We start from the raw sequence: 72,089 nt of genomic DNA on the forward strand, positions 1-72,089 counted from the left end.
TGGAGCTTAGGAATGTGGAAAACTCTTTAAAAAGGGTATTCTCTTCCACTAGGAATTATAGTTTTGTGAAAAATTTAGCAATGGATTCTTTCTGACCTCTCGATTTATAAATGTCTTCTCAAAGCACATTCAGGGTGAAGGCCAATTCCTTACAGCAGTTAGGGCCTGCCCAATGGACAGGATTATCCCAAAACAAGCTGAGCCTACAATACTAATAAACCAATTAACGAATTGGCCCAGATAATGTTTTCAGCAAATTAACTTTAAATTTCTTTTTCATTCAAGCATTACATCTTCGTGCCAAATACAGGTCTTTCCCCCCATACTCTTGTCACCTTTATTTTAGAAAGCCACCTTGCCTTGTGCAGTCGACATAGTGTAGATGGTAAAATCTGAGGAAGGTCAGAAATGATTGAAGTAAGAAAAATTTAAAGATCAGATCCATAGTTCAATACAGAAATACTCTAATTAAAAATTTAGAGTTAAAAGGGAGAAATATTGACAGTGATTTTAATTTTTCAAAGGTATAAACGGCTCAGGATTAACACAGAGGACCCTGTATATGAGCTATGTCAATTTAATTGCGTTTTTCTTGGATACCTTGCTCTCATTACTGTGATATCCATATCTAAGTTTTGGACGAATAATAGAGCTCACAAGTAGCAGTGGGAGACTCCATTCCTAAACTGTCTCCCAAAGCGATAGTGCCAAATACAACTTTCCTCAGATTCACTATGGACAAACTCACTTAATAATTCTTTACGAATGATAAGCTTTGCTTGGGGTGGGGGTGGGGGGAAAGGAAATAACTTTCCCCCAGGAAGCGAAGGCTCAGCGATTACAAGGCTGTTGTTGTTTCATATTTAAGCAGCTGACTCTTGCTCAACGATTTCCAGGCCGATGACCTCGGGGCCCTCCCCGCCATTTTCGTTGGCCGCTGCGTCTCGCGGCTGCAGATGGCAGATGAAAACGGGGATATTGTCATCGTTGGCAACCGGTGGAGCGACGGGCGCCGCCGGGCGGTTGTTGGGGCGGCGTCCCCAGCGGTCGTCCCACTCCATCTTAAACTGCGCCCAGTGGCGCTTCACGGTAGCTTGGACCTGGAAAAAGAAAAAAAACGTTGTTTTTCTACAGTTGCCAGAAGTGACCCGAGCAAAGTTTATAAGCACACTTCTTGAGGTTATCAGAGGTTAAAGGAGGTAGAAGTATAATTCTGATCTAAAGGAGCTGCTCTGGATATATCGTGGCTGGGCAAGACACCATCTTGGAAGAAGAATTTGCAAACTACACCGCTGAGTTACCTCCCTAAACTACCATTGCCAAGGTTTTTTGATAATTTGAGCAATGGATTCTTCTTAGCTCTCATATTCAATGGATGAAACTTGAGTTGGTTTCATATTCTATGTAACATATATGTCATATTAGGGAGAAAAGTTTAGTAAACTTTTCATGTGCTAAAACCCCGGAGAAGGTAGACGTTCTTATCTAAATCTTACACCGTATGTATGCAAACCATAGGACAGTTCAGGATTTTATGATATTGGTCTCACACTGTGGATTTTCCCTAATCCAGCATGGCTTGAGATGGTGTGTGCCCAATAAAATTCTATCCTCTGGTTAATGGAGTGACAACATTATAAGAATAAAATTTCAATCTTTTTCTGTTGAAAGTCTTCTAATATATAAACAAACTTAACAAACGTGTCTTAAATAAATTTCAAAACAAATAAGAATATCATATACTATATTGAACACAAGGGGTGGAGAAGACATGAAAGTTAGGGAGCTCTGTATTTATCTACATAGTTAAGAAGATGTCAGACCATCAAGAAATGTCTGTATTTCTCATGGGAAGGAATCCTGCGGTCCCTGAAACTGTAGGAATGAAAAGGGATTTTGGCAAGTTACTACAGGAAGTTGCTGCAGTAATGGTGCAGATACTAGAAAATTCTGTCTTTCCTTTACTAGCAGCATTCTTCTGCAACTGAACCCAGGAGTCAAGGGTCACGGTGGGAACTTCTGAAGACTGGAACTGAAAAGAGGATTTGTTTCTCATGGTCATCGTCATAGCCAGGAAGGCAGAGACAGTGGTCTCTGGGTTTGAGTCCCGGTTTGTTTGTTGGATTTTTTTTTTTTCTAACTTCTTAGAATTTTCTCCTTTGTAAGAAACTAATTCAAAGAGCTATTGGTAAGATTTATTAGGATTATTTAAAGCACCTACTGTGGTGCTTGGTTCACAGCAGTATTAATTTTCCTCTTTTTTTCATACTCTCCCCCCATGTTGGCTCCCAAGGATTTTCTAGTCAATGGGGCTGGACTGAAAGAATCAAATATCTCCTTTATGTCTTTTTAGCAGCTTCAGGCTCCTATCTGGCTTGTTTTTTTCTGAGGACTACTTTAGTTGAAAGTTGACTCATGCAAATGTCTTGCCTTCTATGGTTTTCTAAGCACGTTACTAAAAGTGGTACAAATATGAGCTGTAATGTGAATAGAGGGAGAAAGATGGGGAGAGGGACAAGCTGCAGGAATAGAAGAGGCAGAGGTAAAGAAGAGTAAAACAGTGAAGAGGAGAATCAAAAGGCTCAATTAGGACAGTTTGCCTAACTACATTTAGTGCTGAATAACTGAGTATTGACTAGTTTATTATTTTAACTCCACACAGTGCCTTTCCTGCAGGAGATGAAAAACTCAACAAGTAATCCATTTCCTCCTCTTACTTAAATCTTATGAAAATCCAATGGTGGAGCATGGATTTACCTCCTACAGGCAACGTCCCGAGACAAAGCCAACTGACAGCTGCCATGGATTGAACATCTCTTAAATACCAAGACCAACCATATAGTTAAAACTTGCAGGGGTATTTGGAAGTATCCAGGGTCAACAGGTAGACAGGCGCCAAGTTTACAGTAAGTTTGCAAAAGTGCCCAGAGAAAAAAATCCGAAGTCTTTGTTTTTGTCTCATCTGTCATTTTAAAATAATTCCCAGCAGAGTATTCATGTGTGTTAATGAAGTATCCAGAAAGCATGAGGTCATAGGGTTTGAAGTCTATTTTAATTTTTAAAAATTTATTATTACAGAAAGTTTTGTACTCCAAAATTATACTTTCATTGTACTCCAAAATTATAACCTACCTTTTTGTATGGAGATGGCAATCTGCTTCATTTGGTAAACCATACATACAAAAACAGGCCCTTAGCTGAATGTAATACACAGTTCAATAATTATAGTTTAATAAAGGTGATTATCTTCTACAATACCACAGGTTGAACTTAATGCTGCTCTGATATCAAGAATTGACATTGAATCTATTTGAAAAAACAGGGAGATTTTTATTCCCAAAAAGCATCATAAGGGTTATGAGTTGCCAATGGGTTTAGCATGGCATACAAAATTTTGAATTATATACATTCATTACTCATTATAAAAGCAATTAACACAAATCAATTTACTTTTTAAAAATTATATCAGGAAAGTTTATTGTTCCCTGCTGCTGTCGAGTCGATTCTGACTCATAGTGACCCTATAGGGCCTTGGTCTGATGGCTGGAAGACCTAAGCATTAGACCTAGCTCTATTATTAACTTTTTTCTTTTTTTTCTGTAAGGCTGGTATATATGATCCTCAGTTTCTACATTTGTGAAAAAGAATCTTCATGGTTGAATTAGAATGGTCTTGTCTTTCCAATTTCATTTCCTGTTAAATTCATTGTAAGTATCTATACTTATGTACTAAGGTTCCTAGGTGGTGCAAATGATTTGCGCTTGATTGCTAACCTAAAGGTTGGTGGTTCAAATCTACCCAGGGGTACCGGGGAAGAAAGGGCCCGGAAATCTGTTTCCATTACGATTATAGCCAAGAAAATCCTATGGAGCAATTCTACTCTGTAACACATGGGGTCACCATGAATCGAGGAAGGAAGGGAGGAGGGAGGGAAGGAAGAAAGGAAGGAAGGAAATGCACTAATGGAAAGTGAGAATTGGAGCAATAAAAACCTTGGGTGTGATGTTGAGGATGGAGATGGTTGACAGGTTTCATGCAGAACAGCAAAATATTTTAGGTATGCACTAAAAATTATTTAAAGAATAGAAAGTAAATTAAATAGCCAGTTGGTTAAGATTGGAAAAATATTTCTAATTCCTAACAGGAAAATAATATCTAAATCTCTTAAGAAAATATGATTTGCCTTGGTATAGAATTATTTACTAAGGAGAAATTAAGACAAAAAAGACCAAAGTTATGTGGTCCTAGGAAAGTGTAATAACAAACCTCCATGGGGGAATCATAAGCATAACGTAATGAAGGATAAGAACAGTTAGTTAATTGAGAATTAGGAAATTTGGATTCCAGTCCTACTTATAACCACACGGCATTTTTCAAATTCAGTTTCTCATCTGAAAAATGAGTGGGCTTTCTAATTATGTTTCCTGAAGTCCTGGAAGTTCTTTGGAAGAAATTCTGGAGGCTAGAACACCTCTATTTTTATCTGTTTTACAAATTGGGCTTCCAGGAAAGACTTTTTGGATGAATGCGTACATGGCTAAAAATGCATGAAAACATTGGCCATACGTATCTCTAGATTCTACTGATCTAAGTATTCAGATAACAAGTTATTTACTGGCGAATCCTTTTTAAGTCTTACTTGTGGGGTGATTTTTTAAATGTTGAATAAATGGTTTGATGCTGGCACCAACCAACTGGGAAAGGAGATAGTGAACCAGTACAAACTGGTTGGAGATCACTCTGTCCTAGCAAGGGATGTGGTCTTCCAAAGCAAACCGGGACATGACTTCTTTTTCTATAGGCATGCAGAATAACTTTCACTATTGCTCCTGGGGATGCTGACCAGCTCAAGTTGCAACCCAAGAAAATTAAAACTTATCTGCCTATCTTGGAAATACATATGATTGTACCACACACCCATAGATAAGATTGGGATAAAACACAGTCCTGGTAGCCCTGAAACCCTACATGGTAAAACAAGGAAGAGAGATCAAATGAAATGTGTATGAGGTCCTTGGGAAACTGTAGAGTGTTGACCTCATGTAGACAGGTGACGTTATTATATAAAATGCATTACCTCCTTGTTCCAGAAGCAGTAGATAGAAGCCACAAAAAATCCCTAAAGAAGAAGAGGAAAAATAGAGTTGAAATTACTTTGTGTGTACTTTGTTATATCGCAATCAGTATAGATAGACTGTTTGCAACATTTCTCTACTGCAATAGCAAGTCAAGTCTGGATGAAGAAGTACAAAATCAAGAAAAAGAATTACCTGAGACTCATAACCAGTGCTGAGGTACAAGAATATTCAATAAGAAATGTATTTTTCTTGTTAGGATTCTCTCATGTGGCTAAAAGGACAGCTCTAACAAATCTGGTTAATACAGTGCCCCCTTTAACATGGAGGTTTACAGCAGAGTAGGCTGATTATAGTGGATTTGAAAAGAGTTTTTCTGCTTAACAAAATTAAGCTAAGACCATATAGAATTTACTAGAGAAATCTTTAGACATCTTCACCAGCACAAGTGTCACTGTGTACAGTGTAAGCATGGTGAATTAATAAGGAAAGCCTGGTGGCATAGTGGTTAAGTGCTACGGCTGCTAACCACAAGGTCGGCAGTTTGAATTCACCAGGCACTCCTTGGAAACCCTATGGGGCAGTTCTACTGTATCCTATAGGGTCGCTATACCCCACCAAACTTCATCTCTCTAATTAGGATAGAAACTGAGTGACCTCTGAGGTCCTGGTCACTACCCAGAAGAGTCCTTGTGCCCAAGCTTTAATTATCTATAGAAATGGCCAGGGCAATGGCACCAAAAAAATGAAAAAACAAGCCCATTGCCGTCAAGTTGATTCAGACTCATAGCGACCCTGAAGACAGAGTAGAACTGCCCCATAGGGTTTCCAAAGAGTTGCTGGTAGTTTCAAACTGCTGACCTTTTTGGCTGACCTTTCAGTTAGCAGCCATAGCCCTTAACTACTGTGCTACCAGCACAGATAATTAAGACCAACCCATAGCTTTCTTTTTAGTCTGTTAATTTCAGTTTCCTCACATTAAGCCTCAGTGGTAAGAAATAAAACTAAATTGAAATTTATAACAAGCACAGCAAACTCTGGACTAAGAGGTTGTGGCAGGATCACCACTGCCTTGAAGCCTCCTATGCCCCAATTCACTCTCAACATTCCAGCACTATGCTGTCAGTGGTGCTCTGGATTTAGGGCAGGGTGAATGGAAATAGGGCAGTCAATCTCCTCTCCTGTGTGGCAGATGCTTGGCTGCCTAGGACAGCCCCTCAGAGCCCACTTCATTCTCTCCTACATGAGGAGAGGCCTGGCCATGCTTCGTCATATAGTCACTGACCTGCCATGGATTCCTGACATCTCTATGACAAATGAAGGGTGACAGAGCGAGAAGCTTGGGTGGCTCTGTGCAAATTCAATATCCCTCATGGTGAACACATTCAACGTTTATTTATCAAAGGAATGTCTGGCAATTGCTGTATGTGTGACCAGTGAGAACATGCCTGGGTGGGACCAGCTGAGGGCCCTAGGAGTAATGGGAAAGCAGGCACTGAAAGAAGAAGCTGGAAAGTGCCTTGAAAAATTTGTTTTTCTTCGTAATTTTTGGCTGGGCCTGTTGAATTGGAGGCTATAAGATACGATCATGGGATAAGATCACGGGCTAAAGTTAGACAGATCTCCTGACTTTGCCACTGTTGGGAAGTTCTATTTCCTTATCTGTAAAATGGGCATAATAATATTTACCTCACACATTAAGTGCTTCATAAATGGCAGCTTTGATTATTTTTTATCAGCCCATGTAAGAATGTCAGGCATTCCTGTCCTCTGGGGTTTTCCCTAACGTTGCCGAAGTGGCTAAACTGGCAGGTACTGACCTCTCTAATTAGGGCCAAGGCAGCAAAATGAAGTAATTGGAAACTGGGGCCTAGTTTAACAGGGATAGAGCTTCCAGCTTGGGGTTCAAGAGGAGGTATTTCATAGTATGTCACAAGCATGTTTCTCTTCTGTCAAGTTGTCATGGCATTAGAGAATGTGTTTATAGTAATCCACGTTAGGAGAATGATAATTGGCAATGATTATATTGGTTTTCAAAACTTCCTTCAATAAAGCAAAAACAAATATGGCACTTGAAAGACTGAGGAAGGAAGGGAAAATTTGATAAAGGATTGTGGGATTAAAAGTTCTGTCGTCATCACTGTGTTCTACATCAGTTTGTTGAAAAATATTTGTCCTCATAAAGATGTGTTCTCGAAACCTTCGCTTCATCACTTTTAAGATTCAAAGGATAGGCAAGAAGACAGTGAGAAACACAAAGAGGGCTGTACTGCTTCTGGGTCAACATGTATTCTGAAGGCTCCTTCTAATCACAGTCACTAAACCCACTGCCACTGAGTTGATTCTGCCTCATAGCATCCCTATAGGATGGAGTAGAATGGCCCCATAGGGTTTCGAAGGCTGTAATCTTTAAGGAAGTAGACTGCCACATCTTTCTCCTCTGGAGTCACTCATAGGTTTGAACTGCTGACCTTTCAGTCAGCAGTGGAGCGCTTAACCACGGTGCTACCAGGGCTCCCAAACCCAGACAAGCCCCAGAAAATCATTCTTCCTGTACAAACTAGCTAAACAAGTAGATGAATAAGTATCTCGTGGGGTCCTCACCTGGAAATGGATCAGAAAGTGCATGAAATAATCATAGATCTTCCCAAGTATCTTGTTGGATGGCTTCCAGGGAAAGACCACAAACTGGACACCCAGCAGTGGCACAAGGAGCAGAGTGGATCGCACAGCCTTCAGGTACATGCGGGCATCTGCCTGACGGGTCTGCCTCATCTTGGTCACCAGCACACGGACGATGTTGAGCAAAAAGAAGAAATTCATCTAAAAGAGACAATGTTATAAGCAAATCACCCAGATAAGTACTACTCGAAGACACCGACGTTCCTCATTTCTTGTTTATTCTGTGTGGGGAACAGATGTCCCCTGTGTAGAATGTCAGAAATAGTACAATTTACTCAGCATTCCTGGGACACCAAGCTTCAATGTCACCAAAGCCCTTTTCAGACCTGTATTAATATTTTTCTTTTTTAAATGAGAAAACAGTTTTTTTTTCCCCCCTCAGAATCCATTTGATGGCAACGGGTTTGATTTTTTTTTTTTTTTGGTTATATGTAAATATATTAGGTTCCACTCAAAATGAAGAACACTTAATCTTTATTTTGGTTTTTATCACTTTTACAAAAGTGAGTCACAAATGACACTTTCAGATCTTGCCTTCTTGCCTTTCATTGTCAAGATTTTCCCCTTTAGTTAGGGCTACATATCTGAAAGTAAAAATGAAAACTGAATAATTTTTCTGTAAAGTTTATGTAGTGGAGACAACTAACCCAGCTTTCTTTTTTTTTCTTTTAATCATTTTTTTCTTTTTTTAGAAAACAACTTCATTGATGTATGGTTTACATTCAATACAATGTAGATTTTAAGTGTACATTCAATAAGATTAAACAAATGTATGCACTTGTCTAACAACCACCCCCAACCAGGGCTTCAAACCAGCTCATTCAGGTTCGAACCTGTGCAGAGAATGTGCATTTCTAAGAAGTTCCCAGGAAGTTACACATAAAAATCACCTAGGGATCTCGTAAAAATGTAGATTCTGATTCATTATATCTATGGTGGAAATATAAATTCTCACCAGGGAAATTGTTAGAAATGCCTTGCCCCAAACAAGATAAAAAAAACATTTCCACGGCCTCAGAAAGGTTGCTTTGCAGCCAATCCCCTCCATCCTCTCCTCCACCCCCGCCTCAGGCAACCATTGGAGTATTATGTAATGTGTAGTACATACTTCTAGAAATGAAGTATTCTGTAGTATACACTCTTTTGTTTCTGACATAGTATCTGTGAGATTCATTCATATTGTACGTATCAGCATTTCATTCATTTTTATTGCTGGGGAGAATTCCACAGTATGGATTAAAAAAACAAAACAACCCTAACCCATTGCTGTTGAGTTGATTCCGACTCACAGTGACTCTATAGGACAGAATAGAACTGCCCTGTAGGATTTCCAAGTAGCTTCTGGTGGATTCCAACTGCTGACCTTTTGGTTAGCAGCCAGCTCTTAACCACCATGCCACCAGGACTCCATGAATACTACACCATAAATTGTTTCCATTGTTGATGGAAATTTGAGTAACTTCCCCTTTTTAATTATAATAAAGATGCTATGAACATTTGTGTACAAGTCTTTGTGTGGACATATGTGTTCATTTCTCTAGAATAAGTACTTAGGAGTGGAATTGTCTGTTCACATTATAAGTGTAGGTTTAATGTTATAAGAAACTGTCAAATTGTTTCCAAAAGGGTGAAAAAATTTATATTCCCTCCAGCAGTGTATGAAATTTTCAGTAGTGAAAAGAATGCTTAATCAATGCAGGGGCAGACCGTAGTTTATGACTCAACTGCTTTTATTTTTATCAATTTTATCTGAAAAACAAAAATAAAAAGCATTCTCTTTGAGGTTAATAGAAGATAATGTCTGAATATTCAATTTGATGGTTCTGGTGCTGGCCAACATGTAGCAAACCATGGGGAGAAATAAAAAGTCTGAATTCAGATTCAGACAGACATATTCTCCCCACCCCAACTTCTTACTGTCGTGTTATTTTGGGCTAGCTTAGTAGTCTTTTGGTTTTCCTAATGGGTAAAATGTCTTGATATATTTACTTTGCAGAGTTGCTGTTAAAAATGGCTGCAATGTAATTTAAGTGCCTGAAATATTTCAAGTGTGTGATCAGTGGTAGTTATGGTAATGCTTCATGTACCAAAGATGAAATGGAAGATGGCTTTGTTTGGTGGCACCTGGGGAAAAAGGTTCAGGGGGTGATGCATATTTTGTGGTCTTTTGCTTTTTTATATGAGCAACACCTTTTCACCATTTCCACAGCCCCTCTGCCTTCAATTTTACTTAGCGGAATTTAGTTACAGAAGATTTAAAGAATAAACTACATTGTTTTATAAGATGTATAGAAAGATTATGGTGTCTCCCCAGTTAAAAGACATTTTTTGAAGATTCTAAAGTCAAGTAGTTCTTATTATAGAATATTATTAAATTAGCTTCAATTTAAAGTTATAATACATATACTATACAAAATTATATTCACAAAAATCTCAGCAATGAAGTACCACATTTTTATGCAAATAACATGTGTGTTACATGTTTTTGCCAATTGTGCAAACCCCCTCCCACATGTAATTTTCATAAGCGAACTACGCTGATTTTTTTTTAATGTTGCTGACTTCAATTTTGATTTCTGATCACATGGAAACGTCACTTAAGGTAGGTATTGATTTTATATTACTTGAAATTTAAACCAAAAGTATTTATTGATAGAACAACTGTTGAGCTAATGAGCTGTAATTATCAACTTAAATTAATAGAAACAAATGCATGGTTTCAATTATTTTCCAGTTGCTGGGGAACTACCAAATTCAAATCCATGACTTCTTGACCACGGCTTATACCTTCATTATCTAATTCTGATCAAAAGTAACATCTTCCAACTATTTTTATACAAATAAGCAGGAGATTAAAGTAAATGAACAGAATGAAAGAAAATGAACAAAAAGATACGATTAACCTATAGCATGGGAGGATGGGTGAATGAGACTGAAATCCACTTCTGGAAATGTCACAAGACATGTGCGGTATATGCATAGGTGCACTATGCCAGAACTGTTTTACTTAATTTCATCATTTCTGTGCATTATACGCATGAATGAATTATTTATGTGGGTGCATTACTTGCAAAGAAAAATACGGTAATACTGTTAATAATGGATTTAAAAAGCAATTCTCACCACCAGTGCCGCCATGACAGGGCCGTGGATGATGTAAAGCAGATGAGTATCCATACTCAGCCAGCAGCTGGGGAAAAAAAGGGGTGGGGCATGTCAATACAGTGCATATTACTGAAGAATATGTTAACTTAAAAAACCCCATAATACTTACTTGTCATTGAAGTAGAACGCCCGAGTAACAGCATGGATGGTGGTTGGTATCAGTGGGAAGCCTAAAAATGTGAAGAAGTACAAGTTACATCTGGTTTCTTGTTCATGAGTTACATGGGAATACAACTACAGGTGTGTGGAAAACTGTGCTTTTTATTTGCAAAAATAGCGGCAAATTTAATGTCTCCATCAAGATATTTCCCTGATGTTTTTGCACCAATTATCTTTGGTCAAACCAGATAGAAATGCTCTCAGTTAGAACATCATGTGCTTTCAGAGTATGTGTTTAAGAGCTTCCAGATAATTAAAACCTTTCACAAATTACCCAGAAGGGTAGGTACATTACTACTTTACTATGACTAACACTACCATTGTTATGTTTGCAATAATGATGATGGTGACTGTTAAATGAGACCAGAAAGCCTTTTACTAAGTGTGAACTGAGCTCTCTTCCCAAGAGGAGCTGGGTCACGTTGGAGGAAAATGACCTAGGACAGTGTATAGGAGAGGAAGTTTGATTGCTACTAAAGCCTTAGTTGGTGCTCACACTAACAGGCTTTTTGTTTTTCTGTTTGTTATTACCATGTGCAGCCATCCTGTTTTCTTTTCTTAAGAAACATTTCAGGAAAGCTTCAGGCACCCTCCGTAAAGTCTGATTGCAGAATCTTTATTAAGGCAGCTTAGTATCCACTTGCCCAACTAAACTCGCAGTGCTAGTAAACAATAACTTTGAATTTATAAACAGAATGGTAGAGATGGTTACTGACAAGGTATCCTGCCAGGTCACACCTTTTTTAAAAATAATTTTAATTCTATAAATGTAATCAAGAGTAAAGATGTGATTTTTGTATACAAAAAGATTTTCAGATATGCCCATGTACAATAAAATATTATTTGACTTGATTCAGACATTGTTTATTTTTATTATTATCATCATCATCATATTGAGAAAAGTGTCTCAAAAGTGAATTATACATACACATTTTTTTCCTGTGAATTATATGAAAAAGAGAATGTCTCAGAATATTGAGTTTTCCTCCCATCAGCTTCTAAACCCATGAAGGATATCATTCAATAGGGGGCGCATAAATATTTTACTTATGATCATTACTTACTTTTTGATACAGCCAAACAGCTTGTTTTTTTTTCCCTTTGAATTGCTTATGTGTGTTAAGCAGATGTCCTCACTGAGCTGTCTATGATGATGCCAAAAAATTTTATACCTAATTCACAGTGCATCAGTATGTAAGAGCAGGATAAACTGTTCCTTGCAGAGTACACTCATCTCTACCTAATGTCACAGGCTAGAATAAATTTACAGCCCTTTTTTCCAAGGAAAAATGTTTGAATGTGGCAGACAGGTGTTTTTGAACAGTCAAAACTAGTACAAGAAATGTATCTTCAATTTTATTTCAAAGGAAATAAGTGAAATGGATCCTACAGAAATAGTGTGCATTTTTTTTTTTTTTTTTTATGTATGTGGTGGAATCCCTGGGTGGTGCAAACAGTTAACACACCTGGCTGCTAACCAAAAGGGTGGCAGTTTGAACCTATTCATCCGTGCCTTGAAAGAAATGTCTGGCGATCTACTTGCCAAAAATCAGCAATTGAAAACCCTATGGAGCACAGTTCTACTCTTACACACATGGAGTCACCATAAATTGAAGTCAACTGAACAGCAACTGGCTTTACTGCTTATGTACGTGGTGGTGGGTCTAGAGTGGGGTGGTACTTTCAAGTCTTCTATTGGAAGGCACCTAACAAGCACCAAACATTACCACTGATAATTAAAATTGCTATTATTACTTTATGAAATTGTATTTAGTTGATTCTTGGCATGACAAGCTTTGGTAGTCAAGAAATTATTAAGACTGCATGAGGCTCAGAGGGCAGGGAAAGGAATGATCAGTCTCATATGAAAAGCTGAAGTGAAAAGAACAACAACAACAACAATAAAAGGCTATTTTGATTGCATTCTGGCCTGTTTTGAGGACAAGGAAGAGCAAGAGAACCTAGCCAGGGTGGAGAGGCACGGAATTCAAATGGTCGAATATAGACATGTGATAAATAAAACTGAGGGAGCCCTGTTCAGATTCTGTTTCAATCAGTGAGTGTTTTGCTTCCATCCTTTAGCTAAGCTTGTTTCCTGAAGGCGACTTCATAGTCATACGCCTCCTCTGCACTGACTCTCATGCTCAGCACGGTTCAATCGAGCTTGCTTAAGAGGAAGCCTTGCATTCTGCCAAGCTTTCTAGGAGGCTGAACTCCAGCTCCTGTAACCCATCATTCCTCAAAGGACCTGAGCTTCTGACTCTGTTTGCTGAGACCAAAACTCGAACAAGACTAAACATAAAGACAGAGATAAAGGTGGCTCAAAACTCAGCTGGAAGAAATACATACCCCAGCCCAAGAGGTAATACCACTGCAAGCGCTGTTCCTCGGTGAACATGGATGACACTATGAGTGTGTGCAGATAGATCCCCTCGCAGAGCATCCAGAAGTAGTTGCTTGCCATCATGTACTGGTGGAAAAAATGCAAAACCTTGCAGCTTATCTGTAAGAAAGAAAAGGAGATACTCAGTGGAAGACATGGGCAAGAGCCACCATTTTGAAAAACCGAAAATTTTATGCAGGAATGATGTTTGTCAATTTCACAAGTGAAAACTGTTTATTTGGTGTTTTTTGATTTTATTTTTACTACCTAGTTTCTTCATTCAAAAATGTTTAAATATGATGACAATGATGGCGGTGACTGACACTTGTATAAAGTTTACATTGTGCAGGTACTGTTTAGGCACCTTGTTGTTGCTGTGGTTGTTAGGTGCCATCAAGTCAGTTCTGACTAACAGTGACCCTATGCACACCAGAAAGAAATACTGTCCAGTCCTGCGCCATCTTCACAATCATTACTACGTTTGAGCCCATTGTCAGAGACACTGTGTCAATCCATCCCTTTGAGGGTCTTCCTCTTTTTCACTGACCTTCCACCTACCAAGTATGATGTCCTTCTCCAGGGGATGGTGCCCAATAACATGCCCAAGGTATGCGAGTAAGGTGCTTTACATGTAATAATTTAATCTTCACAACTACCCAATCAGTTGGGTATGATTTATGTCACCATTTTATAGCTGAGGAAACTGAATTATAGTGAGGTTGAGTAATTTACCTATATTACAGGCCAGTAAGTGTTAGAGCTGGGATTCAAACCAGGTAGACTGGCTTGAGAGTCTGGTTTCTTCACTATCTCAACTATGAATGGGAATGAGCCTTGCTCGGGGCTTGGCCTGTGGAAGGTGCTGGGGATTCAGCAGTGAATAATGTACCCAGTGTCTGCTTTCAAAGAGCTTACAGAGAAGCCCTGGTGTGCAGTGGTTAAATGCTCAGCTGTGAGCTGAAGGGTTGGCGGCTCACACCCATCAGCTGCTTCGCAAGAGAGAAAACCAGCCTAGGAAGCCCTATGGGGCAATTCTACTCTGTCAGCTGGGGCTGCTATGAGTTGAAACTTGATAGTACCCAACAAAAACAGACACATATGCAGGCAGTGTGTGGTAAGTGCTAGAGCGGGTTAAGAGTTCCACAGCGGGTTATGGTAATGGGGTTGGAGAGAATGGTGGAGGGAACCAAACCCTCCAGGGGTGGGCAGGATAGATTGCTGAGGGTAGGTTTCTTAGGGTAGATGTATATTTTCCTTGGCTTTCACTTTAAACACACACACACACACACACACACACACACACACACACACACACACACATTATTTTCTAACATGCCAGACTCCCGGAACTGTTTTCCATGGTGGCTACTAGGATTCGGGTAAGAACAGAAAACATCATAAAAGAGAAACTTTTTTCCCCTGGTATAGGTTATGCACTTTGTATGCTGCGTTTGAGTCAATAGGTTCCATGTCCTAGTTTGAATATCTCAACCTCTTAGCTTTTACAATACTTCTGCTAATTCAATTATTATTGATTTCTTGATGGCTTAAAAATAGGCTGAGGGGTAGACTGCAGGAATTCATAAAAATACTTTCATCTTGGTAAACTCCCATGTGGTTATGTCCTTTGAATATAAATACATTTTATTTATGAATTCCTACATGAAGCCCTTGAGAAACACCTGGGCTGCCAGACTGTGACATATTGTGGGTACCAAGAGAAATTTTTAAGATTTAGGTTAAAAGATTCAGCATTGAAGTGCCAAGGCAAGTCTCAATGGCTCCATGGGAGAAAGACATGGCAACCTGTTCCTGTAAAGATTATAGTCTAGGAAACCCTATGGGGCAGTTCTACTCTGTCATATGGAGTTGTTACGAGTCGGAATCACTTGACAACAACAACAACAGGATACTGGTATGGGAGGCCTTAAATAAAATAATTTTCTCTAGGTAGTGGATTTACATGACTCATATTTGGTGGAATACATATTCAATATTTTTAACAATTAAGACTGACTTTTCATTTTCTGAAGCCCAAGAAGAAACTTAGGCTGGAATAAAAATAATAGTCTGTCTCATACATCTCAGGAGTAATCTTTAATTTTTGGTTTACCTATTTCCTTATGATTCTTATTTCTGAAAACACTTCATTGTCATGATTTTCAATTTATCTTAATAATTTCCTGGTATTTAAATGATGTTCAAATAAAATATTTAAAAGTATAGTTGCCTGTCACTTTGGTAGTTTCATTTTGATGATATGCTTGGTTTCCACTCTGTAACAATGGTTTAGGTTTCTCAATCATTTACCCTGCATGAAAATTACCCAGAACTTTTTAAGGACCTTGAACTTAAAAAAAAAAAAATATATATATATATATAATCCATAATCATGTTTTTCTCAAAGGAGAGATTAGAATTTATTTACCAGCTGAATTCAATTACATGCAACACTAAGATGTATGTTTTTTATTGAAGTCCTATTTATGTATATAATTGGAACATTTTTCTAGGAGGGCCTATGTAACAATATCTGTTTAAATAAATATCTTTTTGAAGTCCCTGCCCCCCACCCCTCACTTCAATGAAAAGATCACAAGCCTTTGCCCCAGGTTATGAACGTCCGACTTACCCACAACCTGTAGTTATGAACCAACCCCCATAAAACCTATTACATTAAAAATTCAGGGTACATACAATGTTTCATAATAATAAATGGGTGCTACTTTGCGATGTGCATCAAAATATTATATTATATTATTACTATTGTATTATCATGTTAAAGATGTTTTAGTGTATCTGGAAGTGCTTCTCAAATTTTAGCTTGCTTCAGAATCACCTGGAGGGCTTGTTAAAATGCATATTCCTGGGCCCTAATCACAGAAATTCTGATTCTGCATTTCTGGTGTTAGGCCTGAGACTCTGCCTTTCTAACAAGTATCCAAGTGATGCTGATGGTGTTGGTCCACAGACCACACTTTGAACAGATTTAGGGTATAGAGGGAGTTTCTTCAGTATCTGACCCGTTTTGGTTACTTGCTGGCCTTCCAGCACTGGTCATCATAACCATCAAAGAGCACAGCTTCCTGTTCCAGTGGACTCACAATGCCATGGAGACATCCTGACTTGGATTCAAGCATATAATCAAACTTCCAGAGGAGAAATCATAGGCCTTTTTGGCAAGATGCCAGTGCAGTTGATAAACTGAGGGGCAAAAAGGCCATCATATAAACATGAAAACTGTCAACTTGTACAGTCTTTAAAACCAGGTAAATGAAGTAGAAAAATCCCTCAGTCAGAAAGTGAGCATTAAATAACCTTGAAGTACTGCCGACTTTCTCCAGAGGATTTTAAAGATGGAACATTTTCAATTAAATATGAGTCTGTCACACAATCCCTGATACAGTCACAAAGAAAACGAGCTTGAATCTCTGGAATTGTAGCTGTGACTCAGTTTGTTAAAGAAAAAAAAAAAAAAGGAACTGAAGAGACACAAGTCCCATCTGAGATAAACACATTGGAAGATGCTCCGAAAACTGGGAAAGGAAGCACTCTGAAAGTGCTCAGAAAACAAAGCCAGAGCAAAAGAAAAAGTTGAATACTCTCAGTTCTGACTGATAGAAAAAGAAGCCTGTTAGAAATGTGGTGGGGGCAGAAGTATCAGCTCACTGGTGAGGTGAGCATATTCTATCATTCTTCATTGAGAATCCTCAAGCCATGACTAATTTAGTTATACGCTCTCAGACCTTTTGGTTATTTGTGATCTACAAATGTCTTAGTTGCATGCATTCTGCTTTTACACTCAGTCCCTTTTGGACTGAAGCAGTGTTTTACAAATGCTCTGAATTTCCACTTCTATCCTGTGGAACACAGAATAAACTGGGTGCTACCATGAGAAACCAACAAGTCCTAAAGGCCTAATGACATGTTAGCAACAATAACAAATAAAAACAGCTAACATTTGCGTTTGTTACGTGCCAAACCCTATTTTGTGGATTTTAGGTATATTAGTTCATTTAATCCTCACAACCAGCTCTATTATGATCTCCAGTTTACTCACTGGGAAAGTGAGGCACTGAGAGGTTAAGTAATTCGTCCAAGATTACAGAGTCATCTGTAACTAAGTCAAAGAGCAAGGTTTGAGAACAATGTTACATACCATCAATCCAACTAAGTACAGCAGATATAAAATTGACCACAGCTTTCTAGCAACAAACCAACATACCATAAGGAAGTGTACAAAAACCTCTAGCATCTCAACTGGATGGTCTTCCAGTGAATGCAAATACATAAGAAGTTCTGCACTAAACTCATGACAGCCTTCTCAAAGAAGGAGAAACCAACTGCAAATGATGAGATGAAGATTCTCTATGTCAACCATTTCACAAGATACCATTTTGAAGCCACTGATTTTATGTGCAATGCATTCCACCCAGCTTGGCCAAATGAGAGTCACTGGAAAATCGGTCGATGTAAGTAGTCATGTTGGGCATAAATTACTCTTCAAATCCATATGGGAAAGTAGCCAAGTATAAATAATAAATTAAAAAAGGAAGAAAGAAATCTTCTATAATCTTCTGTACCACATGATCTTGGTTATAAGACCATTTATTAGAGTTGACAGGTAAGTAAAGAAGAGTAGCATGAATGACCAGGGTAGGATACCTCATTCCATTACCACACCTTGGCAATATTCTCTCTGCGTTGTCCCTCAAAACCATCTTACTTTTTCATTCCCAATCTAATTTCTTCCACAGACCAATGAAATAGATAATCCTGTTCTGGTTTTATCTGCCACTGATGTCTCATGTCAAACATCAGCTGTCCCTGTTCTCTCCCTCACATGGATATGCCCTACCTTGCTCTATGCTGCCCTTGGGTTGAGCAGGAAGAGTCCAGCTTCCATGCTGTGCTTTACCATTCTCAAGTTCTGAGGATCCATCCCAAGCTGATCTTCCCGTGCCTGTGACGAAGCCCTGACATACCTCGGTAGCTCAACTGCCCTGAACAATTGAGGTTTAGAAGAAATTGATTTTTGTTTTTCAGAACCTGGGGACCATTCGACTTTACTTATTTAAGAGGCTATGGAAAATGTGTGTCTATTGTTTCAGCTTTTTGAGGTGCAAAGTGCTTAGGTTACCAGTAAAAACCAATCTCCTTGTATTGTCCCTTTCAGACCCAGATAAAAAGTTCAAAGAAAAAATTTTTTTTTTCTAGAAAATGACAAGCACGCTGCCAGCATCCTTTAGATGCAGCAAGAACAATGCTTTTAATTCTGCCTCCTGAATCTCTACAGGAAGATCATTGGATGAGCAGATAGAACAAGAAAATGGAAATTTTAGAAATTATGGAAATGAAGTGTCTGAATGATGCAAATGACAACCGGCAATTTTCACATCACTCAGTAAACTGAGGGTTTATTCAGCCCTTATTTATGCCATGAGTTGGTTTTTTAACTTTTTTTTTTTAAGCACGTGAAGATATAAGATGCTCACCCTTGGCTGTGCAGAAAAGAATCTGCCTAACCATTAAACGCCCAAGAAAAGAAACTACTTTGATGGCAAAGGGGGAAAAGGCCACAAACCCACAGGGGTATCCCACTGAGGATAACGGACACTGCGCATTCTTTTGCTCTCAACAAAAATAAAATAAGCTCTTAGAGAACTAGCGCAACAGCATTTGGGCGGATGCAGCTCCCCTCTTAAGGACAATGTTTTTTCTTTTAATAGATTCCTTTGGGCATTGGGAAGGAAAGTCTTCTTGCCTTTTAACTACTGATCTAGTGACCTGAGAATTGAACCAAAGTGAAAAAATAACCTACAGCTCTGTTTTTAGTTTGCTTGAGGGAGAAAGAGTCTTTAAAAATTATGTATTTATTTATTTATTTTTTAAGGAGACATATGCCTGAATCACAGATAGAAGAAGTGCTGGTGGATGTGTTTTTCTTTAGTTTGGGACCGTCATTATGCTTTCTATATTAGCTGTGATTTCAGCAAATACTTGTAGATCGACAATGTGCCATGATGTCACTTTTCTCAAAATGCTCTTCTGTTTGTCTTCTCTTTCTTGTCTCCACTTTTCTTGGCTAGGATGAACCTCAATCTGATGTTTTCTGGAATGTCAATTTTTCAGGATAAATCAGTACTTCAAATAATTCATTTAAAGTAATGTTATATACATGATTCTGCATGTAACTTAGTAATATATTGACATGGTCCTCAGCTTTTGAATAATATTTTGTCTTTTTTTTTTTTTTTTGAGATAGAGAACTTTACTCCTAGGAAAGATGGGGCTTGGAATTAGCAGTTATGCCTTCTTTCCTAGTTCTTGTTTCTCCCCTTTACATTAAAATCTACTACAATAAGGATAATTTTTGATTCCCGAATTTATAGTTTCAACTGCCATCTACTCACCTTTTGGATGAGAAAAGATATTCAAGAAACTGAGCATCCATGAATGCATTTATAACAAAATACACGTTTTTCAAGGTGAGACACAATGCAAATTTCATCACCTGTGTCTCTCTTGGAGCTAGTAAACACACGGTTTCAAGGATGAATAACATATAAAACATGTCTACTTGAAAGTTCTTTCCTGCTTTTCCTCGAACTAATTTTACTTGGAGAGAGAGAGCAGCATATGCTGTTTGTATATGCAGGGTTAAAACCAAAAAACCCAAACCCGTTGCCGCCAAGTCAATTTCCAACTCATAGTGACCCTACAGGACAAAGTAGAACTGCCCCACAGGGTTTCAAAGGAGCAGCTGGTGGACTTGAATTGCTGACATTTTGGTTAACAGCCGAGTTCTCAATCACCATGCTACCAGGGCTTCCTCATGGAGGGTTAGATAAGAGATTTAATAAAAATCTCATTGGGAAACACTAACTTAAACAGAGAAATACTATTCAAATAGAGAAATTACTAAAAACAAATGACTTAGTTTCTTTCCTCTGGGTGAAATATATGTGTCACAATTTAAAATAACGAAGTCATTTTTGCTGTTTTAGTGGCTTGTTTTTTAGCCTGTACTAGTTCTATGTATTTGTGAGAGGCCCGTTTCCAAATTTTCCTTTATGTAACAGGTGGTTGTGAAGATTGTATCACCGTTAGTCACCACTGAGTTGATTCTGACTCATGGCGACCCCCTGTATGCAGAGTAGAACTGCTCCATAGGGTCTTCAAGGCGGTGACCTGGGTGAGTTCGAACTGCCAACCTTTTGGCTAGTAGTCAAACGCTTAAACATTTGCACTACCAGGGGACTCCTCAAACTTCATCTTATGGAAGACACAGACATCTGGAAACGTCCAGTGGGCACACTGCACCTCCATATGGCTCTATTTGCTATTACAAGTGGCTTTTTATTGGTGACTTGTTCTCATTTTGTCCAGCCTCAGAGGAATATCCCTTGGTAGTGGGTGGTAGTCGGGGAGCTGCAAGGAAGGGCTGGGCTGGCTGGTAGGCAATTAGGAGGCAGCCTGTGTGCTGTGACTGGTGCATGTTTGTCCCTATAATATCCTATGACATTGAAAACATCCAGCAGTGACAACTCTTAAGAGCATTAAGAGCAATTATTGGAGTAACGGGCTTGTTGGGAAAGCCAAGTACAGACTCCTAGGAAGTTATAGGACATAGGAGACAGATTAACACAAATCCTGTAAGCAACTGCTTTCAATAAACGCCCTTTAGAATTTTTAAAAGCTTTATACTTCTTTGAAACTCCACGACAGCCCCTTGAGGGTACGAAGGGCAGTTTTTATTATTCTAATTTGATGGAAGTCAAACGGCTTCTATAAAGGAATAGCAAACTCAGAAGAATCCTGAATTTAGACTATTTAGGGAAGATAACAATTTTTTTTAACAGTCTCTGGGTGGCTCAAATACTTGAAGCATTCGGCTACTAACCAAAAGTTGGCAGTTTGAACCCACCTGGAGGCACCTTAGGAGAAAGGCCTGGTGATCTGCTTCTGAAGAGTCACATCTTTGAGAGCCCTATGGAGCACAGCTCTACGCTGCACAAGTGGCGTCACTACGAGTTGGATTTGACTAGAGAGCAGCGTCCCCCCCATCTTCCCCAGCAAGATAACAGAGTTGGTCCCCCTTCACCGTTACAACCAGAAAGCAACCTGGAGGCATGAGGTATGATTTGGAGACTCCCAAAGGAGAGTTAGGAGAGGGTCTATTCAAGAATTTACAATGTTTCGTGATTTTCTGAGAGCTCTGCTCAGGTCAGTGTGGTTGATTATTTAATGACTTAGCCATTTCCTGGTCTACTTCACATACAGAGTCACTTTCTCAGGGTCTCCACACTTAATGGGAAATGGGAAGCCAAAGTTCTGTGTCTTTTCTGCTGAGAGATGCCTACTTAATTGCTTTTACATCTGTTTTAAACTCAGTGGGGGTCAGTTTCCCTAATTAACTGTGGTGTGCATGTCCAATCATGGACAGAGTCATCGCTTTGGAATGGCTGGGCAGCTTTCTTTAAGAACTCATTTTCTTGAGTAAATAATGACAATCAAGAACACCATGTAGTGCAGAGGAAAGAGGATGGTCTTCTGTGTAAGACAGCTCTGGGTTCAAATCCCAGCTCTAACTATCCATGGCACTGAGGACACTTGCCTGCACTGAATCTCCGTTTCCCCATCTTTAAAAATGGGAGTAATGCACACCACCATCACCACCACTCTCTGAGGTCTTGTGAGGATTAAATTTTTATTAAAATCAGTTGACATTAAAAAAGGAAACTCATTGAGGTAAACCCATTTGGTCACATTATTTTGTAGGAGAGTAAGGCAGGACTTTGTCTATGACTTTAGAAGATGAATTACAATGCCTTTCTGGATATATTAATACTGCGAAACTTGTTAACACTACTGATCCATTAGCAGCCAAATTAAGCTGCTTTCCCATGCCATGGTCACACAGGAGGCATGCTCCAGGCAGATTTCACGCATTTTTGTTGTTGGGTTGGCAGAGCTGTCAAATGCCAGTTTTGAAAGATGAGGCTATCTACAGATGCTTGCAAAACACAGTTTAAGCAGAGAGATAAAAATGAAAATATTCCTTGGCCATTCATTGTGTGCTAGATTGGCTCTGTGTGTCCAGCAAACAGCACTCTTCATTCTGGGCCAAGAGGTGGATCTGTATGTCTGCACCAGGGCTCCCTTGTCCTTTGGTTTCTGGCTGGGCTCTGTCAATGGGGAGCACCAACAAAGACCGGGAGATGACAAGAGAGTGAACAAGGGGTATTTATTCCCCACTCCCTCTCCACAGAGTTGCCACAGGCCCGTTGTTTCTGTAGGGCAACCTCACCACACCATTGTCTCTCTGTCTTTAGGTTCCTATACCATTCTCTCCCCTTGTCCGTTCAGACCACAGGTAGTACAGCCCCCATTGTTACTAGTCCCTGGGTGTTATCCTTACATTTGTATTGTTATTGTTGTTAGGTGCCCTGGAGTCGGCTCCGACTCATAGCAGCCTTATGTATAATAGAGTGAAACATTTGTATTAGGATGAAACATATGAATTTGCCAATTTTGTAGGTCGATTATTGGCAATTCATATCTAGCCTAATAAACAGTCACACTATTAAAGTGTTTCAAATGTCCGATTAAAGTGTGCCAATTGTTTTCTGCCAGATTGTTAACAGATATCCAGAGGGAAAGCTTTATTATTAAAATCAAGTAAGGCAGGTTTAACAAGGTGGTGATAAGGACACAGTTCTGGATTTTTTAAAGCAGAAATATTGCCTGTATTTGTATTCTCTATGTCAGCATAAACCTTTTCAAGTCATGCGGACATTGAACAGGATCATATTTGTATACCTTAGTAGAGTAAATGCACAGGGGCTCATAGCTGACGTGACTGGCCCAAGCCCAGGCTGGCACGCCTGTAGCCCACTAATGACATACTGGGGCTACTGGGAAGCACTGCCTTGTTAACACCTATGGTAAGTGTACTTAGCACGTACTGTGAGCATAGACAATATTGTGTTACCATAGGTGTTAAGTTGCTCCTTGGAAAAGTTCTACTCTGTTCTATAGGGTCGCTATGAGTCGGAATCGACTCGATGGCACTGGGAGAGAGGGAGAGGTGTTAAGAAATTATTGATTAGACATAAAACCTTATGGTTTGTTGTGTGATTTTTATTTGGTAACCCTTTAGCTCTCCTATAGGTTCACTATGAGTCGGAATCGACTTGATAACCATAGGTTTGGTTTTTTGGTTTTAACCCTTTAGCATGTAACAATTACTTCCAAGGACTACATAGAAATGATATGCCTTGCTTAATATAAAACTCACCTGTGGAAGTAAATAGGATTATACATGTTAACTGCTGCTTAGGTCAAACAATAGCACCATGTTCACTCTTTACAGATACTATATCCCTTAAAATAAAACTAAAAACAAAATCATGCAGTACTTACCGGATCGCTTCTCACCAGCTCACCGTTGGGAACTACTTCAACGAGGTGGATGATGATAATCGTCGAGTTCAGCACGTAGGTAAGAAACATGTTCTTGTGCAGGGTAACGCGCTGGCAGCTGAGATTCCTGTGGGCGGGGTGGGGGCGGAGCATAGCAAAGCATAAGCCAATGATAAAATGTTGAAGTACCTGGATAAACCCCACATGGGTAATATTTTAAACATTTCTTTTAACAACAAATGTGAGAACATACAGAAATAAGTGAGGCTGCTCCCATTTCTTAGACCCATCACTACTTTTCTGCCTGATGTTTTAAAATAGTTTTTAAAACCGTTTTCTAGTCACGGCAGCTCAGAGTTTTCACTCCTCAGGGCGACTTCGTCTAATAACTGAAAGAGTGAGCGCTAAAATCACTTTTAATTGTAACAAATGCCATGAAATTAATTAAGAGAAGGATTCCTACAAGAGAAGCCATTAAGTTTTGGGAAATGTTTCGAATGAAAAACCTACAGTTCACTAATGTGATGCAGAAATTGCATGACAAGATGGGGTACCAGGGCATGATCTCAGCACCAAGGCTGCTTGTGACAAAGTATTGAATTCACGTCCTTGACCCATTAAGTCCATGAGATTCACTAAGTCTCCTGATTTCTTCTCTTTACCACCTCTAACCTCTTCTCAGATCTCATATTTCAACAGCATCAACTTGTGGTTCCTCTTCTCCATAGTCTCCTGATGGTGGAGCTCAGACACAAGCAGAGAATTCTAAATAGGCTCAGATCTGATCTCCTTGTGAGGCATTATTGTGGTCTGCATCCTAGAGACCTTTTTGAGTGCTGCTAATTTTTGGTGTTGCCATTTCCAACCTTTTGGGTACTAGGCAATTTGTTGCAATTTTTCATTCCTTCCTCCTTCACCATTAACATATACATATGCATTTGTGTGATTTCTCACATAAACGAACATTATTTTGAATATCTTATTTCACTTTTTTTTTTTTTGAGCCCTTTAGTAGCGCAGTGATTAAGAGCTACAGCTGCCAACCAAAAAGTCAGCAGTCAGAACCCACCAGCCATTCCTTGGAAACCCTATGGGGCAGTTCTACTCTGTCGTATAGGGTCGCTATGAGTCAGAATTGACTTGACGACATCAGGTTTTTTTTTTTTTTAATTCACTTTTTGATGTAACTGGAGATATCCTGCAACATAGCTATGGTAGATTTGGAATGAATAAGAATCTTTTATTTACCATATTTGATCGGGTTACGAAACGTTGAGCATTTCCCTACGTGAAAGCTTAAAACAGTTAATGCTGACAATGACTCATTATAACAACCATTCCTTAAAAAGACTTAAAAATAAAGTAGAAATCTTAAGAATTTTGAAAAGGAAATTCTGGGGAAAAATGAAATATGCAAATTGTCTGTGTTTACCATTTTTTTCCTGTATTTCAAAATCAAAGAAAAGTGAGCTGTCAATTATCTGTAGAAAAAGGTAACTTTAAATTTAAGGAAGGGGGAATCTGTTAGAATATACATTCATTATTCTAGCTACATTTTTCAATTTTTCAGAAAGCCAAGCATTAGTAAATAGTTCATAAGTAATATTTTAAAATTTTCAATTTGCTAATTTTTTTTTTTTAAGCAGGGGTAGCATGCAGAACTTTATCTCCAGGAGGCAGCATATGATAAAGATGAGATTTAGAAAAGAGCTTTCACTCACACACACACACACACACACGCACACACATGTGCATGCATGCACATACACACACTACCATATGGTATCTTGTTTAGCAGTAGAGAAATGTTTTAAATAAACTGATCCTAATTGTTTTTTAGGAGCCCTGATGGCACAGTAGTTAAACACGTGGCTGCTAACCCCAAGGTCAGAGGGTGCGAACCCACCAGCCACTCCGAAGCAGCCTGCTTCTGTAAAGTTTTGCAGTCCTGGAAACCCTATGGAGCATTTCTACTCTGTCCTACAGGGTCAGTATGAGTAGGAATTGACTCGACGGCCACAAGTTTGATTTTTTTGTTAGCTATTTTTATCACACAATGAAACTTGTGAGAGCTGGAACTTTATGGTACTACCTTGTTTTTCTGGGTCTCGCAAGTTTTCTGCCTTTGACAGGGTGCACTCTTACCACTTTTCTATTGCTATCAGTGGAAAATATTTGCGTTTTCCTTCTCTGACAGTTTTCCATCTTACACAGATTTTGGCTTCTGCAGGATTTACTATAGTACTAAAGGTAGGTTGTAATGTTAAGCATTTAAAGGCAAGAAAAATTATTTATATATCATACCCATTTATCTTGCATAAACCCTTAGATATTATAAATGGTGCAGATAACACTGTTGAACCTATGACCTGCCACCTTCCTTATAATCATAATAACACTTCCCAATTCTTACCATGAGGCACATATCTGTGACCTCATTACTGGATTCAACCTGGCTTAGACCAATGAAAACTTGACAGTGGACCAGAAGTAACCTGTATATCATCCTGAGCTATATTTAACTCTGCCAATTTTGGTGCATTTAAAATTTTTAGCATCATTTTCTCTTAAGATTTAAATCACTGAATTTTTTTTCTCTAGGTTGAAGAAGGCATAGAAGCTCAATGCTCTTTTAAAATAGCAAAGACTTTATATACGTTTCTACATTCATTTTCCAATAGCACAGGAAGAATCATTCTTATTTGTTTCAGGGTTACATAACCCTGCTTCCTACTTCCCCTTACATGTAAGAATAAAATCACACTAAGATTAGAGATACACTGTAATGATCTCATTCTGAGCAATATTCCAGGATTTGGAACAAAGTATTGGCAATTCCACAGCCTTCCGTAAATTTCAGTAACTTCGAATTCTTCTGCGGGCCTTCTTAGCCTGCTGGTTTGAGAAGGAACCCGGCAGGGTTACTCCTTTTAATCGAACCTATCAGACACATTTTAGGAGTTTTGAGGGTTTTACAGAGATTACAATGGGGTGATTTGAGTGGGGTATGGGCTCTCATTTTGGGTATAGCTTCTCATTTTGGTTTCATGGAAATTTTATAAAATTGTTCAAATTTTGCAAAATAATTCAACCCTGGGAATGAAGAATTAAGCAAGAAGGTTATGATTACTTTTTGCTCAGGTTTCACACAGACGATGCCATTTAAGTGCATAAATCACAAAAAATTTTAATTGTAATGTTCAGTAAAAATTTTAAGGGTGATACTGAATGTTTGGAATAATATTTTGGGAAAATATTGCTAATTAAAAACAGAAAATTCAGTGAATGATCAGAACTGCCTTTTTTCACAATCACTTTTCATATTTCCAAAATCCAAATGTAAAACAAAAAGTACAACTTAAGGAATCAGGGCATAGGTGAACTTTAAAAGTATCAAATGTCCTTGATATTTTTAGTTTGGGTAGATTTAAGGTTTCTTGAGAACAAGTATAAATATCAGACATAACTTCTTTGGGGTCTCAATATTTAGCAAGTTAGCATGTGTGTTTTTCATATTCCACTTTTTCTCTTGTCGTGTCTGCTCTGCAGAGCATCTAGTTGAGTTTATATCTTTCCATTATTAGATTTAGATTGTAAATCAATGAGACTTGTTTTTCCTTCCCAGATTCAAAACTGCTGTTTGGTAGCTTTTTGGAATTTAGAAAGATTAAGACAAAATCAGTGTTTCCTACAGAATTTCTCCCCACACTCTCTCAAGGGTTTTGCCAGATTATTTAGCTTTGGACTAACTAAAGTTGAATAGGGAGCTCTGTTGGCACAGTGGTTAAGAGCTATAGCTGCTAACCAAAAGGTTGGCAGTTCAAATCCACCAGCCGTTCCTCGGAAACCCTATGGGGCAGTTCTACTCTGTCCTACAGTGTCACTATCAGTCGGAATCGACTTGATGGCAACAGGTTTGTTTTTTCCTTAATACAGTAAGTTATGTAGTCCCACATAGATTATAAATTGTTCCTGAAAAGGAGAATTAACATATTTAATTCCCCTTTATTGTAAAATCAGTATTGATATCAATTTAATCATTTTGCTATAGATAATATAATCAAGGGTATAGGCACAGCCTCAGAATATAAACCTTTGTTGGAATTTTATTTCTCTCAGTATTTTAGAAGATAATTGTGGTTAACAATGCTAGGTTTGCAGGGGCAAAGAATTTACACTTGATGGGTCATCATCGTCTAGAGACTCCTCTTGATCTTGGTTGAGTGAGTCTGAGTCAAGGCCAGAAGAAAGACTCAGTTAGGAGTCATGGTTTTACCAAGCCCACTTTTCTTTTGGCCAAATCCACTTGTGATGCATCTTATAATCTGCTGAGGTTCATTTGGACTTGTTGTCATGGACTCCATGTATTAGAATACAGATAAGGGAAGAAAGAGGACCCTCTCCTGAATACTTAATGGAATCTTAGCTATGTTGCCACAATGTATTTATGGGCTCACAGGACAGTCTCATTTTGGGAAGGAGGCACATTGTTTTTGCAAGCTACCCTAATCCATTCTGTTCTCCTCAAAGATAGGGTTAAAAAGCACATTTTAACTTATTTATTTTTCTTGCTACTGCATGACCTCCAATGTCGCATGTCTCTTGTGATTTGGAGAAGACTCCTATACACACACCCCTGGACAGTTTACCATTTATTTTAGTACCTTAAAGAAGAAAATCAAAAGTGTACTTACTTAAAGTGTACGAAAATCCCCAGTGAAACCACTAAGGCGCAAATCGACAAAGAATGACCCACAATAGCCAGATAGTACAGAGAATACGCATTCTGGGAACAAAAAACAGTTATAAAAACAAAGAGATCAATAAACAATTGTAGCAGAGGCAAAATAGTATCTATTTTTAAATATCAGTGTAAATCAACAAATAGTTTCCTCCCTTGGGAAAAACCTACTAAAATCATAACCTGGACAATTAAATTATTTTTATCCTTACTGATGTCACTTTATGGAAATAAATTGACCTATTTTTAAAGAATGAAGTTACTTGAGATGAATTAAATCTCATTCAGAAATATATTTCACAAGTTGCTTTAAATGAAACTGGAAAACATGATAGTCACGCTTGACTACTAGCTGAAAGGTCAGCAGTTTGAACCCACCCAGAAGCGCCTTGAAAGATAGGTCTGGTAATCTGCTTCTGAACGGTCATAGCCTTGAAAATCTTATGAAGAAGTTCTACTCTGCACACACTGGGCCACCATGAGTCAAAATCACCTTGATAGCAACTAATAACAACAACAATGATGTGTAAGCAGTTCTCTGTAACACACAGGGTCACCATGAGTTGGAATCGATTCCACACAACAGATTTAGTTTTGGTAATGTGTAAGATTAAATCAACAGCTCATAATTTAATTGCCGTCCTTGTGTTATTTCCAAGATTGAGAGTTTTCGCTTTCGTATGTAAATACATTCATATATATATATATATATATATATATATATATATATATATATATATATATATATATTCCACCCCCCCCCCAATCTTTTGTGCCTGCATTTAGTTGGAAGATTTGTGGAAAGAGTTTTGAGAGGAGCCCTGGGTGGTGCAGTGGTAAAGAGCTACAGCTGCTGACCAAAAGGTTGGGAATTTGAATCCACCAGCCACACTCCTTGGAAACTCTTTGGGGCAGTTCTACTGTGTCCTATAGGGTCACTATGAGTCAGAATTGACTTGATGGCAATAGGTTTGGGTTTTCTTGGTTTTAGAGGGGATAGAGGAGAGTTCTGAAGGTCAACTATGATAACATTGAGAATTCTTTGTTTGGACCTGTACTATTTGTAGCCATTCAGTTAGTAGGGTGACTTTTTTTTTTTTTTAAATACTAATCTGCACTCATTCAGAAAATTCCTTACTCAGAGACAAGTCATTTCAATCAGACTTTATTAAGGAAATAGCCCTCCATTAAGACGTAGGCATGTGTTGGATTCTCAGGACTGACTAAACAATTTGTGAAGAGGTAAATTGCTTTGGTGTCTCAGCCAGTGCCTGGCCTCTAAGCTATTTATTCATCTTGGCTTTTTGTTTTTGGTGTTATCCTCTGTTTCATTTTTAATGAAAAGAATTTTTTCTATACTCCAAAAGTTTCTCTACAGCAAACAAAAGCAGTAATGTGCTTCTATTTTTCAACTTAGTAATTATATAGTATACAGGCCTCTTTTTGAAGAAAACAAACAGTTTCTGTTACAGCCACCAGGGTTGCTCAGAGATACCCTGTATGGCTAAACATTGACCAATTATTTCTCTTGATCTGTGGGAAGAGCAGGCTGTTGTAGGCTTATTGATCTCTTCAGATTTCCGGCACATCTGAAGAGACAGAATATCTTCATTCCCCACGCCGCCCCCCCATTGGCTTAAATCAATGTTTCTATGCAGAGATGATATTCAAAACACGTAAGAGCCAGTATGACACCAGTTTAATAAATCAGAATGAACTCCCACTGAAAATAATCTGAACAGCCACACCTTTATTAATGGGCTCAGTAACAATCCCATTCTAAGAGGTTCCTTTAAGGCATGATAATGAAACTCAGGTCACGGCCAGCTGAGGGGGGCAACTGTTAGTTTGCGACTTGTGGAAAATCTGTAGTTTGGGAACTCTTCTAGGAGGAGAGAAATATTAGCGAGCCCCTGGAAATGTTTAATGTCCTGACATCATAGGGAATCATATCGTATTCTCTATTAGACATGATATACCTTGCCGTAAATGCCAAATTTCATACTCTAACGGAGCTCACTTTGCCACCGAGGCTGAACAACAAGTGAAACTCATGATCTTCTCGAATGCCACTTCATAGAGCCCCTAGAACTTACAGGTCATCATCTGATTTTCTTCCATAAAATCTGTTTACTTCTTCGTAGCAGACATTTTAGTTATACGTCCATTTTCATGTATAAATAATGGCATTTTCACCCAATACTGAAATTTAAAAAGGAACCTACCTTCATCTTCTCAGGAGTAAAAGCGTTACACACAGAATAGTTGGACCAGCTTTCATTGTGTTCAGTCTCATCATGCCAATTCCCATATTCATCACAGTATTTTGTAACTATTTCTGTTAATGAAGCATAAGTTATTGTATTAATATCTCAAAGTCCTACAAATGAAAAATAATAAATTATAGCTTAAAAGCCAATCTAAAGTGTAAATCACTTTATAGAACTTGAATTTGAATATAAGTCAATAGAGGCTACCATGAATCATGTATACGTAAGGTGTTTTAATGTGCACTGTCTTATTCTCCTCAGCAGAGCACTGTGAAGCAGGCGTTACTATCTCCATTTTACAAACAAGAACACAAACAGTAAGAGAGGCTATAGAGTTGTAAAAGTCACTAGAAAGTGGGTGAGCCAGGATTTAAACCCAGGTGTCTCAGCCTCCAAACTGCTACTTATACTCTATCTCATATTTTAAACAAACATTATAACTTCTGATTATAGATGGGAACTATGTGAGGAGACCAAGACTATAGTTTTCTTCATTTAGACACAATATTTTTTTATTAAATTAACTATGTGAAACTGCAGTTTTTGTGGGTTAAAGTGGGTAAATATTGGCAATTTCATATGGTTAAATCCAATAGAAAAAAGAAGTCTGAAATTAAGGGATGAATCTAGAAATCACTTTTTTCTGCTTCTCAAAAGATTTCATTTGAATCATCTCTCTCCATCCCACAAAGTTATATCTGAGGTTTATAACTTACTCTTCGCTATTTACTTTCCCAAACATCTCTTAGGTAGTCATCTCTCTGGAGCCGGTTAGTGTAATTTGCTGACTCAGCTGTACTAGCATATTAAAGATATCCATCTTTGCTATGGGCCAGGCACTATGCTAAGCACATTGCAGAATTATCTCCTTTAATATTAATAATGATTCTTTGAGGTAGATATTGGCCTTCTTACTGTATATATGAGGAAGCTGAGGCTTTGAAAATTTAAGTAAATTTCCCTTCCACATCTAGTGAGTAGAAAGGCCAGGGATCAAATCCAGGTCTGCTTAATTGCAAAGCTACTAGAGGGTTATTACGCACTGTATTAAACCCCATAGTTTTGTGACAATTGTACCAGGACTGGAGACAGAAGAAAATTCAATGACCAAATCCTTGGCGTGAAGGTGCAGGCACAGATGAGAATATAAGATGATAGGAATGACATTGGGAGTTAAACTTGGCATAGAAATCAAAGAAGTTTTGACCAAAGGTGTCCTTGTCTTTGGGGTTGATATTTAGCAAAGAGAAGGAAAGCTTGGCACTTTACCACACACCACTAACCAGCATCTCAACAATTCTGTGGTTGCTCGCTGAGATTGAGGGTTTGTTTCCATTTAAAGCTTTCTGTAGGAAAGGGACAAGATAGGGGACTAGGCAAGGCTTCAGGAGACTTGTGGGTCTTTGTCAAATATTCTGAGTATAAATTAAGATAATATGTAGAAAAATGTTTTGAAGAGTAAAATGTGATATTCAATATAAATCATTCCCATATTACTTTTATAACTAAAGTGAATTTGGTGTCATTCATTTACTCAACACACATTTATTGACTGCCCAGGCTGTGTGAGACACAGTGCTGGCTTTTGTATGATCTATTGTAACAGTAGTAGTCTTACTTACTGAGTATATTTTTACAATCTACTATTGGAAGAGCAGTCTGGAAAGTGCCTAGAATTAATGCCTTCTGATTTATTTTCCCATAACACATTGATTGTAGTTTTATATAATTTTTAAGGTTATAAACATTTCCACTGTTCATGTTACACCACCCCAGTATATATAAACTCTAGACCAAGTATCTGTATGTTGTTTTTTTTAGGTGCTGTCAAGTGCTTCTGACACATAGCGACCCTGTTACGCACAACAGAATGAAACACTGCCCGCTCTCGTGTTATCTGCATAAGTCTCTGTGTGAGTCACCAAATTTGAGACAATGCAATTGAAAAACAATTGAATAAATCTGTTCACAGAGTGTTAGAAAAGTTAATTTTATAAACTAGAATTTAAGATCAATGTGCACAGTTGACCAGAAATGTGACTTAAAAAATAAGGACGGCTTAGACTATTTCTACTACTGAGTAATATTAGAATGGGTTGCTATGAGTCAGAATCAACTTGACAGCAACAGGTTTGTTTTTTGTTTTTAGAATGGGCTAAATGCTGTAGAGTATGATTAAGTATGTATATTTCACAACTGTTTCTTATCTCAGAACGATGATAACTCTAAAAGCTTCATAGTAAAATATAAAATTAGAATAAATATTCTACCTGATGAATCAAAGTCTGGAAAATAATCTGGGCAGGTCTTAGTGAGCGTTACACCAGCTGGTGTGTCTTCCCAGCACAGCCATCCATCCCAGGTGCGGTTGCAATACACACCTGGCCATTTAGAAAGATATTAACATTGAAGTCATGTGGATTTAACTGTAGTAAAACATTGATCTCAGGACAATCGTATGGGTAGCTGAACCCTCTACTCCGGCTACGATGGCTCACATTTCAAATAAGCAAAAGTCATTTATGTTGTAAACAAAGCTACAAATACCTTTAGCAAGTCCCTGACCGAATTACCTCATTGGATTATAGGGCTGGCTCTAATCCTACTTTGTAAGAGATTCCAAAGTTGCCCTTATTAAAAAGCAAGTAGCACCAAAGATTGGCTGGCAGAGGTACATTATTCTCTGTTCTTCATTTATTTAATTGTGAGAACATAATTCTGAGGTATAAACTGGTTGTTAATCATATGAATTTTGAACTGGGTTTATTAGTTTTTACTTTCTGAAACTTCATCCGCCATTAAAATATGAAACCAAGAAATTGGATTTAGATTGATTGGTCTTGTAGTTACTGTAAGATATGCTTTTTTCCCCCAACATTATCAGCATAAGGCTTAGAAGAGCAACTCTGTAAGTCAGCATTATGCAAAAAAATTCATGACACTATCTTCAAAATATTAAAAAAAAAAAACCTTAAGGATAGGAACATTTTCAAAGAATGCATTTTTAAAAAACTTCATCAGCATGTAGCATCTAATCTACCCTTTCTTTACGTTCTTAAAAAAAAGTTCAGGAAATGACAAAAGATAACCGAATTTTCTGGAGGAAATTTGCCCTTGGCAATCTGGTTCTCACAACTAAATATGTTATTTGTGAGTCCAGGTTTAAGCTAGACAATGAGGTTACAATTGAAAGTTGTCAAAAATTTTGGAATCCTCAGCAGGATTTAATGGGTGCATAGATGTCCAGCATATCTTATTCTGGGGCTCTCCACTCAGAAATGGAAATACTAAAAGCAACATAACAGCAACAGCAATAAAATAAAGGTATTGTCTTTACCTACAACTAATGGAATTTACATTTTTATAAGATTTTTTTCATTTGTTCTTTAAAAGAAATACATGTCATGTGTATGTTGTCTTTTCTCCAAAAGTTTTCCTTTAAAATATTTCCAGAAATGCTACAAGGAAACTCCTGTGAAGGGTATGCAATATCACATCATCTATGGATAAAAGCTTTATCATTAAAAATACTATATGGCTTTAGAACATATGGATCCTATTAACTATTAACCTTTGAAGGGGCTACCTCTGAGAGCTCTATTCTTTCTTTCTTTCTTATTTTTTTTGAGAATATACATAGCAAAACATATACAATTCAGCCATTTCTACATGCACAGTTCAGTAACATTAATTACATTCCTTGAGTTGTACAAACATTCTCATCCTCCTTTTCTGAGTTGTTCCTTCCAGGTTAAAACAAACTCATTGCCCTCTAAGGTTCCTATCTAATCTTTCGAGTTGCTGTTGTCACTTTGATCCCATATAGATAGTTCTTATAAGGGCATAATGCTCAAGGCAGACATTGTTTTTACTAGCTAAGCTAGACTACTGTTTGGCTTTAAGAAGACTTCAGGAGATATTTTTGGTTTAAGGTTTAAATATTATCTCAGGGCAATAGTTTAGGGGTATATCCAGCCTCCATGGCTCTGGAGAGTCTGGATTCCATGATAATTTCAAATTCTGTTCTGCATTTTCCCCCTTTTGATCAGGATTCTTCAATAGAATCTTTGATCAAAATGTTCAGTAATGGTAGCCAGGCACCATCCAGTTCTTCTGGTCTCATGGCAAAGGAGGCAGTTGCTCCTGGAGGCAATTAGCCACACATTCCATATCCTCCTCCTGTTCCTGACTCTCCTTCTCCCTCTGTTGTTCCAGGCACTATTCTTAATGTAAAAGTGATTCAATTTTCGGTTCAAACTCCTACTGGAGATGTATTTGCAGCCAGTTAATGCACAACATATAAAAAGACTCTTATTAGTTTAGACTTGCACTTTGCTTCTGACAAAAATAATGGTTGGTTTGATCACTTTCTATATTCATCAACATTGGCTCCAAATGGTTTCTCAGTGTTTTCAAAAGTCAAGTTCACACTAAAAGGATAAGGATAGAGGTATTCAAAAGAATGAGCCTCAGGCTTTGAAGGCATTCTTCCCTCCCCCATTCCACCCCCCTGCTTGGGGAAAGAAAAAAGTTTGAACAATGACCAAGACTACAAAGTTCAACCTCCTGAGATGACTAAGATTAAGATGAAGGGGACTGCACTCACTTGGTCTCTGAAAATATCAGTCCCGTGTTTCCATAGTCTCACTTGCTTTAGAGACATGGTTTAACCTTTGGGCGGAGTTGCATCTAATGCCTTAAGTTCTTAATAAACACTGAACCTACTCCAGGCTGAGGGAAAAGTCATGTGCATCTGTCTTCCAATGGACCTTTTTGGTCGTTGTTTAAAGGAAAATGCTAAAAGTAGGAACTACAAATTAAGACTATTTGAAGGCAAATCTTGTGTAGTGACAGAGTATATTTAACTCAACTTTTTTTTTTTTTTTTTTCTATTAAGCAGAGAAAAACAGATTGTTGTAAGGACATACAAGGGTCTACAAAATCCTATTGGGTCTTCTGAAATGTGTGAGGGGACAGGGAAGAGAATTTAAATGCATGTAGCAATATCTGGTCAATGCATCCTCCGTTCTGTTCCTTCTCTGGGCCTGTTAATGCTAATAAAATCTCTAACGCTAATGCTTAGCCTAGAGAATATCTGGGTAGTCACACACAGCAGTCTAGAGAAGGTGATAGACAAACAATATCTACCTATCTTCATCTAATTCCTCTGGAAAATGGGGGTAGAAAGAGAGAAAGAATAGCATGAACTTGCCAACCAATTGACAGTTAAAGGAAGACAGCTGCCTAGTCGACCCAAACAAGACAGAGTTTCGACAAATTTCAGCTAGGGCAAATTCTCTGCTTACCATCTTCTGATTCCCCTTCCTGTCATTTTCCAATTCTACTCCCTCACTCAGGCCTGTATCATCCCTACCTGCCAGGTATGAGTACTGAGTTATTGTAGTAATTTTGCCATAAGAGTACATGTTAGTCAAAGAGCAGTTGGATGAACTTGAGTAAAGTAACTAGATATATCTGCTGCATAAAATAAACCTACCATAGTATGAAAGCCGCTGTGAAGACTGATTACATATTAAATTAAATTAGAAGTAGTCAACACATATTTTACCCACTGAAGAGAATAAGTCTCACATGATGTTTGAAACACAAGTTCATATACATTCTTCTCTTACCTTCTCTTTCGTCTGATGGTGACTGTAACATTTGCTCATAGCAATCGTATTGTGCCTCCATCAACCTCTTCCGTCCGAGAACGTACAGAAATGGCTCGGAGTCTAGATCCTCGAGAAAGGTTTCATTGAAAGTGAAAGGAAGTATTGGGGCTGGTTGCTGTATAAAAAGGAAAATTGGATACAAATGGAGAGTAAGGATAGATGAGCACATAAATAAATGAAAAAATCAAAAAGTTAGAATACATTTGTTTTTCCTTCTACAAGCAATGAGCATTCATAGTCTGCATATACAATATTTTTGTTTTATAATTAAAAAGTGTATTTACAATTCATCTACAAATTCTATATTTGCATTGGCTTCCATGCATTATTGAAAATGCATAGCTCCTACACACATCTATGCACCTCTTTATCATCAAGGATTGTTTTAATTTTATTATCATTATAAAGTTTAGAAGTAAACAAAATAAATAATCTGATTTCCAAAAATACTAGTATTATATCAACTTTATCATTTTTGGGACTCTTAAGAATCATGAATCATGTTATTAAAAATAGATACAAAAAAATAAGTGCAATAAACGAGCTTTTTTAAATTGGATTCTTTCAACTAATTTTTATTCATGCTCGGATTGTGCACACTGCCAAAACGTTACCCTATTTATTCCATAGAACAAACAAAATCTCTTCTTCTGAGATACCCTGCCTCTGATAATTGGCCTCAATCCCTTTAAATTGGTTTCATCAGCAGATGACCTGTACAGGGTAATTCATTTTCACTACTGAAAATCAACCGAAACCTTCAATATTTTCCTCGTGCATTGGCATTTTCAGTACGGACTGACACTAATTTTGTGTCTCAGTTAATCCCCATCACCATCACAGGTATCAAATTTGTGTGGTGTGTGTCTGAAAGATCACTGTCTAACATACGGCCTTTTCTAACTTGTGTTTATACAGATTTCAATCTCCTTTGTGGCTATAACTTCAATTTTTAGTGGTGTTTGAACCTGTGGCTTCTTATATTCACGTCCTGCTTAGAGGTTTTGTTGAAGAAGGCCTGAAAACTATAGCCTACAGACTCTCCTTCTTCTGAAGGCGGGAATACAGTTTGCTGTTTCTATCAAATCTGTTGAAACTACTTTTATTTGAACTTATTCTGCCTAAATTATTCTATGATTGAAGTTTTCCCAAGTGTATTGATGGCAGAGATGATGTTATGTCCTTATCTATATCTGCTACAGGCTCTAAAACAGAACTCATCCTTATTAAGCTGATCTGTGTACCCCAGGCTATTCATGGTGGAGCCTCACTGTTTTCCAGTCCATGTCATTGTGTAGATTGACTGTCCTTGTCCTATGAGACAGTATATAACTAAAACCTAAATTGTATAGCACACAATAAAATAAAAATTCAGAGTGGAAAGAGAACATGGGCAAAAATAGTCCAGGATGGTTACAGACACAAGATGGAATTTGAACTGGACTGTGAGTATATGTAGTGTTTGAAGGCAGAGAGGAGAGGGAAGGCTTTCTGGATGGAGGGGAAGGAATGCACAAAAGTCCAGAGGTAGTAAATGCATGTGTGACACAGAAAGAAGAACATCCTGGCCTAAGGAGAGCATGTTTGAGGCTTAGTAAGTAATGGGGTTAAGGAGAATCAGATAATGCAGTGCTCTGAGAGCCAAGAAAAACAGTTAAAACATTTTTTGTCCCTTTGAGCAAGTTAGAAACCTTTCTAGGTCTAAGTTTTCTCATTTGTAAAATGGCAATAGTAATCACAAAATTTATCATTCTATGTTGTGAGGATAAACAAAAACAAATACAAAATACCTATGACATGAAAGGCTCAATACGTTAGCTATAATATTATTAAAATACGATAATAAAAGGAATATTTTGCAGTTTTTCTATCAGAGAAGGTTGTGAAAGGAGGGTTTTGGTAAAATTATTCTGACAGGCATCGGATGTCCATGGGCTGGCATTGAGGAGGCCAGCCACGGAATGGAAGGACTGGACTAGATCACCTTGCTGTGGAACAAGAAAGAGCAACTCTCAGCACTCTCTCAAATAATGAAATTGTGAGGGCATACTTGAATATAAAGACTGGAGAACAGGAATAGTCAAATAATAGCCCAGATATTTTAGCCTATATAACTCAAAAAAATAGTGACTTGAGTAAAGGAGGTATTGAGAAAGGAGAACCCTACTGGGAAAAGAAGGAAAGTTCTATTTTAAACTTGTATTGGAGGTGACAGCGAGCCATCTGAATAGAAAGATCTTGCAAAGAGAACAGCATAGATACTTATTACTTTTATTACATTACTGTTTCAATGCTAGGTGGACTCGTATTGTGAATAAAGTTGACCCTACTCTCAAAATATTTGGGTTATTTGTTATTCAAAACCAAACCAAACCCATTGCTGTCGAGTTGATTTCGACTCACAGCGACCTCTTAGGACAGAGTAGAACTGCCCTGTAGAGTTTCCAAGGAGCACCTGGTGGATTTGAGCTGCTGACCTTTATGGTTAGCAGATATCACTCTTAACTACTACGCCACCAGGGCTTTCATTTGTAATTTAAGGCCTCTTGAATTAATGAGAGAGGAAGGAGAAATTGGTGAGCCTACAAAAGTGAATAAAATTTTGCAAATCTTTTACCAATTTGGCTAAACACCATTCTGTTGTCATGTGACCCTTTTCTCACTAGATTTTAGATTGATCAGTCAGCTGAGGATACAGTGCTGAATAAAACAGGTATGGCCCTGCCCTTGTAGAGCTTACATCTCTCAGGAGACATCAATACTATAAATTTTTGTTTGAAACATGAAATTGTGAAAGATAAAGAATCATCAACCATAAGATGGTCATCTATTCCATTAGGATTTGGAAAGTGGTTAGTAAAGTTAAAAAAATTTTTTCAGAAGAGATTCCACGTTAGGCTTCCTTTGTATTTTATTAGCCTATATTTATATAAATGTGTGTGGTGGGTTTAAAACTTCTCACTAAATATCATGTAATCTTCAAAGCAAGAAAGGATCATGGTGCCCTCAGGATAGAGATATTAATGATTGAATTACCTTTCAAATCTATTTTAGATTCTTCTTTTGTGGCTCTATTCCTAGAAGCTTCAGTTGCTATGAGAATTACCACTCGATAAGTTTTGTCATGAACTGTTGAGCCATTTTCTTCATATTCAAATCAAATTAGAAGATGGAATCTGATGTCATATGTAAATCTTATCTACCAATTATATTAAATATTTTAGACATTAGAGACTATTTTGCTTAAATTTGGCATTCTTTCCAAAAACAACATTCAGAATTCTGTTTTTAAATTGGTTGGAAAACCAATTAAGAAATGACCCTGCACTAGTTAGAAACTCATGGAGACCATAGGGAAACAGAATGTGCAAGAATATCGAGTGGAAGAACCATATACTTGGATTTTCAATTAAAACATTACTTGGTTTAATGCAGTTTTAACCTCTGTCATAGTGGAGACATGGCCTATGATTAAGAGTAGATATAGTTCATGTAGATGACAGTAGCATTGAGCTTATCATTCCTACAGCGTAGAACAAACTCCAGTGAACCTTTTTTGGGACCTGATTAACTAGAGCTTGTTTCAATACTGAAGGAATAAAAAATTGGAACTTCTGTTGTTAGATGAGTCATAATAATCTGAGTACTATCTTGCTGTAGTTCATGTTTAAGCATTGACTATAGAATTTTCCCAGTGGTAGCTCAATGTTTCAATGACTTTTTTTTTTTTTACTAAAATAACATATACATTTGGGACACTCTATTTCATTCTCTCTATAAAAGTATATATATATATTTTTTTATAAAAGTATATATATAATTCCGAACATGGAATTACTGCTATTTAAAAATAACACATACATAAATTTGATAAAGTTCATTAAACATATTCCTTTTTCCATGATGATTTCACAGAAATAAAATAAAAATTGCTAATGAGGTGGTATTATTCTTAGCTTTAAGGAGGCAAAACAAAACCAGTGGAGTGATTAAATAATACTACAAAGCAATATAAAAGACTTAAAAATATTCTACTTATTATAAGTTTTATGGTTATGCTATGTAGTTTGGGGATTTAAATAAATACATGACTCTATGCTGACTTGAAGATAAAATGAAACATTAATGGCATATTGTTTTTCTGAGTAAAGACCAGTGTTGAAATTTTTGCAAAGAAGCCACCTCATATGATTCTTCAAAAGAAACCTTTTAATTGTTGTCCATGGAGCAGTTTAGCCACCGTATATGTGATGTCACTCCTAAGAGTTCAAGTAAATGGCGCCACACATACAACCGCCAAGCTGGCACCCACAGCTGTGTAGTCAGCAGCCGAAACGTCGCTGGTTCTTTCCATCAATAAATACCTTGAATGTCTCCTACATGCCGGGTACTGTGCTAGCTTCTGGAGATTCAGCAGTGAATAAGTCTGGCAAGGTCTCCCTGCTCTCATGGAGCTTACATTCTAGAGGATTTCATCCACACTAATGGTGGAGTCCTGGGGAAAGCAGCCTGATTTGAACGCTCATGGGCTCAGGAAATTCCTGTTCTGATGTAGGTGATCAGCCTGCTTTGGGGTTGCAGGTGGTTTTTAGAAAAAGTATAGAGACAGAACAGTTTTAGCACTGTTTTGTTAAGAACTTTAAGAAGTGGTCCATCTCTGCAATGGTTTCAAGCCCGCTGAATGTGTGGACCCATGCTACTGTGCTGAAGAAAGAGATTCCTACTGATTGCCACAGGCAAAGCTTCTATAAAAAAAATACGAATCCAGAATACACAAATTGATGTATCCAGAAAGTTTCCCATTTCATCGTCCTTCGTATTGAAAATGTATATGTCAGAATTATTTGTGTTTTTCAGTTACTTATATTTTTCACAATAACAAAGGATAAAATGCAACTTTGTAACATGTCAGCCCTGGTTCTTCCAGGTAAGACCAGATGCCTGGTTGGTGTCCTATGTAGTTCACATTTAAGCATTATATAAACAATAAAGCTTGTGCATAAATTACAAATTTAAAGTGAATAGGGGAAACACAGCTAAAAAAGCAACAACGATGAAAACAATGTTTCTTAGAAGAGCCTAGTTTTTCTATGCCTTCATTGTTGTTTTCATTGTTTTATTCATCATCATCATCATTCTAGCATTTTTTGAGTGCTCACTATGTGCCAAGCACTGTTCTAAGCCTGTTATTTTAACTCAGAAGGGAAAAGAAGTGAATGGGTAGTTTGTATTAATGTAGATGAGGCTGATGGAATGGGGTGACTCAAATAGATACTTTAAAGGCCATTTGGAATTAATATACTGGTAGTGATTTTTCACACACACATACAAAAAAGGCTGAAGAAAGACTGATGGAATGACAGTGGTTTGTAAAGACTTGAAGATCCTTAGTCAGTTTTTGATGAGAGATACATTTGAAATGAACAACCAGATCAACAGAGTTCAGATGTTTTAAAAGGACACAGCACAGACACTGTGCTTCAAATCCACATCTAATATCATATACTTCATTTAAGAACATTAGCCTTCAATGTTCATTTTCCAAGATAATATGGAGATGATGTCTCAAATTAACATTAAATATTTTTCAAGCAAATAAACTCAACTTTCTGAGGAAACCATAGGTATAAGTTCAGAGGGGAGATTTGTTGACAAAATGTTAAGAAAATGGTAAGTTTCAAGGCTTCGGGAGAACATTGTTTGCCCTTGCAAATGCCAATTCAACCAAGCTCAAAACACTCCCCTCTATTTCAACATTCCTTATTAATGTAACTTTGAATAATTTTGTCGTACTTACTTTTAGTAAGATGAACAACGCCAAGACCCAATTTGTGATTGTGAGCTTCATTTTTGGTTTGTGAAGATGATCTCACTTGGTCCTGTAGAAAGTAAATAAATGTAAGAAAGTCACTTAAGTTGATATAGCTTTGGTATCAACTACAGCCTTACTTTTTCTTTCCTTAAAGTGATGAAAGAGAAAAATTACAATTATCTTAGAAGAGTTTAGTCCGAGTGTCTATGTGTTAAGTCTGTGAATTCTGCCGGAACCAAATTGTGAGCTAATAATCATACACATCATATACATATTTGACTCGGAGAACAAGTATCAGTTACAAACTCTGACATCCACCTCCCCTTCTTTTTTTATGAGCGCTGTCCTAGGTGCGATGGCCACAGAAGATAAAAACAAAGAAGATAAAAACAATATATTATATTAATTAGGCTGCTACAGAGTCAAAATTCCTCGGCTGTTGGAATTGTAGTTACTGGCTTTGTGATTGCAGGAAAGTCGTTTATTAATTCTGAGCTTCAGTTTCCATATCCACCATAAAGTGCCTTATAAATGATCAAGTAACAGAAAATCGGGACATTTTTGTGAAAACTCCACTCTGTAGGATAGAAACACACGTTTTCCAAACAAGTTTAAAAGGATTGGCCCTCACCCCCCAAAAAAGTTGTTCCTATACACAGCTGAATCCATACATTCATCTCCTGAGAAATGATGGGCCTGATACCTAGAGGAAATTAGGTGCAGAATTTAGGCCCTGTAATGCCAAGGCCTGTATAACACATTTTGGCAAATGGCCTAATACCTAGATGTTCCAATGTTATAGTGAATGGATGCTAGACAAGTGTCTAACACACACACACACTCACACACACGCAAGCTTGGTAGCTCAGTGGTGGTGCCAGAAGGTGGTTTAGTGCAGGGGGTAGGGAGCTGGTGGCCAGGTGGTACGAGAGTGGGCATTGATCAACCCTCTAAGTTAGCCTAAATAAAATAGGATGAAAACAAAGACAGTGTCCTTGTTACGCAAATGCCACCACGAATTCCATGGCTCCTTAGCCCCTCCTACTAAGAAATTCTTGAGCTACCTCAGCATCCAGGGACCACAAAATGAGAGTAATAATGGATGATACAAGACATGTGCTAAAAAAGCTAAAATGTATGCGTAAAAAGTTCAGTAAAATGGTAAAAATACAAGACCTCCAAGGAGGGAGAAATAATTTCTGACTGGGGGGAATTAGTGCAGGATTTGTATTTTGACATACAACTGAAAAACAGAATAGGACTTTGAAAGGCAAAGACCTACTAGACAGATAAGAAGATCAAAAGTTATAAGGAGATAGGAAAATTTAAGTGTATCTAGAGAATAACGTATATAAGAATTTAGTTCATCTAGAGCTTTTTTTTTTTTTTTTTAGAGCTTAGAGCCTCTCAAGAAGTAGAAATAAGGCTGGAAAAATAGGATTTGAGTGCCTAGAAATTTATCACCTAAACCATCCTTTTGGCACTTGACGTACCTGCCATGCTGTATGCACACACCCTAACAACCTTGTATGATGCTAAACCCCCTTCAGATAATAATCATTTTTTAGACATCTTTATATCTCTGGCGGAAGCCCTGGTGGCATAGTGGTTAAGTGCTACGGCTGCTAGCCAAAGGGTTGGCAGTTCGAATCTGCCAGCTGCTCCTTGGAAACTCTATGGGGCAGTTCTACTCTGTCCTATAGGGTTGCTATGAGTAGGAATTGGCTAGATGGCACTGGGTTTGGTTTTTTGGTTTATATCTCTGGCACATCACACAATTACTTGCACATGATTTTTTTTTTCTTGATAATGGTATTTGTGGTCTAATGAATTAAATGAAGTATAAAGGCCTGTGATTTCTTATGATTGTATCCTCTCTAAATAACCACACTAGAAAATCGGAATGTATTATTTTCCCTCTCCAATTTCTTATATTTCCGTATCAGTGACTTGCACAATTATCCACACATTAGGCAAACAAACAACTAGGGATCATCCTTGCTTCCATCCACTTCCTCGCCTCCAACATCTAGTCTCCAGGACTCTCTTCCATGTTAATGCAGGTGAACATCTTTCTCATCATGACCTTTGCAACAAGCTCTGGACCAGTTTCCTTTTTCAAGTCTTGATCCTTTAACTCATTTTCATTACTCAAATGAGCTTAATCTTCACTAATTCCCTATAAAATTTAAGTAACTGCATAAAAACTTTGGCAAGGCATATAATACAGGACCCTCCTGTAGCAACAAGCACCAATGTGATCATATGAATATGATCATATGAATATGAAATTAAAATTGTCTCCTGAATTTCTAGCATGGGTAAAAGGACAGATAATAAAGAAATTCAGGAAAGGGGAGTAGTCGGTAGAGGAAGAGGAGTTTTTAATTTGTGCTTTCTCCCTTAATTGCGAAAATTATTGCCTGAGCATTCTGGATAAAACTTATTTCCTGTTGTGGCGGGCAGGATTTTGAAAGGCATACATACTTGTGAAATTGGCACAGCCTTCCTTATCTAGATCCTGCCTTTAAAGAAGGAAATCGTAGACATACATCGAAGTCCAAAAGTCTGATGCTTATGCTCACCCTATGATTTAGCCTCTAAGAGAAACAGAACACGTGGAACATTACACATGTCAGAATTAAAAGGCAGCTCTCTTCTTGACATGAAAGGCCTGTTTATTAGTTCTAAATGTGAAAACTAAGCATGGCAAGAAGCCAGTTTCTCACCAAAGGTGAATTTAGGAGGACTAGGCAGTTAACTAGCTTGTGCTACTTATGCCATATATTTGATATCATTTGATATTTTATATGTAGAAGTTACTCAATTTTGACTCAACAGTATCATTAAAATGAAGCATATTTGGGGCAGTGTGAAACTCGCCACGCTTGAGGCGAATGGAGCTGCACGGTGATCTTGCTGTAGGAAAGGGGAGCCCCCTGTGGTTCAGAGCCCCACTGTTTTTACAATTGTAACATGAGCAACTAAGTGAATGAAAGTAGTGTGAAAACAGATCTGAAAGTGAACATTCGAAAATGACAGAGAGGTTTAGACAAAAAAACAAGATGCTTTCTTTTCACCTACTGAGAGATTTTATAATTTTAAAAACTCTTTGGTTACTTTGAACTATAACAAGTGCCTCATGTCCAAATTTATATTAGATCTGGCCTATAATGAGCCTGTCATAGGAAGAAAAAGTTGAATTGTAATTTTCCTGGGTTAAACAATGCCTTGTAGATACCCTTCTTTGAAGAAAGCACTTCAGGGTGATTTCTCATGCGGAAGAAAGAAATATAGGCAGAGCTGTGAATAAAGGGGGGCTTTATAAATTTCAAAGAGAATAACAAGACAAACATAGGTAGAGCTGGATGGAAAATGAGGTAATTAACCTTCTTGAGCGGGTGCAAATGATTAATATTCTTGGCAGCTACCTGAAAGTTTGGAGGTTTGAGTCCACCCAAAAGCACCTCAGAATAAAGTCCTGGCTATCTACTTGCAAAAAAGCAACCACTGAAAATTCTGTGAAGCACAGTTCTCCTCTGACACACGTGGGGTCGCCGTGAGTTGGGGAGACTCGATGGCAGCTAACAAAAGCAATAAGATTCTTAAAAGCCAGGAGAGAAAAGAATGAGGAAAGTGAAAGCTGTGAAAACCCAGGAAGAACTGACAGAGGCCGACGGCTTAGTTGAAAGGATGCTTAAAGGACAGCATGGATGGACGGATATATTGAAGAGTAGAATCTAGGGAAAGATTAATGTGGGCTCTTTGATAGGCCAATTTTAGGGTGACATGTGTTGTGCTCAGAGTTTAGTGGATTTGAGAAGAATAGTTTTGATCTGAGGCTAAAAGACTTGAACTTGGGCCCAAGTAGGAAAGGGCAAGAATCAGGCAAACAAAAATCAATGTTCAGCTTTCCCATGCATATGAGTTGATTGAAAATGCCATGGTTTGGGTCAGGTGCACCTTAGTCCTCAGAGTGACATCTTTGCTTTTCAACATTTGAAACACGTCTTTTGCGGATAAGGTGACCATAGGTGGATGGATTTACATCTGGGTTCTCAATTCTGTTCCAATGGTCAATATATCTGTCGTTGTACCAACACCAGGCTGCTTTGACTACTGTGGGCTGTGTAGTAGGTTCTGAGGTCAGGTAGTGTGAGTCCTCCTATTTATCCTTCTTCTTCAATAGTGCTTTACTTATCCGGTGCCTCTTCATTTTCCATATAAAGTTAATGATTAGTTTTTCCATCTCTTTAATGAATGCTGTTGGTATTTGGATTGGGATTGCATTGTATTTGTAGGCTGTTTGGGCAGACTTGACATTTTCACAATATTAAGTTTACCCATCTATGAGCATGATATGTTTTTCCATTTATGTAGGCCTCTTTTGGTTTCTTGCAGCAGTGTTCTGTAGTTTTCTTTGTATAGGACTCACTCCTGTCTTTTTAATGATCTTTTGCTTTCTTCATGTATAAGGTTCTTGATGTCATCCCTCAACTTGACTGGTCTTCAGTTATTAGTGTTCAATGTGTCAAATCTATTCTTGAGATGGTCTCTAATTCAGGTGACATTTTGGCTCTCGTGGACTTGTTTTACATTTTTTCAGCTTCAACTTGAACTTGCGTATGAGCAATTGATGGTCTGTTTTTTTTTTTTTTTTCCCCATAGTTGGCCCCTGCTCTTGTTCTGACTGATGATATTGAGCTTTTCCATGGTCTCTTTCCACAGATGTAGTCTATTTGATTCTTGTGTATTCCATCTGGTGATGTCTAAGTGTATAGTCACCATTTAGATTGGTGAAAAAAAGGTATTTGCAATAAACAAATCATTGGTCTTGCAAAATTCTATCATGTGATCTCTGGTGTTGTTTCTATCACCAAGGCCATATTTTCCAACTACCAATCCTTCTTTGTTTCCAACTTTTGCATTCCAATCACCATCAGCAGTAATTATCAATGCATCTTGATTGCATATTTGATCAATTTCAGACTGCAGAAATTGGTGAAAATCTTCAGTTTCTTCATCTTGGCATTAGTGATTGGTGTGTAAATTTGAATAATAATCATACTAACTGGTCTTCCTTGTAGGTGTATGGATATTATCCTATCATTGACAGTATTGTACTTCGGAATAGATCTTGAAACGTTCTTTTGGACGATGAACGTGATGTCATTCATCTTCAATTTGTCATTCCTGGCATAGTAGACCATATGATTGCCTGATTCAAAATGGCCAATACCAGTCCATTTCGGCTGACTAATGCCTAGGATATCAGTCTTTATACATTCCATTTCAATTTTGATGATTTCCAATTTTCCTTGACTCATACTTTGTACTCCACATTCTGATTACTAATGGATGTTAGCAGCTGTTTCTTCTCATTTTGAGCAGTGCCACAACAGCAAATTAAGGTACTGAAAGCTTTACTCCATCCACATGATTACGTCTGACTCTAATTTGCAGTCTTGCCTAGTCAGTCATGGATTGAATTTTGTCCCCTCCAAAATAGCTGTCAACTTGGCTAGGTCATGATTTCCAGTATTGTATGATTGTCTACCATTTTGTCATATGATGTGATTTCCCGATGTGTTGTAAATCCTATCACTATGACGTAACGAGATGGATTAGTGGCAGTTATATGGATGAGATCTACAAGATTAGATAGTGTCTTATGACAATCTCTTTTGAGATATAAAAGAGAGACGTCAGCAGTGAGACAGGGGGTCCTCATACCACCAAGAAAGCAGTGCAGGGAGCAGAGCATGTCCTTTGGACCTTTGAATTATGGTGTTGGCAAAGAATATTGAATATACCACAGACTGCCAGAAGAACAATAATCTGTCTTGGAAGAAGCACAGCCAGAATGCACCTTAGAAGCGAGGATGGCAAGACCCTGTCTCAAGTACTTTGGACATATTATCAGGAGGGACCAGTCCCTGGAGAAAGACATCATGTTTGGTAAAGTAGAGGGTCAACGAAAAAGAGGAAGACCCTCAAGGAGGTGGATTGACACAGGGGCTGCAATGAAGGGTTCAAACATAGCAATGATTGTGAGGATAGTGCAGGACTGGGCAGTGTTTCATTCTTTTGTATGTTCGGTTGCTATGAGGTGGCACCGACTCAACAGCACCTAACAACAGCAACAAACATCTGCCACTTGTTTTATTAAAGAGAGCTTCGTCCTACATGAGCAACTTGCATATGACTCATTTTACCTCTACCTCTAAAAAATTAAATACCTAAAGAAAGTAGGGCACGTAAAACAAGACTTAGCTAACTACAAACTTAATTAAACTCAATCAAAGAAGAAATGGTAATTAATGTGATTTTGTTCAGGGAATTTGATGGGATAATCACTGAGAAGCACACACTGCCAAATGTCAGTTATTTAAGGATGTGTCTGAGGCATCTAGGTAACTTTGACACACAGGTAAGCTCCATCCATATTGTTCCAATAACTGACCCAAATTCCTGTGACATTTCCTTGTATCTCCCATGATCTGCTCTGGGGTGGTATTCACTCGGTTACGGAAACTAAAGGAAGCAGTGTAGAAATAAATGCTAAAATGTAAGCAAAGCCAATGGATTGATCTGGAATAACTGAGTTGGCCTAGAGTTAACTCAAAGAGGATCTATGGTTATTCTCTAAAGGGACCCTGACCAGCAATAATGGCTTCTCTGAATGCAAGTTGATTCTAACATAAGCTCACTGCTTCTCTGCTGGTACTAATGGGAAGGGTTGCTAATAGGCAGGCCTTCCTGGGATCTGAACTAAAGCTGGCGGGTAGGTGAGAGGGAGCAGAGCTCTGTTCTCAGCTGCAGGAGTCAGATAGCAGCAGTTTAATCTTCAGGCCCGGGAAAATTCTGATTTCTTTGGAAAGATAGAAGTGGAACTTAAGATTTCTCAAGAAAACCTACCTGTTGATTGACACCTAACAACACATGCTAGCAAAATTAAAACATATCAAAAAGTACTCTTGTTTTTCTGAGAGACTACTGGTAGGGAGGGAAGGGAAGGCAGGGAACTAAATTGGCCAGACCATTCATATACGTTACATTATCGTCACATCAGATGCAGGTAGGCACTGTTATGTCCACTTCACACATAAGGAAACAAAGGTTCACAGAGATTAAGTAACTTCCCCAATATCTCACAGTCAATAAGGGGCAAAAGCAGAATTTGAAAATGTTTTCTACTCCAAAATCTATGCTCTTCCCATATTTCACCCTAGAAACCAGCACATTTAAAGTAAATATTAGGTAACGACAGTTTAAAAATAAGTTGACAATGAGTTTCTTCTTTAATTGATATACTACTTAAAGGTTATGTAAAATTTTGCTTTGGAAAAAATACAGTTTGGTAAAGATGTATTGTCTCTTAAATTGACAATACTCTGTGTTAAGATTGTTGAATCTATTAGAATATATTTCATCTTTTCTCTAGGCTAATAGATATTTTTGAATAATGCTAATTTTTTTTTTTTTTTTACAATTAATACTAAATAACGACAATATATTTCCCTTCAAAATCTTTTCATGAATATTCCTTGTTGAAGGGTTATGGGCCTATGAATATTCTTAGTTCTCATTAACAACCTATGGTAACCAGCAAAAACCTCCAATAAGGACAAAATCTAACAGGTATTAAAAGATTTATGGCAGCTCATTTAAAAAAAAATAGACAAATGTTGTTTTCCAAGATCAACTGCTTTGACTATTGATATTTACCTAAATTATACATTTAAACTAATAATCATACTTTGGGATGATTATTGCTTAAAGACAAAAGTAAATCACAGATTTTTTTCTGCCTAACTTAACTCTATTGAATTGATTAATCATCAATGCTTCGATGTCAGTTCCAAGGTTGATCTCAGTGGAACTAGAGTTGGCCACCAAGGTGAATACTGAGATAGATTACGACTAATACCCCATTGATCTAACTGCCTCAATATTCCCATAAAATGTAATTCAAAACTTCAACTCCATATTATTCTCCTATTACTGGAATCAAATGCAGAGTCTACATTGTTGTTGAGGACAGAGCAGAACTGCCCCGTAGGGTGTCCTAGGCTGAAATCTTTATAGGAGCGGATCACCCGGCCTTTTCTCCCGTGGAGCAGCTGGTGGGTTCGAACCACCAACCTTTTGGTTAGCAGCTGAGTGCTTACCCACTGTACCACCAAGGCTGCTTAAAGTCTGTATAACCAAAGATAAAGAAGATCAAAACCAAAATACTCAGTTCACCAAAAACCTTCTTAGCCCACTGGGAATGGCGAGGCTAAGATTTGCAAATGCTGATCCCAGCGCTCTTCTAACCAAAGAACTGTGGGAAATAGAGCCAGCCAAATGTTTCCATCTGGTCCCTATCAATTTCTGTTTTAGAGCCAGCCCAATTAAGCATTGGCAAGAGAAATGGTGAAATAATTTAGAAAAGTGTTAAGACAGAAGTCCATTAAGAAAAATACATAAAGGAATTTTCAAATATAAAAAGGAGCAGTTTTATGAATAGTTTCCTCATACTGGCATCAGTTAATACTTTGCTAATTTAAACGCTGTGGAGGGTCATGGTTCACGTCACTGGATTAACTGCAGTTCACTTATAGTTTGTCTTTCTACAACAGAGGGGTGTTTTTCATGAAGCTCTGTGTATATCACAAATTCAGTACTTAAAAGCAGCATTGAACATTGCCATAAAGTGCTCTACCCCTCTCACCCAGCCCGCGAACACAAGTACAAATACGATTAACAGAAAAGTAAACCATATGACCCAATGGTCTGGTGAGATTTACTACTGCAGGAAACAAAATCAATGGCACAATTGGGAACAGCCTAGAAACTGTTTCCTTGCTTTATGTTTTCGACTGGGGTATTTCTCACGGTCATATAGAAATGCCTTCAAACTAATTTTTAAATTAAAAACCTAATTTTTCTAGAAAAATTAAACAGCCTAATGACTATTTTATTAAAAGAAGGCAATATGGAATAGATTGTCATATATTTGAATCCTGTGGCGAAACATAGCCCACTGTTTTTACACAATACTTTCAAACTGCGGCATCCCATTTAAGAAAAACAATGCTGATATCATTGTCAAACAACACATTTTTCCTATATCAACATAAATATTATATATAATGTATATTTACATATATTATATATACACTTGCATATATTATATTTATATATATATATAATCCTTTTCTGAGAAAAGAGCATAATTGGAAACAAACACAGACACAATAAATAGGAAAGCTGTACAGGTTTTCACAGCAGACAAGTGACAGCTGATAATAGAACCTCTCCAGGTGGTGGGATAGCAGATAATTTTATTTTCTTTTGCTTGACTGTACTTTCTAATTTTTACGATATACAGAAATTGCTTTTGTAAAAAGAAAAAGAAGAGAGGAAAAAAGAAAAGGAGCAGAATGAACTATATCCTGCTTGTTTTCAGTGTTTCCGTCACTGTTAAGAATGGCGTAGCTTTGGAATCCAAATAAGAAAGCTGTAGTGAGAAGGAGGGAAGGTTATTCTGCTGGCTTTAAATCTGTCCCTGGGTAACTGAAAGTATAGTTAAAAAAGGAAATATTTGATAGTAATGCCCAGTAAGACGTCACGACTTACGGTAAGACACTTAAACCAATCGGAATGTGGTCCTGGCGAGGACCAGCCTTTATAATTAAAGCTTCATTCATGATGCCAATAGCAAGTTTCAATAAAAAGTAAGTTAATACTAATTGTTGTTGTTGTTGGGTGCCATCAAGTCGGTTCCAACTCTTAGCGACCCTATGCACAATAGAACGAAACACTGCCCAGTCCTGAGCCATCCTTACAATCGTTGTTATGCTTGAGCTCATTGTTGCAGCCACTGTGTCAATCCACCTCGTTGAGGGTCTTCCTCTTTTCTGCTGACCCTGTACTCTGCCAAGCATGATGTCCTTCTCCAGGGACTGATCCCCCCTGACAACATGTCCAAAGTATGTAAGATGCAGTCTGCCATCCTTGCCTCTAAGGAGCATTCTGGCTGCACTTCTTCCAAGACGGATTTGTTCATTCTTTTGGCAGTCCATGGTATATTCAATGTTCTTTGCCAACACCACAATTCAAAGGCGTCAATTCTTCTTCCGTCTTCCTTATTCATTGTCCAGCTTTCACATGCATATGATGTGATTGAAAATACCACAGCTTGGGTCAGGCACACCTTAGTCTTCAGGGTGACATCTTTGCTCTTCAACACTTTGAAGAGGTCTTTTGCAGCAGATTTGCCCAATGCAATGCGTCTTTTGATTTCTCGACTGCTGCTTCCATGGATGTTGATTGTAGATCCAAGTAAAATGAAATCCTTGACAATTTCGATCTTTTCTCCATTCATCATAATATTACTTACTGGTCCACTTGTGAGGATTTTTGTTTTCTTTATGTTGAGGTGTAATCCATAATGAAGGCTGTAGTCTTTGATCTTCATCAGTAAATGCTTCAAGTCCTTTTCACTTTCAGCAAGCAACGTTGTGTCATCTGCACTTTGTAAGTTGTTAATAAGTCTTCCTCCAATCCTGATGCCCCATTCTTCTTCATATAATTCAGCTTCTCAGATTTGCTCAGCATACAGATTGAATAGGTATGGTGAAAAGATACAACCCTGACACACACCTTTCCTGACTTTAAACCACCCAGTATCCCTCTGTTCTGTTTGAAGGACTGCCTCTTGATCTATGTACAGGTTCCTCGTGAGCACAATTCTTGTTTTTCACCAATGCCTTCAGCGCTGCTTGGAGTTCTTCCTTTAGTACCATCGGTTCCTGATTGTATGCTACCTCCTGAAACGGTTGAATGTTGACCAATTTTTTTTTGGTATAGTGACTATGTGCATTCCTTCCATCTTCTTTTGATGCTTCCTGCGTTAATATTTTCCCACAGAATCCTTCAGTATTGCAACTCAAAGCTTGAGTTTTTTCTTCAGTTCTTTCAGCTTGAGAAATGCTGAGTGTGTTCTTCCTTTTTGGTTTTCTCTTTCCGGGTCTTTGCACTTTACTTTGTCTTCTCAAGCTGCCCTTTGAAATCTTCTATTCAGCTCTTTTACTTCATCATTTCTTCCATTTGCTTTAGCTACTCTGCATTCAAGATCACGTTTCAGAGTCTCCTCTGGCAACCATTTTGGTCTCTTCTTTCTCTTTCTTCTTAATGACCTCTTGCTTTCTTCACGTATGATGTCCTTCCACAACTAATCTGGTCTTCGGTCATTAGTGTTTAATGCATAACATCTATTCTTGAGATAGTTTCTAAATTTAGGTGGGATATACTCAAGGTCGTACTTTAGCTCTCATGGACTTTTTTTGTTTTGTTAAATCCTGTACTAGGCCTTGGAAACACAAGAGTAAACAAAACATGAGATCCCCAATAACACAGGCTTAAAGGGAAGAGATAATAACCAAGAATTAGGAGAATGAATGCAAAATCACAACTAGGGTAAGTGTTACAAAAGGGCACTTGAAGTTCCAAGAGTCTCTGATGAGGGGGATTTACCTAGCGAGGGGAGCAGGGAACACTTCTCTCAGGCAGTATAGATTGAGTTAGCTATGCCAGAAGAATAGGAGTTTATCAAGAAGATGGGGAGAGTTCCAAATAGTGGAAACAACATGTAAAGTCCTGCAGTATGAGGGACTGTGGGGAGTCAGTGGTGCCTGTAGGCTGGAAAGGCTGGTAGGAGTCAGACTATATACAACCCACGTAAACAACAGGAAGGATTTGACTGTCTTACCTAAGAGAAATGGAAAGCTTTTAAAGTGTTTAAATAGGGGCAGAGAGAGGGGCAATGATATGATAGATGTGTAACTAGGAAGAATATTTGGGAAGGGGCAGGAATGGAAGCAAGGAGAGCACTGTAATCATCTAGAGAAGAGCCATTGTCAGCTTGGAAGAGATTTAAGAGGTAATATTGATAGGACTTGCATGTGGATTTTATAGGGGGAGAATGAGGATGAGGGAGGTGTGGAGGGTAACTCCTAGGTTTCTGGCTCTTATAATATGTCTGATGGAGGTAGGATGTAGGGTATGCTGGAGGAGGATCACATTTCATAGAGAAGCTCATAATTTTGGTTTAGAACATGAAGTAGTTTTCATTAAAGACCAGTTTCACAGGTTTTCATCCATATTTTCCTGGAGGCATGTCTTTCTTTGGCTACATTGCCAACTCAGTGTCTTTAAGAGCAATCACAAAGGTGGGGCCTAATGTCCCTTAGTGTGTTTCTTTAATGTTCTTTTAAAAAAAAGACAAACAATGTTCTCCACACTACAGAAGAACATTACTAAATGGCCCTGCAGAAAATAAGCAGCACTCTGTCATTACTACATGCTACCAAATATCCAGATGGCTCAGTTGTTTGTTGACTCATTTGGCCAAACAACTGTCTACAGTGATTGTTTTTTTTCCACTCCAGACGGTGACTGGGGCATGAGATCTGGAGAGTCTCAGCCTCGTATCTTACTTCCCTAAGCAGGAAGTAGCTAATAATGAGGAAAGAATAAAGTCCCAAAAGGTTAAATTAGGTTTATCTTAGTGTCAATGAAGTGTAATTATAGGAGCACCAGAACCATGCCTTGTTGAATCTACACATATACACACACACATGCACACACACACACACACACACACACACAGTGAATGTGAGGTAAGAGAGTAGTAAAAGAGGGATGTAGTAAGCTGTTATAAGTAAGTTAATGCCTGATTGAGCAAGCATTTGATTAATAATAGTATTCATATGGTCTTAATAAACTAGTACATGAAGATAGAGCATAAACTCAGAACATTGAATATGGAGGGGAGAGTCGGCTGGGCATAGTGTTAAAGTGTGATTCCCTTTAGGCTTTTCAGGGATGTCTTCTTGTGGAGCTGTTTTGTCTTGCCCTATCTGTTAAAGGAAATGATGGACATGGTTTTCACCTTGGGCCAGCTTCTCACAAGTAAGCTCCGATTTATGGCAGATGTATTTTCCAAAGATGGTGGCTCCAATATAAAACCCATCTCACATGCTCTTCTTACAATGTGATACAGTCTACCTGGATGCAACTTAGCTATAACAAGACCACATGTGAACACTGCTTTCACCCTTCATATCCCTCTTTGGCCTCAGGGCAAATGTGTGTTCTTTGTATTACATGAGTTGTACCCAATGGATATTTGTTGAATGAATGGATGAAAAATTTAAAAATACAATCATATAGTAGCCGTTAACTAAATACCTTTAATTCCTTAAATACTTTAATTCCGACACAGTGAACAGAGAGGAAGTGATGTATCTTAATCATATTGATGCACACTTACAGCATCCTCAAACAATGAACTGCTATACAGAATGTATAAGTTTTTGCTTGTGGTTTTCATGACAAAAAAATGAGTTGGGGCATTCGTCACCATTCACTACCTTCACTTTACAGATATGAAAATGGTACAGAAAATATTAAAAAATTTAAAAGTCACATAGACAATATGCAGTAGCAAGTGCAAGCTGGGCACACGGGAGATATTCACCATTGTTTCAACGTTAGAAACTCCAGGGCTTCTCAACCCTGGATGCACGTTAGAATCACCTGGGGAACTTTAAAAATATCCTGGTTTCCTGATTTAAAAGCATATTCAAGATCCTGATTCAGTGAATGTGGTCCAACTGTTGGTAAGGGAACACACCATAAAGTTCCTTGGGAGCAGTACTGCTAGATCTAAAATTAACACTTAGGTTTTTGTTTCACTTTTGCCCTTTACTTTCCCTGAGTTCTCTGCCTAAGGAGAAAGGGAGGAAAAGAACTCTTCTCTGTGAAGAGGTGTTTGGCATATTTTTGTATTTTTTTTTTTTTTAAAAGCTCCTTAAATGAAATTAAGGAAACAGTTATTTGGAGGGGAAAAAATTATGTGACTACTGTATCCTCATCATAAAAAATCCATCTGTTATGTTAAAAAAAATCTGTATGAGAGACATGAACTAGAGTAGATGAACTACAGTAGAAAGGAAAACATCAAGCTGTGAGGCCGCGACTCAACTGAACCATGAAGAAGACCTAAGCCCTGTGAGTGGGTGTTAGCTTGTCTTTACAGTTATTCTCAGAAACACTGGTCCATCTGCCCAGGAGACATGAAGTTAACTCTTGGAAAACTAGATTGAATGTGTTCATTTGAAGGATGACCTGGTTTTACAGAGAGAAAATAGAATTCCGTTTCTAGGGGCTGCTCTCTGCCTTTGAGAGGCCTGTGACTGAGTTAAGGCAAGAACCGGGGACGGTGGTGCCATGTTGTTTCAGAAAAAAAGCATTGTACACAGGGATCCCATAAAATTTCCAAGCAAAATTATTTTCCCCAAATATCTTAAACTGTCCTCAACAATATTGGTTTATAGACAGAAAATGATGAAGTCTTACTTTGTACATTACTGAAAATCTAATTTGGGGAGCCATTCTCTCAGAGTTGCTGGCAACTCTGAGACTCCAGGATTAGAAATATGATATTGCGTAGGAAAGAGAAGACCCTAATAGGATATTTAAGAACTAACAGCCTTCCTAACCTCAAATCATACAAATAGACAGATGCCCTAGGTCCTTTTGGACCTTTTAGTATATATGACAAAAACTAAACAAAATGAAAAAACTTTCAAGACAGCTCAGCAAAAAATTCCAATTTAGAATCAATCTAAAACTTTGGAGGTCAAGCACTTCCAAAGCAGAAACTGGCTCTATTTTCTTTCTAGAAACTTTGGCCAAAGCAACATTTCGAAGACTCAGAAATTAACTTTCTGCCAAATACAGAAGTCCCCAGTTTTATATCCTCAAGTAAATCATTCAATAATGTGAATTATTTATTCCAGGAACAACATTCCATTTGTAGGCTGTGTCCCTGACTAAAGATTCAATAAATTATACATTTTACAACACAAATCTAAATATAAAACTGTATAATCTCTATAATAAAATTAGTAATTTATTATAACTATAAAATATAGTTTGCCTACATCATTAGTTTGACCTCAAATTTCTTATTAGTTAGATATTAAAGTTATAATACTTTTATTAATAATTTTTTATTTACAAGGGATTTTCAGAGATCATTTGGAATGACCTATAAAATTAAAAAAAAAAACCTTTTCTGAAGACATTTGAGACAATTTTTTCTCCCTGTAAATATCCCTGTAATGAGTAAAGGCATTTATTTCATTTCACTGAATCAAGTAAAACTCAGAGTAGAGTAGTGGGTGCTCAATAACTATTAACATTGATAATATGAAAATGTGACTTCCCCTAAAAATTAAATTTTGAAGTCAGACTAGGTAAGCAGTTTTTGCTCTACATTTTCCTGTTCCAAAGCAACTACTAGGGACTTGCAGGCTATCTCAAAAGCTACCTGGTTGGATTTCTCAGATCTACGTTCAGACTAATCGCAGGAAATAACTGCCTCATCAAAGGCAGAGAGCCTTTCAGGTTAAGGGAGCAAGCAGAAATAATGTAGAACAGGTCATAGTGTGTATGCTGGACACAAATCAAGGGGAGCCAGGAACCGGATTTGGGCTTGCTTTGGTGGAGGGCAATTTCTTACTTATAGCTGTCAGCACTACAGTACACATACCCATTGAAATCAAGGCTGGAGATGTTAGTCTAGGGGTTTAAGCCAGTATGTTTGTCAATTTGAAAGTTTCATAGTCAGAAACTGGACTGAAAATAGTTAATCAGCTTTAATCCTTAACTTGTTATTTCTTTGATATAAAAGATTTCAGTATTGACTTTAAATATTTTCCTTTGGCTAATGTTCTTTACGTGGTTCAGAGCCTTGTTCATATCAAATTAACTAAAAAATAATTGAGTACTCTGGAAAAGACTTGTTTTGTGGGGAAAGAAAAACATTGCTTAATGCTAGTAGAATGTGAGTAAATTTGGGATTCACCTTGTTTCTCTTGTCACTTCTAGGCATTTAATTTTTCTGAAACCATGAGATGAAAAATAGGAAATAAACAGGCACAGATGAAAAGCAATTCCAATCAATGGCTATTGTAAAATTTTCCAATGAGCTTTTCTGATGTGGAGTTAGCATAAAAATTAAAAACAACTATCCCAAATGACTCATTGGCAGTAAAATTCAGAAAGGGATTTTTAGTATCCATCTATGTGAATTGGATCATTGTTATTTAAGTGAGGAAACAGACCCTGTGAGATGAAGTAATTTCCCCAAGATGACACAGCTAAACAGTAGCAGAGTGTGTATGGGACAGCACAGTCTTTGCCACTTACTCTTTTGTTCATATTCATTCTTCACACTGTTGAGACAAATGGCCAGTGCCTTCTTTGGAACAGTATATGGAGGGGGAAATAAGTCAAACTATTACCAATATAAACTCAGAGAGAAGATAAAAAAGTATTGTAGATTGTAATTTAAAATATATATTTTAAATCACTTAGATTCACATATGGATTATTTATTTAAGGGTAGTCATAACGAATGGTATAAAAAGAATTTCAAGATATTCTAGAGAATATGAAATAATGTAAGTATGAGATCTTACTCCATTCAAGCAGATTATACTGTTTATAAGACAAATTATTGCAAGAAGAAACAAAACCACACCATGTGTTTGTTCAAAAAGAGAATGCAAAATGTTGGCTTTTACAGTTATATGAGTTTTAAAAGTTTATCCAACAACATAGTTTCTCGTCACTTCAGTAATTTTTTTTTAAAGGGAAGAGAGGTTTTATGTTGGACGGCATAACATCATGAAGAATTGTAAGATACCAAAATACTAGCTTTGGGTCACTCCATTCCCTGAATATATTGTCATTAGCTCAACTGTCTTTTAATATAAGAAGAACTAAACTGTTCCAAAGATCTCAATAGTATGGATTAGAATAAAAAGAGTTCATAGAAAAAGTCTATCTTTTTTCCTCATGACTTCTCTGTTTTCCCAAATTTAGATTTGTATTATGAAACGTATTTTGCCCTGCCCTGTAAGGGGAGATTATATACAGAAATAGCTCAAAAGCTTTTAGTTGAACATCATATTTACTCAGTAACATATGTCCTTCCTTCTCTGTCAAAGGGGTGGATTGGCAAATAGGTGAATTTATCTAAGTATTACATCATTTCTACATAAGCAGGTTCTTTATGTAAATATTATATATAAATCATATAATATCTAATGACATACATTTAACTATAAAGGTATATCTATAAATATATATACCAAAGATAAATACAAAGATATATAAAGATACAAAAGAACATATTAAAATATTCATATAGATACATATTTATGTAATTGTGTATGTATGATATGTACCTTTTTATAATATGTATTTATATTCTTTTCATTTAAAAATGTATCTTTATATTTAAATCATATATTTAAACATTACCTATTTCTTTATCTGGAACCCTGATGGCATAGTGATTAAGAGCTACAGCTGCTAACCAACAGATCGGCAGTTCAAATCTACCAGCCACTCCTTGGAACCCCTACGGGACAGTTCTACTCTGTCCTATAGGGTCGTTATGAGTCGGAACTGACTTGATGGTTCCTAACAACAATAACATTTCTTTATTTACAGAGTTACCAAAAGTCTTAGTATGGTTTTAAGCTTTAATCACTTGTGAACTATAAATGCTATAAACTCACACAAACTATCATTTAGAAGTTTAATTACTTATATTTATCTTATACTTTTTATTTATTTATTTTTTAGTAACAAATTTTTAATTAATTATTTTCTAGGTCCTCTGATTAAAGACAAAAAATTACTGAAGCAGGCAGGCAGCCTCAGTGAAGGACTGACTGAACGGTTATGGAAAGAAACCATCCAAAAGAAACTTTGTCCACTTCAAAATATCGTCTGGGGACAGCCTGTGTGTAGCTTCTGAGACAGAACAAAGGCCCATAGCTACTTAAGATGAACATAAACAACTGAAGCACTTCACTAAATGGAGGCCCACCTTGTCAGAGCAGAGCTCTTTGCTAGTTCACATAGGCTTGCTCCAGTGGGAAAGGGAATGCTGTCTTTAGGGTTAAAATGATTAAAACTAAGGTATCTTTGGAGAAAATGGATCTGCTCGGTTTTAATTAGAGGAATGAGCTCTCCATTATTCATTGCTTGAAAGCATCAAAATTTTAAATTTAATTCAACCAGCTCATTAAGGAAACATAGTAGTAATCTAATGGTTTGAGATTATAAAGCACCATTGCCTACTACTATAAAATACTGGTCTTTTTTCTCAAAAAGTATAAAATTTCTTAGTAAGTGTTCTAATTCTGGATTAGTCCAAAAGTTAAATCTATGCTTAAGTAAGTTCTTTACACCACTAACAAAGATTAACAGTAGCCTGAATGCTTTCAGATATATCGCCGTACTGTGCTCATTTCTGTATTACCAGAACCTAGCCCAGTGTCTGGACCAAAGTACACCCTCAATGAGTGTTTGACAAATTGCCATGAAATTTAAAATTTTATGATACGATATAACTGAGCTCTAAAACATTACCTCCATTTAAATATATCAAAAATGGATTATTTTACTTCAAATTATAACATAATTTTAAAAAGCTTTAATGGGAAATGAACTAGATATTAGTCTTATTCATATACAGCCTTTAAAGAATAAGTTAAACACAAAGGAAAAGCCACACTGAAATTTCCTAAAGTCATAGTTTAATAGCAAACCTACCATACCGAATAAATTAAACCAAACCCATTGCCATCATGTCCATTCCTGTATAGCGACCCTGTAGGACAGCATAGAACTGTCCCCATAAGGTTTCCAAGGAGCGCCTGGTGGATTAGAACTGTCGACCTTTTGGTTAGCAGCCATAGCTCTTAACGACTATGCCACCATGGTTTCCAAACCTATCATAGTTTCATAATATTAGATATCGTGTCTTACCCCACAACACTTGGCGTGTTAAAAGCTTCTGATTTATCCCTACTCAAATTGCTAACTTAGTCTGAAGTTGATATATATGTAATATATACATACCTAACTAACTTTAAAGAAAATTTTGGTCCTGTAACCCAAAATTCTAAGTATCTGTGAAAGAGGTTGTGTGGCGTGGCTTCCAATTTCTCTTGTGATAATGCTGTGTCTGCAGAGGTAGGTGATGGCATGAAAAATGATTATAGGATAGTTAATTTACCTTAATGGCTATCACATGAATGAATTAATTATATTTGCCAAGTGGGCACATGACAAAGACATAAGCATGTATTTCATATAATAGCAAAGTAAAGCGACAATTTGAAGAACCATGAAAACAGTGCCTACTTGTTATCATGATTTTTCATTTATTTTTGTATTCACTTATCCCATAGATGCCAGGTACCTTTTTGTCTGTCTCCTTTATTTCTTCTAATTTCACATTTGAAGTAGGACTTATATAACTTTGATTAAATGTAGGATCAAGGCACAGTTCCAAATATAATTCAAACAACAACACTAGATAATAGTATTTATTCAATGAATAAACGAATGGGTGAATGAAAAAATAACCAAGGTTTGAGTAAAATGCTTAGAATAGTCATTGGAAAGATAGCACAACGAAATCAATGTTAATACATGTGAAGGTAAAATTTTCCTCTGTGATTAAAGTAAGTTCTATTTACACTCCCCTTATAATTTTTTTTTTTTTTATAATAGCAAAAGCCTCACAAATAACACTATTTTTACATTACTCTGTGTAAAACACAATTCCCATTTTCACTGCTCTCAATAGGCACTCATGTTTTTCAGCATGAACTTCCAGGTAAATTGGCTAAGCAAATTGAGCAAAGATCTACTAATAGTCACTTTGACCATTATGTATATTTTAGAAAGTTCTGAAAAGGGCTCTCTGCCATTAATTCTGCCCTCATGTAACGATAGTGCAGGCCAACATAATTGTCCCTTCCTGTGCCACTGAGAACACAGAGTGTTTGAGAGATTAAATGATCCTCACAGAAGTCAGCGGCAGACAGAAGCTGTGAATTTATAAATCAAAACACTGAGTATTTTGCTTAGTCAAAGCGACGGCCAATTCTACCATGTTTACGGCAACATTAGATAGGTACTCTCCTGACAGCGGAGGACACTCCCTGTCCCTTCCTGGCTGCTTCACTTATTTGGGGCTCAATAGGTACACCATTCTAAAATTTTTCGTTCTAAAAGCCTTATAGGTTGTGTGACTGTAGACAGTCTATTCCCTCTTCTTAATTCAACTTTAATGCCGCATCACACAAAAGAGTTGGTGCAATTTCTATTATCTGGATTAATAAAACATATTCGACAGGAGGCTTATAATTTCCTTTTCATAGAAATTACTTAAGGGGTACATTTTAAAATTCATTAAAGATCTTTGACATGTTCTCCTGTTAGTAAGGTTCCAGACAGCGCAGATGGCAATTAGCCACACAGGTGTTGGTGGTTAACTTCTTTGATTAAGGAGATTAGTGTCATCTCTGAAGAGAACCTCTGAATTTTATGGAACAAACAGTAACAGTAGATGTTATTCAAAGCATGTCCTATTAATACTCCAACTCTCTTAGATTCTTACATGAGTGCTCATTTTAGTGTTTTCAAAATGGCTGATTGGTGGAAAATCCAATTCAACCAGGATGGAGGATCCTTTCAGCCAAAGTGTGGTCCCTGCACCAACAGCATGAGCTGTTAGAAATGCAAATTCTCAGGTTCCACCCCAGTCCTAATGAAACTCTGAGAGCCTGGGCCCAGCAATCAGAGTTTTTACAAGCCCTCTCATACAAGGTAAAATTTGAGAACCTCTGTTGAAAGCTACTTGGAGGTGCCTGGCCAAAAGGCTCACCAGACTATACAGTGGAATGCAAAAGTTAAATGATCAAGAAGACATCATTTGGTCATGGACAGGATGTTTAATTCAATTTCATCATTTTGACCTTATTATAATTAACGCAGAGTTAAAAATTCATTGACATAGTACTATATGCAGCTAAGTATGAGTTCATTCTGTGAAGAAGAATTTGCTTTAGGCAATGGAGGAATGGAGGTTGGGAACCTATGCTGAATCTGTTAAAGTCATTGCATAATGATGGGGACGTATGACCCTAAATTGTTCTTTTGGTGTTCCATACATCCATCTTCTATGCTCTATGACTTCAGGAATATTTCTTTTCATCACATATTACCTTCACATGTCACAAAACAAAGCTTAAAACCACAAACCATCTTAGAAAAAAAAAATTTTTTTTTTTGATAGAAATTAGCAAATAATCAATTTAGGGAGCCCAATATGAAAAATATTTCTTTTCCTTGAACTTATTTTTATATGTTGTTTGAAGGAATTCCAGAATTCCTTGGAAATAAAAATTCATGTGATCTTACAATTATATTTACATTCTTTTAATCCATATTTCTTTTATTGTTTTCTTTCTTCATACTAGTTTCCGTGTCAACAGGGCCAACTGTGGATGCCACTGGTAATGGAGACTTAAAAAATAAAAAAAAAAGTAACCCTTTAGCTTTAGGGTAATGGAAACAACTCAAAGATTTAGTGACCAAAGTCTTCATTAAAATTAAATGTACAATTACAATATTAATGATGAAATCATCATCAATGCATCACCCCAGAAATTGTTTTGAAATCGTCATAACTAGAAAATATTCAGCATACTGAATAAGTAAATCAACAAAGCTCATAATGTGATTAACATATATTCCAAATAAATATATCGTTTTTTTGAGATTAAAAAAAAAAAAGCTCAACAAAACTACAAGAGCTTGACATTTGTTAGTATGAACATTACTGAATACTATAAAATACTATGTACAGATAGCCATGCAGAAATAATTACCATAAGTTCGTGACTTGAAAGGAGCCCTGGTGGTGTAGTGGTTAAGCACCTGGCTGCTAACTGAAAGGTCAGTGGTTCAAGCCCACCAGCTGCATCACGGGAGAAAGATGTGGCAGTCTGCTTTCGTTAAGATTACAACTTTGGAAACCCTATGGGGCAGTTCTACTCTGTCCTAAGGGGTTGCTATGAGTCAGAATCAACTTGACAGCAATGCGTTTGGTTTTTGGTTTTAGTGCTAAAATAATCAGTTGTCACAACTTCAAAACTTCCCTGCAGCTCATTTTTGGGAAAAGCATTGTACAGTGAAGCTTACCTAAAGGCAGGTATAGCCTCTATAAGAAAAAGCTATACCCTCATCCCAAAGAGACCATCTCCAGTGTTGAAAGGGCTTAGCTCCAAGGGTGTAACAGTGCTGAAGGCAGAATGGGGGTTCTTGCCAGTCTTTTAGGGTCCCCTCCATTCCCTACTAGTCACTAATCTATCTTTATAATACCTTCTGTTTTACATGTTAATGTTTACTGCGTCTCCTTTTGCAGTTAGGCAGAGTAGAATAATGTTCAGGAGGGAAATTAGGTAAAAAAAAAAAAAAAAAATCCTCCCAGCAGTGACTGTAGCTCATTGACGGGATGGTTTACAGATGGGAAACGATAGTAAACAGAACGCTGCATAATTGCTTTCCATGGTGAGCCAAAATCTCAGTCAATGGCTGATCTACATGCAACAAAATTATTAAAGCACTTTGTTTCAGGCATTAGAATGGTTCCCTAAATTAGAACAGACCCTCTAACAGGCCATCTGGCGAGACTTTGAAGGGTGGGCAGATTGTGGCCTATGGATAAAATTCTCTAGAATATAAACAACAGGAGGGGATCCTTTGCCAATAAACCCAGAGGACTTGGGCAGAATTCAATACAAGTTTATATCATAAAGCCTTAGTAGCTCATGTCCAAAGCAGAAAAAAATCTCAAAAAAAGACCTGACTATACATGTCCTTGGTGTGAAGGATAATTTCTCATTTCCTGGTCTATGCAGAAATACTTGGTAAATTAGATGTGGGATTAACTTATTGGTTGATGTGGTTTGCAAAAGGTTTTGCAATATATTACCAAACTAGTGGGGAAAACGGTGCTTCTGACTTGCCTTCATAATGGCCCTGGTATGTACAGAAGCAAAAGAGAACCAAGATTTCTTTGTACAATCGTTAAAATCAGGGGTGGCCTTAGATTTAGAAGGAAAGTGATCATCTGTTGCTGTTGCTTGAGCAGCAACTCCTTTAGTTAGCTTTGCTAACTCCAAATACTACTTTGTGCTCAAAGGAAAATTGTAGAATAAAAGCCTCCAAAGCATTTACAATTCTAGATCAAAGAGAAGGGCTTTGATTTTTTCTTCCTGCTCTCAGGCACATGTAATCTAACCCAGGAACCATAGCCAGGGAATCAGCTATGGCGTGGGCTGAGGCTTCTGGGCTCTATGGAACAATGCGAATTAGAGGAGCCAACGGCACTCCTGGTCAACTCATGGCATTAATGCAACACATTCAAGGTTTTTACTCTGCCATACGAAGGCCAAGCAGAAGAGGTTCTTCGATACAGAAGGATGAAGTCCTAGTAGTGATGGGTGGTGGGGGAGTTGGCTCACAATTGGCGCTCAGTAAGTAGTCCACTGAATGGACTATCTAGCCTGTGCTCTGCTGGTAACTCCCTACTACATCTCTCTTTGGCTTGGTAATTCTCCCCATTTCAAATATATAGAAAATTGCTAAAGAATTTCAAAATAGAAAGAATTTCATATTGCAAATCAGAAGTCAGTAACTTTGCCTATTTACCTAACACTGCGCGCGCTCTTTAACAACTTGTCCTTGTCCTGTGAGGCTGCTTGATGATTTCTTAGCCTTAATAAAGAAGTTAGGCACAGTCTTAGCTACGGGGGGGGGGGGGGGGGGGCCTTTGGGACTACTAAAACCAAAAACCAAACTAAACCTACAGCCGTCGAGTCAATTCCGACTCATAGCAACCCTATAGGACAGAGTAGAACTGCCCCATACAGTTTCCAAGGAGCACCTGGTGGATTCGAACTGCCGACCTTTTGGTTAGCAGCCGTAGCACTTAACCACTATGGCACCAGGGTTTCCTTGGGACTACTATTGAAGACTAAATTCTGTTACCTAATGCCATGGTGATATTTTAAGTTCTCTGGATAGAAACAGAATTTACAAATTTGTTTTAACCTATGAGATAGTTTTTTGTATCCCCTCAAATCTCAGTCTTCTTAACCTTCATTGTGTTGAATGATTTGGCTTATTTACTTGATATCATTATGTGTTTTTGTGTGCGTACCAAGGTAATGAGGAGCTCCGGCGGCACAGTGGTCCAGTGCTTGACTGCTGCTTCCATGGGTATTGACTGTGGATCCAGGTAAAATGAAATCCTTGACAACTTCAATCTTCTCTCTGTTTATCATGATGCTGCCCATTGGTTTAGTTGTGAGGATTTTATTTTCTTTACATTGAGGTATAATCTATATTGAATGCTACAGTCTTTAATCTTCATCAGTAAGTGCTTCAATTCCTCTTCATTTTCAGCAAGCAAGGTTGTATCATCTGCATATCACAGGTTGTTAATGAGTCTTCCACCAATCCTGATGCCACATTTTTCTACATATAATCCAGCCTCTCGGATTATTTGTTTAGCATACAGATTGAATAAGTATGGTGAAAGAATTTGACCCTGACACGCATCTTTCCTGACTTTAAACCACGCAGTATTCCCTTGGTCTGTTCCAACAACTGATTGAACGACTGTTGTCTTGATCTATGTACAGGTTCCTCATGAGAACAATTAAGTGTTTTGGAATTCTGATTCTTCAAGATGTTATCCATAGTCTGTTATGATCCACACAGTTGAATGTCTTTGTATAGTGAACAAAACACAGGTAAACATCTTTCTGGTATTCTCTGCTTTCAGCCAAGATCCATCTGACACCAGCAATGATATCCCTCGTTCCACCTCCTCTTCTGAATCTGGCTTGACCTTCCGGCAGTTCCCCTTTGATGTACTGCTACAACCATTTTTGAATGATCTTCAGCAAAATTTTACTTATGTGTGATATTAATGATACTTTTTGATAATTTCCATGTTCTGTTGAATCACCTTTCTTTGGAATGGGTACAAATATGGATCTCTTCCAGTTGGTTATCCAGGTAACTGTCTTCCAAGTTTCTTGACATAGATGAGGGAGCACCTCCAGTGCTGCATCCCCCTTTGTTGAAACATCTCAACTGGTACTCTGTCAATTCCTGAAGCCTTGTTTTTTACTAACGCCTTCAGTGCAGCTTGCACTTCTAACTTCAGTGCCATTGGTTCTTGATCATATGCTACCTCATGAAATGGTTAAATGTCACCCAGTTCTTTTTGGTACAGTGACTGTGTATTCCTTCCATCTTCATTTGATGCTTCCTATGTTGTCCAGTATTTTCCCAGTAGAATTCTTCAATATTGCAACTCAAGGCTTGAATTTTTTCTTTGTTCTTTCAGCTTGAGAAATGCCAAGCATGTTCTTCCTTTTTAGTTTTCTAATTTCAGATCTTTGCATATTTCATTGTACTACTTTGTCTTCTTGAGCAGCCCTTTGAAATTTTCTGTTCAGCATTTACTTCATCATTTCTTCCATTCCCTTTAGCTATTCTATGTTCAAGAGGAACTTTCAGTCTCTTTTGACATCGATTTTGGTCTTTTCTTTCTTTCCTGTCTTTTTAATGACTTTTTGCTTTCTTCATGTATGATGTCCTTGATGTCATTCCATCGCTTGTCTGGTCTTCTGTCATTAGTGTTCAATTCATCCAAACTATCCTTGAGATGGTCTCTAAATTCAGGTGGGATATACTCAAGGTTGTACTTTGGCTTTCACGGACTCGCTCTAATTTTCTTCGGCTTCAGCTTGAACTTGCACATGAGCAATTGATGGTCTATTCTACGATCGGCCCCTGGCCTTGTTCTATCTGATGATATCGAGATTCTCCATTGTCTCTTTTCACAGATGTAGTTGATCTGATTCCTGTATATTCTGTCTGGTGAGGTTCATGTGTATAGTTGCCATTCATGTTGTTGAAAAAAGGTATTTGCAATGAAGAAGTTGTTGGTCTTGCAAAATTCTATTGAGATTTCTATTACAAAGGCCGTATTTTCCAACTACTGATCCTTCTCTCTTTCCAACTTTCACATTCTAATTACCAGTAATTATCAATGCATCTTGATTGCATGTTTGATCAATTTCAGACTGCAGAAGTTGGTAAAAATCTTCAATTTCTTCATCTTTGATCTTAGTGGTTGGTGTGTAAATTTGAAATACTAGTCATATTAACTGGTCTCACCTGTAGGTGTATGTATATTATCCTATCACTGACAGTGCTGTACTTCAGGATAGATCTTGAAATGTTCTTTTTGATGATGAATGTAATGCCATTCCTCTTCAATTTGTCATCCCTAGCATAGTAGACCCATTCAGATTGTCCCATTCAAAATGGCCAATATCAGTCCATTTCATTTTTGAGGAGTTCCAATTTTCCTAGATTAATACTTCATATATTCCATGTTCCGATTATTAATGGATGTTTGCAGCTGTTTCTTATCATTTTGAGTAATGCCACAGCAGCAATTGAAGGTCCTGAAAGCTTTATCCCATCCACACCATTAAGGTCAACTCTGCTTTGAGGGGGCAGCTCTTCCCCAGTCGTATTTTGAGTGCCTTCCTACCTGAAGAGTTCATCTTCCAGCACTATACCAGATAACGTTCTGCTGCTATTCATAAGGTTTTCACTGACCAATTTTTTCAGAAGTAAACTGCCAGGTCTTTCTTCCTAGTCTGTATTTGTTGGGAAGCTCTGCTGAACCCTGTTTACCATGGGTGACCCTACTGGTGTTTAAAATACCAGTGGCTTAGCTTACAGCATCGCAGCAATAGCCAAGCCACCAGAGTGCAACAAACTGATGTATGTGTGGGGTTATTTAGAATAGATGCCACTAAATATTAATTTACCACACCTTCTTATAGCAGAAAACTAGCCAAGTAAATATGTGCTAAACATTTAAAAAATCACTGATACATTAAGTTGTAGCAGTGAGCATTTTGCTAGGATAATGGATAATTAATGAAGGACAGAGAAAACTTAATAAGGGACTAACTTAAAATTAATCTTCAATAACATCAGCATTCAAAATAGTTTGAATGTCATGAAGCCCCTTCCTTTCTTAGGAGCATTGCAGTTATTGCAATAATAAAACGCCAAAACAACCAGCATGCATAACTGTAGTTTCTGCTGAAAAAGCAGACAGATCTGGGTAATCTATCTATTTTGGCGTGTCTGACTCTCTAGATAGGAGATTATCTGGTTTATTCCTACCCTCTGGGGTATTCGTGGCATTTTCAGTGTGAAGAAGTGTGTTTTTTCTTGTTTCATTCCCTTCTGCTACAGTTTTATGGTAGTTATTCTTCCTCCACCTTCAGTAGAGATGGCAAACCCTTGGTTGACATTATCATCCATTTAACAGCACCATACGTTCAGGTCCACCCTCAGGTTTGTGCATGTCTCCTGGGCTAGACACTTTGAATTCCCTTAACAATGAGGACGTTCTGTTTCTCGATCTTTAAAACACTTTAGCCTTCTTTTCTGTATTCTGACAGTTCTTAACCTTTCTTTGAATCACAAACCCTTTTGAGAACCTGATGAAAGCCAGGGTGCTTCTCTCCAGGCATAGAGGGCAATATGCTCGACTTTGTGTTCCATTTCCAGATGTGCCCTACCTCTAACAGCCCGCATGTGCACCCACCAGGAGAGTGGTTATCAAAATAAGAATCTCCTAAGGTGGCTGCTTCAACTGTGGATTCCCGAGACCAACTCCTGAGTTGTTCACTGAATAGAACCGAGCTGGAACCTTGTTTTGGATTAATAATTGTATCCCCCAAAAAGCTCTGTTATAGTCCTAACCCTGTTCCTGTAAATACCACCCTATTTGGAAATGGGGGGTTTATTTTGTTATGTTAATGAAGTCATACCAGAGTAGGGTGAATCCTAAAGCTCCTCCTTTCCCAGTGGTGTCTTATAAAAAGAGCAGAATAGACACAGATATAGGGGAAGTCAGATGCCACGTGAAGTTATATTTACAGGCAACGAAGGAACACAAAGGAACGCCCAGGATGCTGACAAGGAAGGACCCTCCTCTACAACCTATGCTCTGATTTGGACTTCTGGCCTCCAAAACTGTGAGATAATAAATTCTTGTTCCTTAAAGGCACTCACTGTGCTGTTTTTTATTACAGCAGCACAAGGTAACTAAGACAGACCTGGAATGTGCTCTAGGTAACACTGATGTATGTGGGTCAGTATCACAGTATGAGAAAAACTGTTCTAGGGTCTATGAGCCTCAGATGAAGAATCTCTACTCTATGACTTCCCTAGGTTTTGCACTTCTTAGCTCCTGGAAGAATCTGACCTCTGAGGTCTTATATGCTTTATGTGAGCATAAAAAGTGTTACAACATGTTGATGTGTTTACTATGTTTTCACAGCTTTCAGAATCAAGCATATTTCTAAAAGCACTTTTATAATGTAATTGTGACATTCTGCAACAGTCTCTACTTCAAGGTTTCATTCTTTTAAAACATAGGATAGTTAATAAAATTTCTAAGTATTGCTCATTCATTACACATTATTAACTACCAAAATCAAGCTCAGAGTTAAATTTTTGCTTTCCCATCTTGGTGATTTGCATCTGTAAATTCAATGAGGAAAAATAATCACACAGAGAAAGCTAGAGTTTGTTTTTCATAATAAAATGAAATAGATTGAAATCGGGAAGTGTTAATTAAGCATGCATAAGCTCTTATGAAGCTGTTGAAAAGTCACCATCATCAAGAAGGGGGCCATGAAGCAAGGGAAATGTTAGAAAGTAAACCAGAACACCTGGTACTTAGTGGAAAGCTTCTGGGTCCTTTGCCTAGGTAAGTTAAGATATGCATCACCACAAGAAAACAGTAGCTGTAATTTTAGCTCAGCCTTTCTAAAAGATAAGAGTCTACAGAAATAATTTAGAACTATGAAAACATAATTTGGCCACCACTAACTTGAAAATTGCTTTCAGTGCAGCACTTTGATAAAGGAAACTATTTATTGTGTTTGATTTTACTAAAATACAACATCAGGGCCCACCAAGAGTTAGGTACCTCCCAGGGAACCCAGTGTATGTTTAGCCAATAGCTTAGGTTCAGCCTTGACCTCATTTTATTATCTCCTGCCATATCAGACAGTGGACATTCACCGAAGCAAATGAGATTGCAAATAGCTCCATTGGAGAAAGACTGCGGAAGTCCTAAAGATGTCTGCTATACCCTTTACTTTTCATTGCTGAAGAAAAAAAATCTAAGAAGAGGGTATCTCTGTCACTTTATACAAAGTAATAGAACTCCAACTAGTTGTGCACCACTCAATTGAGCTACCAATTTAGCTCAGGCTTGAGCTTGACAATTTTAAGCATCTATGTGGGTGTCATTGCTTACTTTGTTTCCCTCTTGTAACTGACAATGGTCACTTCAAGGTACTCCTCAATTTTTTCAAAGATTTAGTTATTAGCTATGTCCAAAGCAATGTGGGCTGTTTCTTCTTTTTTATCAACAAGCATTTTTTTTTCAAAAAAATATGACCATTGATGGAAAATGGTCTTAAAAAATCCCAGGCATTGGTAAAGTCTTGTGGGGGAACAAAAAAAAAAAAAAAAAAAGGAGGGCATTTGTTTGATAAAGAAAAATATTATACAGCATATACACACACACACACAGAGCTATGAAAAATATATCTTAAGAGAAAAAGTATAATTAGCTATAACTCTAAAAG

The 72,089-nt window shown here is 37.6% G+C and overlaps 1 protein-coding gene across 1 annotated transcript; it reads right to left on the reverse strand.

Annotated features, from left to right (window-relative positions):
• Window positions 1-863: 863 nt before the first annotated feature.
• On the reverse strand, window positions 864-42,423 carry CALCR (calcitonin receptor). The gene is made up of 12 exons (XM_003407144.3): window positions 42,373-42,423; window positions 36,534-36,690; window positions 33,171-33,281; window positions 30,856-30,968; window positions 28,584-28,675; window positions 23,890-24,016; window positions 13,431-13,584; window positions 11,032-11,092; window positions 10,881-10,947; window positions 7,680-7,898; window positions 5,078-5,119; window positions 864-1,100 (listed from the first exon to the last, which is right to left on the reverse strand). Exons 1-12 carry the CDS (start codon window positions 42,421-42,423, stop codon window positions 864-866), a joined length of 1,431 nt encoding a protein of 476 aa, XP_003407192.1.
• Window positions 42,424-72,089: the final 29,666 nt, after the last annotated feature.

This window comes from Loxodonta africana, chromosome 8 (assembly GCF_030014295.1).
Source record: "Loxodonta africana isolate mLoxAfr1 chromosome 8, mLoxAfr1.hap2, whole genome shotgun sequence".
NCBI classification, from domain to species: domain Eukaryota; kingdom Metazoa; phylum Chordata; class Mammalia; order Proboscidea; family Elephantidae; genus Loxodonta; species Loxodonta africana.

Bases quoted from the DNA above. Each gene is read 5' to 3' on its own strand.
- CALCR (XM_003407144.3), bottom strand. From the start codon at position 42,423: ATGAAGCTCACAATCACAAATTGGGTCTTGGCGTTGTTCATCTTACTA. The intron at 33,282-36,533 runs GTAAGAGAAGAA...CTAAATGGCCAG, and splicing joins ACCATCAGACGAAAGAGAAG to GTGTGTATTGCAACCGCACC. The intron at 30,969-33,170 runs GTAGAATATTTA...CTTCATTAACAG, and splicing joins TCCAGACTTTGATTCATCAG to AAATAGTTACAAAATACTGT.